At 51.2% G+C, this 69772-nt stretch overlaps 3 protein-coding genes across 5 annotated transcripts; 2 read left to right on the top strand and 1 right to left on the bottom strand.

Moving 5' to 3' along the window:
- The first annotated feature begins 5312 nt into the window (after positions 1 to 5312).
- FOXF1 (forkhead box F1) lies at positions 5313 to 9761 on the top strand. 2 transcript variants are annotated; one of them, XM_036440795.2, is made up of 3 exons: positions 5317 to 6580; positions 6611 to 7531; positions 8914 to 9761. In XM_036440795.2, the coding sequence occupies exons 1-3, from the start codon at positions 6370 to 6372 to the stop codon at positions 9072 to 9074; spliced, it is 1293 nt and encodes a 430-aa protein (XP_036296688.2). In that variant the 5' UTR covers positions 5317 to 6369; the 3' UTR covers positions 9075 to 9761. The 2 variants fall into 2 exon arrangements, with proteins under 2 accessions (XP_036296687.2, XP_036296688.2); XM_036440794.2 differs by having other exon boundaries at positions 5313 to 7531.
- Positions 9762 to 22459: 12698 nt separating this feature from the next.
- MTHFSD (methenyltetrahydrofolate synthetase domain containing) lies at positions 22460 to 46951 on the bottom strand. 2 transcript variants are annotated; one of them, XM_036440714.2, is made up of 8 exons: positions 46866 to 46951; positions 43269 to 43372; positions 42022 to 42135; positions 38063 to 38176; positions 32893 to 32983; positions 30157 to 30269; positions 29772 to 29897; positions 22460 to 25963 (listed from the first exon to the last, which is right to left on the bottom strand). In XM_036440714.2, the coding sequence occupies exons 1-8, from the start codon at positions 46933 to 46935 to the stop codon at positions 25478 to 25480; spliced, it is 1218 nt and encodes a 405-aa protein (XP_036296607.1). In that variant the 5' UTR covers positions 46936 to 46951; the 3' UTR covers positions 22460 to 25477. The 2 variants fall into 2 exon arrangements, with proteins under 2 accessions (XP_036296607.1, XP_036296606.1); XM_036440713.2 differs by lacking the exon at positions 42022 to 42135 and adding an exon at positions 41876 to 41989.
- A 15084-nt stretch (positions 46952 to 62035) lies between these two features.
- FOXC2 (forkhead box C2) lies at positions 62036 to 65022 on the top strand. The gene has a single exon (XM_036440986.2). It carries the CDS (start codon positions 62588 to 62590, stop codon positions 64151 to 64153), a length of 1566 nt encoding a protein of 521 aa, XP_036296879.1. The 5' UTR covers positions 62036 to 62587; the 3' UTR covers positions 64154 to 65022.
- The last annotated feature ends 4750 nt before the right edge of the window (positions 65023 to 69772 follow it).

Raw genomic sequence — 69772 nt, 5'->3', positions numbered from 1 at the left:
GAGTCTTAGAGGGACCCAGAGACCAGCTTCCTACTGACAACAGGACTGCCTTGGTTTGGAATTTAGTCGGCCAGCAATGGGGCACGTGGGATACTGCACCCCAAAATGTGGGTGTGGGCTCCGATCAGGAGCTTTTTCCATGGCCCCAGTGCACCCAGCGGGCTACCCCGTACCCACACCTCTTGTCCCTGTACCTGCTGCAGATAGAGGACTACAGGGTCCTGCGTTCCAACCTCCTGGAGACCAGCACAGGAGACACACGGTCCCCCAGACTCCACAGCACTTCCAGAGCCGCCCTGGCTCCCCAGCACAGTAACGTGCTCCAAAGCTACAAAAATCTGTAGGAGAGCCGCTTGGCTTCCTGGGACCTTGGCTTCCCTGGAGCCTGGTATGGCCAGAGCTGCATGAGCTAGTAATTACCTTGAGGGGCCTCAGAAGAGCACACAGTCAGGCTTCAATAACCGTTAGCTGAGTGGTCTCTGCATTTCTGTTACCGCGTATTAGATTCACTCAGACTTCCTGACAGCCTTCCTCTGCTGCAAACACGCTGCCTGGAGTCTGGGGGGACTGAGCTCCCCAGGGTAGACCCCTCTCCTCCGAACTGGCTGTACCCAGATGCACTGTGAACACATTTCCCATGATGCTCTGGGCCCAGAGGCATCAAATTGTACACATTTTACAATGTTCGTGTAAATCCAATATATATCATGTAAATACACCCCTTTATATCATACGCATAACCTACAACCGTCAATCGAATTCCATATTCTCTTCTCTTCAGAGCCCACAATATTCTGTGTCTGGAATACAGTGCATTGTACACACCTTCCAACCATCCCATGCACATAACTGGCTATTCTAACCTCACTCTGTAAAGATCTGTATACGGCCCCCTCATACTGCCTGTGAATATTCTGCACATATAATATGCTATATTGTTCACGTCTTAAAATACTAATTGCACACGAAGACACCACACAGTACTTACATCCTCTAGTGTTCAGTGCAGCAAATGAGTCATATTTGTGTATTTCAGCTGTTCTGTGCACAGCCCTCATCCTGGCACCCACCTGACACTGTCGTGCCTGCCAGACACTACTCAGTCCCACAGTCCTGCCCCTCTACAGACTGGCATGGTGATGTGTGTGCACATCCAGAGTTTGCAGAGAAAGATCCCCCTTCTGTGCGCAGATCATGTTATGATTGAGGGAGAAGAATGCCCTCTCTCCTCCTGACTTTGACGTTTCTCCCCAAAGTCCCTTGTCTGCAGGTTGCATTTTCACCCATAGATGTCCCACCCATCCCTCCAGCCTCCCTACCGATATCCCCTGGCCAGCCTGCTTCCCTCACTGCCCAGGACCTGCCAGGGCTTTGGGGGCCAGCCCGCACTACCTTGGGTCGCCTTTGGACGTCCTCTGGAAGGGATGGAGGGAGCAGGGCAGGGGGGTGCTGGCCAGGCGCTAATGCAGAGCAGGGGCGCAGCGGGCGAGGCGGCCGCCCTCGCGGTGGGTGGTCCGCGGCTGCCTCTGCCCCCGCCCCTGAGGCCAGCCCGGGCACAATCGGAGCAGGATCTGGTTCCCTGCTCGGGTTACTGCGCGCTCTCCGCCCGGGCGGCTTCACTTAAGCAATTAGCCAGTAAAAATACCTTGGGTTTGGGGAGTGGGAGTCATGGCAGGCGTGTCTGTTTTTACACCCCCGCCCCCATCTCGGGATTCCTGGGGCTGGCGCAGGGCTGGGGAGCACATTGGATTTGGTTGGTGCGGGAGGGGGGTCTTTATGGCGCTTTCGGCTAAGAGCAAAAAGCTGCCACGTCCCAGTCTGCATTTTCTCCGACTGCTCCTCAAGCCGATTTTGTTTGTTTGTCTGTCTGGATAGCCTAAGTCTGTCTCTGCACAGTCTTGTCCAACGCTCCCAGCAGCCCAAAAGAAAAGGTGCGATTATTCGTCCCCCTTTTTAGATGAAGAAACTAAGCTACAGCCTGGTGATTACATCTAATAATACTGTATCATATCCTTGAACGTTGCTAACGGAGTAGTTCTTAAATGCAATCACCACACACACACATTAACTGTATGGAAGGAGTAGAGGTGGCCGCTAACTTTATTGTGGTAATCATTTTGCAACATATAAATAGGCTAAATCAGCACATCATATACCTTAAACATAGCAAGGTTATGTTTGATTTCTATATCAATAAAAAAGCTGGGGCAGAAATAAACCAATAACAACTCCTCCGCAGCCGCCCCCTCCACCCCAAAGTGAAACTAAGGCACAAACAGCTCATGCAACATCCCTACACTGGGGAGGATGGGTTCAAATCCTGACCATGATTTCAAATCTGCAGGCAAAGGGTCTTTGCTCCGACCATACCGCTGACCCTCACCCTTTGGCACCAACGGAACCCAAGGTGAGCCAGGACCAGTGTATTCTCACTGAGCCCCATCTGTAAAAGGTGGGACTTCTGTGGCGATTAAACAAGTATCTTTGGGGCCTGGGTTCATGGTTGGCTCCCACCCATGGATTCAAAATGTTTGGCGAAACCTTGAAAACCATTCCACAAATGTATGTGCCTTCTGTGTGTGTGTGGGGGGGGGGGGGTGTGGATGTAATTTTCAACAGTTGGCCAAAGGGACCCTCAGCCCAGAGAACACCCAGGGGTGTTAAAAGGTGATGAGCAGTACTTGGGCATGATCAGAGTTGAGAAGACCTGCTGACACTGTTTGTGGTGCTTGTTATTTTTATCACCGTCAGCTCTCCACCAGGTCTCCGGGGGCCCTGGGGCCTAGGGAGCCAGGCATGCCAGAGGTGGAGCATTTCTGAATCCCACCCTGGGCAGTTGCGGCCTCAGAGAGGCATCTGGGAGGGTCAACCGAAATGACAGTCTGTTCTTGCGGGTGGAGAGGCAAGATGAAGAGATGTTTGCTGGTCAGCCCTGGCTGACCCAGGGCCTCCCTGTGCCTCAGTTTCCCCAACCTAAAATTGCAAACTGAGGTGGGGCATCTTAAGAGATAAGAGCTTAGTTCCTGGGCATGTGAAAAAGCCCTCCTTACATTGGCTGTGGTTTCCCCCAGATTTGAGGGGGGTTTCACCCCAAATTACAGATCTAGGAGCTCATTCCTCCTCCCTTCCTTCTCATGCCCCCACTTTTGTGTCCTGTCGGGGTGCAGATGTGAGGACGGGAGGAACCTCCATCTGCTACATTTCTGAGGCTCCGAACCCACTGGGACCCTGCTCCGTGGGCAAAGTACTGTAACCGCTGTCCTTCCTCTGCAGAGCCTGGTTTGTTGTCAGAACCTGCAGGCTAAGTGGAGGCCAGGTGGAGTCTCACCTCACACTTCTGGCTCACGAAGGCATAAGCTCACCCACCCCAAAACACTTAGGGGCCCCCAAGCAGAGCTGGCAAGAGGTTGGCTGTGTAGGAGAGAGGAAGCCTGCTCTGGGGGTTCGCCAAGATGCAACTTGCATCCCCTCCCACCGGGAGAGGACTTCAGAGGAAAGAGGGCCCCTGGAAACTTTGGAGGCTCCAGTCGGTGGAGGTGGAGCCCTGGGGAGTGCTGCACCCCTGGATGGCTTTCCAGCAGCAGCCTCCCCCGCTTGCTTCTGCAAAGGCCAGATGTACTCCCAGCAGCTGGTGGTGGCGACCCCTTCTCAGGAGCTTCCCTCCCAGCGCTGCCTGGGCCTCCTCGCCTGCAGCTGCCGTTTGGCAGAGGAAAAAAAAGTGATGGAGAGGATGTGCCGGGGTCCCTGCACACGCAGAGCGCAGTGCGTGCCATTGCGGTGCATATGCGGCTGGCTGTGCGTGGGAGGACAGGCAGTGCTGGGGAGCGTCTTAACCTAAATAAAGGGTGTCCTCAGCGGTGGACAGGCCTATGCGTCTGTGAGAGATGGGGCACCTGAGCTGTGTGTGTGTGTGAAGGGGGGGTGTCCTGGAGGCAGGCGAGGTGTGGAGGATGTCTGTGGTCTATGGGTGCTCTCTGGGCCCAGAGAAGAGGAGGTGGGTCTGCCTCTGTGCATCTGCGACTACCTGTGTGAAAATACTAGGACTGGACGCATGACGCGTAACGCAATCACTTCCTACCCTCATCCTTTCCCCAGGCTAGATAGGCTGGCTGCCTGCTCAGAGCCTAGGCGGAGAGAGCCAGGGGGAAGCTCAGGGCAGGGACAGTGGTTCTCCCGCCTCCAAGAGTGCGGCTCCGCTGGATCAGGCGGTGACTGTTAGCCAAACAACGCCAGCCAGCGAGCCCCCAGCTCCCCTCAAGGACGTGCCAGGCGCCCTGAAGGCGACGAGGAGTCTACCAGACAGCGAATGAGGGGCCTCCGCAGGAGACCAGGAGGCCAGAGAAACGGAGAGGTCGGTGGGCTTTGAACAGCGGCGCCGGCCCGCTGTCTGAGCCAGGCGCAAGCCCCTCACCCCAGCTCCAGCCAGGAAACTGCATCTTGGCTCTTCGTGATGACCCGCAAAAAAACGCCCCTGGTCTCCCTCCACCAGACCCAAGGCCCCAGCGGCAGAGGCCGAGCCTGGTGCCCCAGTCTGCGCGACAGCGGCACTCACCTGGGTCCCTGGGTGCCGGGTCCCTCGGGCTGGGGCTCCTGCGCGGAACTGCATTGGGCGCCGCCGCCCCTCCTCGCCAGTCCTGGCCCACACCCCGGTGCCGGTGCCGGGACGTTGGAGCGGGGAAGAGGGGGAGGAGGAGTGCGTGCGAGACCCCTGCTGCGGGCAGCCTGGCGCTCCGGGGCCGCCGGAGCCTGCGCTCCCCGCCCGCGCAGACGGCTCTCCTCCGGAACCTGGCCGGGCGCACAGAGGCAGAGGCCCCGTCGCGGCGGCGGCAGGCCGGCCCACAGGGGCAGTAGGCCAACTCCCCCCGCCCCGCCCGCGCACGCGGAATCCTCTATTATTATTATTAAAGAATCCCTCCGAACATGTTTACATTGAGCCACATAAACTTCCTGCCAGGGCCTTCACCATCCATGGGAAGTCGGAACCTGCGCTTGGAAAGTGGGGACACATCAGGGCTGCGGGGCCAGATAATAGGGTTTTCACCGTGTGGGAGGGGTGGGGCGGGCGGGGGGAGTCCACTGAACTACGAGTGGGTTCAGACCCCAGCGTGGCTAATGCACATGTGAGGGTGAGTTGTGAAATGTGAGTTCCTATGGGCCTATTGTGTGTTCGTGAGTGCGCGCATTAGTGGGCACGCACAGGCCGAGTGCATGAGTAACGCACAAATAGGAGAGAAGAGAGATTACACATGTGAGTCCAGTCATTTACCGGGTTTGCGTGTGCATCAAGGCTTGCACATGTGTGTGCATGAGGGAGGGAATGAGCGAGGTCGCTTGCTCTGGGAGCCTGTAGGATTTGATCCCCCAAGACCAGCCTTCTTCCCTCGCTCCTGTCTGGCCGCGCAGAGCCGGAGACAAAAGCTGCAGCGACCCGCGCTCACTTTCGTTTTCCGCCTTCGCTCGGCCGGGCCGTGGCCCGCCGGCCAGCCCGCTAGCTGCTGCCGGGAGAGTCCGAACAGTCCCGGGCGCTGCGCAGTCCTTCCCGGGGCGGGGAGAGCGGGGAGGCGGGCCCTCGCGGGAACCCACGCCCGCCGGCCTCGGGGACCGCCGAGCCCACTGCGCCGGGATGGCCACGATCCGGAGGCCGCCGCCGACGCCGCCGTGGGGACCTGCCCCGGGTCTGTACCTGGCGGGGAGGGCCCGGGCCCCGGGGCGCGTGTCCCTGGGAGGCGCCGCCCGGGCAGGGGAGGCGGGGGGCGGGCGCGCGGCGGGGCTGCCCCGCGGGCGGAGAGCGCAGTAACCCTCGCTCGCCAGGTCGGTGGAGGCGGGGCGGGTCCTGCCGGCGGCCGCTGGGCGGCGAGGGTGGGGGCCCTGTGAGCGCCCACCTACGTGGGGGCCGGAGCGAGCGGGGCGGGGAGGAGACGCCCGGCAAAGGGTCTTACACGGCCCCGGAGGCGCTGCCGGGAGGAGGTCCGGGGAGGACGGCCTCCCTCCGCTGGAGCCGCGGAGCCGCGCGCTGCGGGCGGCGGGGACCCAGCGCCGCTCCCCGCGGGGGCGCACGGAGTCGGTGCCTCCACTAAAACACCGGTGTGTGTGTGTGTGTGTGTGTGTGTGTGTGTGTGTGTGGTGAGGGGGGGGTCCCGCAGCCTCCGCCCCTGCTGCCAAGAGGCTGCCCTCAGCCTCCGTTGGGCTCCTTCCCTTGTGGGAGGGCAAGAGGGAAAGAGGGAGGAGATAGAGGTGGGGGAGGAGGGACTGGACAGAGAGGGGGTTCTGCGCCAACCACCGGCCGCTCCAGCAGCTCCTCGGGGAGGACGAGCCGGCGGGCGGGCGGGCGGGGGAGGGCGCGCCGGGCTCGCTCGGGAGCAGTGGCCGATGACGGCAGAGGTGCAGCCAGCCCCGCGCGCGCAGCCCCCTCCCCCTCGCCCTGCCCCCCCTCCTCCTCTTCCTCCTCCTCCTCCTCCTCCTCCCCGCTGGCCGGCGGCGCAGAGCAGCGGCGGCAGCGGCGGCGGCGGCAGCAGCCACCCGATGTCTTCGGCGCCCGAGAAGCAGCAGCCACCGCACGGCGGCGGCGGCGGCGGCGGCGGCGGCGGCGTTGGCGGCGGCGGCGGCGGAGGAGGCGGCGGCGCGGCCATGGACCCCGCGTCGTCCGGCCCGTCCAAGGCCAAGAAGACCAACGCCGGCATCCGGCGCCCGGAGAAGCCGCCCTACTCCTACATCGCGCTCATCGTCATGGCCATCCAGAGCTCGCCCACCAAGCGCCTGACGCTCAGCGAGATCTACCAGTTCCTGCAGAGCCGCTTCCCCTTCTTCCGCGGCTCCTACCAGGGCTGGAAGAACTCCGTGCGCCACAACCTCTCGCTCAACGAGTGCTTCATCAAGTTGCCCAAGGGCCTGGGCCGGCCGGGCAAGGGCCACTACTGGACCATCGACCCGGCCAGCGAGTTCATGTTCGAGGAGGGCTCCTTTCGGCGGCGGCCCCGCGGCTTCCGAAGGAAATGCCAGGCGCTCAAGCCCATGTACAGCATGATGAACGGGCTGGGCTTCAACCACCTCCCGGACACCTACGGCTTCCAGAGCTCGGCCGGCGGCCTCTCGTGCCCGCCCAACAGCCTGGCGCTCGAGGGCGGCCTGGGCATGATGAACGGGCACTTGCCGGGCAACGTGGACGGCATGGCTCTGCCCGGCCACTCGGTGCCCCACCTGCCCGCCAATGGCGGCCACTCATACATGGGCAGCTGCGGCGGTGGGGCGGCCGGCGAGTACCCTCACCACGACGGCTCGGTGCCCGCTTCCCCGCTGCTGCCCGCCGCCGCCGGCGGGGTCATGGAGCCGCACGCCGTCTACTCGGGCTCCGCGGCTGCCTGGCCGCCCTCGGCCTCCGCTGCGCTCAACAGCGGCGCCTCCTACATCAAGCAGCAGCCCCTGTCCCCCTGCAATCCCGCAGCGAACCCCCTGTCCGGCAGCCTCTCCACACACTCCCTGGACCAGCCCTATCTGCACCAGAACAGCCACAATGCCCCAGCGGAGCTGCAAGGTGAGTGGGGAGCCAGGGCGGTCCATGTCCCGGGGAAGCCGGGCATCTGTGAGTGCGCTGCGTGGGCCCAGCACCCCGGTTTGCTGACAGCCCTTAGAGCCTGCAGCCACTTCTGTTGGGTGCCCTCCCCACACTGGGGTGTCCCTCAGCCCCACCCCTCGCCGTTGAGGGGGTGAAGGCAACTTAGGTCCTGATTTGGGTCAACATGTCATTTCTCATTTTCTTTTCCTTCGGGAGCACGGCCAGGTCCCACCAAAAGGCTCGGATCCAAATTTCCTACGTTGCTCCTGGTCCCTTAGGCCCCCTCACACCTCAGCAAGTTCCCAGGATGGAGATGGGGTCCAGCCTGGCCAGCCGGCTCCCCCTAGGGGGGTGGTCGGTCAGAGAGCGGCCAGAGAGTCGCCGGCCTCCGCTCCTTGTCCTGGCCGAACAGAAGGGTTAGGCCCAGCACTGCCTGGGACTGGTGCGCAGAGGCCCGGCGCCCTGGCCTTTCCAAGGACCGGGCCTGGCGTTGTGACTGTTGAGCTGGGGGCATTCGCGGTGACACAGGCAGAAAGGAGGGTCTGTGCCAGGCCCAGAGCGGGGATTGGAGCTGCAGGCCCCGCAGACAGACCCTTTGTTTCTCAGGACCCAGGTTCTGGGGTCCTCGGGTGCCCTCTCCCCAGCTCTCAGGAAGAAGATGAGAAAAACCTCCCTCCCTGAACTCCCGCCTTGTTCTGGCAGGAGCTTGGAGGGAGCTTAGCAGGGGCCTCTCAGGGGTCAGCTGTCAGCAGCCTCCAGTGGGAGGCAGGAGCCGGGCCTGGTGGCTGAAAGGCCACTTCTCTGGAGGGCTCTGGGGTTGCCTTGCTTGGGCTGCTTCAAACTCCGGGGCTCTGGCTGGCCGGGTGGCCCTGTTCTCCAACAGGGGCTTCCTCCAGAGAAGCCCCCCTCACTCCGTGATGGCCCTGTGCTTCTTGCTCCCAGCGCCCGCCTCTGGCTGCACTGAGGCCTCCGCAGCCTGAGCTGGGGAAGTGGCTGCCCTGGCGCCAGGCCGCCCGCCTGGGAGGTGGAGGCCGCCAGAGCCCTCCGCGAAGTCTGCAGACCCGTTGGGGGCCTCCACCCCACCTCTTCCTTTTAGGTGTCGGAAGCCCCCCAGCCAGCCTCTGTGTCCATAGCGGGTGCAGGCCCAGGCAGAGAGTGCTCCCGGAGGCAGGGACGTGTCCTGGTGTCCCAGGATCATCCCCTGGGGCGCACAAGCCCAGGGCCCAGACAGGGCTGGGAACTCGGGGACTCTGTTCATGGGCGTGTGGAAAGTGGGGAGGACAGGGCCCCCATGTCCAGAGCTCAGTGGGGCAGAAGGCTTCTCCATCTTGAACTCTGGCCCCTTGTTACCTCCCTCACAGGCATCCCCCGGTATCACTCGCAGTCGCCCAGCATGTGTGACCGAAAGGAGTTTGTCTTCTCTTTCAACACCATGGCGTCCTCCTCCATGCACTCTGCGGGTGGCGGCTCCTACTACCACCAGCAGGTCACCTACCAAGACATCAAGCCCTGCGTGATGTGAGCCGGGAGCCTGCGGGTCCTTCTGCGCGGCCATCGCCGCCGGAGCCCCGGACCCATCCCTAGAAACTGCTTCATTTCTCGAGGTATAACCATCGGCAGAAGAAAAAAAGGGTTTGACCCCCTCCTCAACCGGATTATTGCAAAAGGCACCCCCAGGGCAAAGAAGCGGCATAGAGGTCGGCACCTCCTCTCCTGTTCCCTCAAAATATTTTAAAAACGAACGGTAGTGGCGTCCAGGCCTCATCTGACTGCAGCTGTTGGTAAATAAATGTCTTCTTTTCGATCCGATTAAAACCGGCTGAGAAGGTGCTGTGTTGGGGGAAAACCCTCAACATCTAAACAAAAATTCTGCTGAGGTCTCTCCCCCACCCTTAACCCTTTAATGGAAAAAGTCAAGGGGGGAGATTTTTTTTTAGAAGAAAGACAAACGTAGGAGACCGTCATTATCAAATGCTTTTATTTGGGGGGCGGGCTGAGTATTTATCGTTGTTATTTTTAACTTTCCTTGGGAAGAATGTCTTGGAATGCGCAAGTCGCGTGGTAGAGCCGAGCCGCGTTTTGCAGAGAAGGGGGGGGGGCGAGAGGCCGAGCTCTCCTCCCCACCTCGGAAGCTCTGCAGCCGCAGGTGGATCTCTGTGCATAGGACTTGTGTGTTTCTGAAGCCACTGTTCGTTTGTTGTTGTTTTTTTTCTTTAAAAAAAGAAACCAATGGAGCCCAGAATCAGGCGGCTCTCGGGGCCTCTGCCACCCCCCTCTGCCTTCCTCTTCTTCCTTCCCTGCAGTCTTTTTGGTTTTGTTTCCAATGTTACATGTAGTTTTTTGGAGGGTGTTTTTCTCCCGAGACCCGCTGTCTCCCGACCTCTACTGTAAACTGGTGCGAAAGCGGCGTATACACGGCCGGACACGGGACCGGAGGCCGGCCAGCGTGCGGATTCAGGATTGCGCGATGCAGAAAGGTTAAGGCACTTTTTAAAACTATAGCAAGGCTCATCCTGTTATTTATTCTTTCTTTCCCTAGTAATCGAAACACCGCATAGGCTCCTCCGTTTATCAGTATTAATGGTGTAACGTTGTTGGCAATATTTGCCGCGTAGAATTTTTTTTTAGATTATCCATTGTAAATTTGAAACAAAGTCCAATGTGTGTAAAAACAAATCCCCATATGTTTTATATAAATATATATATAAAATGAAGGACTACCCCTCCTTTTTCCCTAGTATTTTGGCTGCTGGGGTGCAGCGTTTGTGACACGTATTTTAAATTTCCTTCTGCACTGTATAAAATGACAATTTGAGGATGTGTTGCCTTTTGTGTATTTTTTTTCCTAAAAAAAGAACAAAAATAAAAATGTATAACATTTGTACATGGCCTTTAACATTGTATCAACTAGAAATAAAATCGCATGAGTATTTCATTGGGATTGCAGAATATCTTCCACCCCAAATATAGACAGAAACCAGCCTGGGATAGTTAGACTTTTTATTTTATTTTATTTTTGTATTTAAAATATGGGAGATTCTCAATACTTTTTTCTTTTTCTTTATTTTTATTTATTTATTTATTTATTTGCTAATCCTCTCCTTTTCACTCTTCATTCCACATGGAAGTGAAATCTGGACACGAAGAACTATTTTTCTTGGCTTCTGTTTTTTAAGAAGAGCCCTTTGCCCCTCTAAATGTCATTTCTCTTTTTAAAGAAATAAACGTTTGAAGAAAAACTAGAGTCCTTCTCCCAGGGAAGATCATATATATGTAAAATATACATAAATATATAAAAACTATATTTTTTCCCATTCCAAGACCAATGAAAGTTTTACTTTGAATTTCAGACTTTACCGTTCCAATATTCCAGCGGTTATACATCATGAAAGAACTCTGTGGTTTTGTAGTTGTTTTTTTTATTTCTTGGGTGCCCTACACTTGTTTTTCCCAAATCAGGAATCGAGTAAAATGGGCGCAAAAAAATGCTGCTGGTGGGAGAGCACGGGGATAGGCATGTTTCCAGTCCCTGAGCGTGTCCCTCTCTACCCTCAGGGACCAGAGGACATTTCTAAGAGCCCGTGTCTTCGGCCGATCACCCTCTCTCTATTCCCATCCCCGCTATTTGGGAAAACAAACACAATAAAGTCGCATTGTCGGTGCGGCGGCCGCTCAGGACCCACCGCAGTTCTTCTGAACCTGGCTCTTCTCAAAGTTGACATGTTGGACGTGAGGGTAATTTCTCCGGTGCTCTGTTACATCAGAATTATCAATAAACTCGGCCCGGGCAATTAATGTCCCAACCTAACAGCTGTCTATAAATGGGAGATAAAGGGGACAGGAAAAGGCTGGTGACTCAGTGTCCCCCGGGGTCCCGGGCAGGCGCAGCGGCGGCGGCTGCTGGGTCTAGGGCGAAGCGCGCTGTCGCCGGCGGCGCGAGTTGGCCTTGCGCTCCGAGAGGAAGGTCTCTGCGATGGAGAAGGCGCTGCTCTCCCGAAGGAACCATCTCTCCTCTCCCTCGCCTCCCACGGGCGCCCAGGGAAAAACAAAACAAAAACAAAACAAAACAAAAAAACAGAGAATAGCCCCCAGATCTCCAGCGCAGGAACTTTGCGCTTTCACCCAGACAACCTCCTCCGCAGGCGAGGCGGGCCTCCTCCCTCCCGGAGGCTGCGCCCCAATTAGGTCGGAGGCTCCGCTCCGGGGAAGCCGGGCTGATTAGGAGAAACCCAATGCCAGCTCCGCCGGCGCTCCCCGGGCTCCTGCGGCCTCTCCAGACCCCTTGCCCACGCCCTCGGACCTTGGCGCGCCAGCCAGCGGCCGAGGTGCGTCCCGCGGTGCGTGGCGTTGGCGCCCCAGCGGTGCCAGATTCCAGGGCGGCAGCGGCTCGCGGCTTCCCTTCATTGCCCGGTGGCGCCTGCAGTTCGGTGGGATCTCCCAGCGCGTCCCCATCCGGGGTGCAGGAAAACCTCCCGGAGCCCTGGGATGGGCCTACTTGCCGTTTTCCCGGCTTGACTTGGGGCCTGGGGGGTGACAGAAAAGTGCAGCCTTTCCCGCGAGGGGAGCTGGCTCCTGGCAAACCTGAGACGGCCAGATTCCGAAGGCAGAATTGCCTCCACACCCTCATCCGAGATTTCACACCGCCGCCGCCGCTGCCGCCGCCACTGCTGCCGCGCAGGACAGAACTCACTCGCCTGCGCTGGGTCTCCAAGGCCCACTTCGGCCTGGGCTCGCATCAGGGGCTGCAGGGCGAAGCTCCCGCTGTCGTGCGCTGCGATAGAAGGGTGACCGTCACGTGCAAACGACAAGCTTATAGTGCAAAGGCTCCTTTGAGTCCGGTGCAAAACCACTGGCCCTGTGGGCACACGTGGGAATCCTTCTAGCAGAGGGACATCCTCCACAGGATCCATTAAAAATTTTTGCGCTGCCGCTTTTAGGAAGTTTGTCTTGGAACAATGCAGCCCTTAACACGCCCTAAATGTATGCAATTCCACCCCTAAATGTATGCAGTTCCACCCCTCTTTGATAATAAAAGGCCCAGAGGCAGGGAAGTAGCTAGGATGTATGCGACTGGGTTTCCCTTCCTGGATCACAAATCCCGCAGATTCCGCGGTTTCCACGAGGGGCCGAAGCCCTGGGAGCACCTGAGCTTCAGCAGCCTGCCCGCCCGCCCGTTGCACTCTCTGGCAGCAGAAGCGCCCCAGCGAGGCCTCGGGGCTCCCCAGGCCTAGGTGGACAGAACTGCAGTCCCAGCGGCCAGGCCACCGCCGCCTGGAGCTCACTCCCAGGGCCCACGTTGGACGCAGGCGCGGGGACAGCGGGATCCGCTGGAAGACACTCTGGGTGCCCTTTTCTGATGGGAAAACGCCTGAGCTCCGCGGTGTCTCGTTTTCTTCTCCCTTTGGGCCTGGGGGCCTGGGGATGGTAAGGCATCGCTGTGGCCCCAAAGCCTGGCTCCCCGCCTGTCAGTGCCCCAATAGCAGGCTCTCTCAGGGGACTGGAAATGCGGAGCTAGAGTCTGGGCCACCTAAACAAGCCATCCAAGTCACCTCCGAGCCTCGGTTTTCTTATCTCTGATAATGCTGTCTTCAAGGACCTTTGGGGGAGGGGGTGGCACTAACAGGAGTGGCCGTGTGACCCACACATGTCTCTCCCTCCTCCCCCAAAAGATTGGCTGCTGTAGGTGTGAGCAGGTGGCTGGCTGCATACCAGGTGCCGTTTTCGACAAGGCGTCCTGCTCAGGCACTTCCTATCAGCACCCACTTTGGGAACCACTGAAACGCGCCCCCCCCCCCCCCCCAATCTTCTGGTGTGACACACTTGGGCGTTCTCTCCCTTCCCGGGGAGGAGGGTGGCATCTGTGGGGCTCAAGAGATGGAATTTGGAGTTGAGTCTGGGGCTCTGAGGAGGACTCATCCCCAGGATCTCCTAACCTCCAGGTCAGAAGGCCCCTGAGCCCGTGGCTTCGCTTCTGACAGCGGTTCCCAGAGTGCAGCCCCCAAACCGCCCTCATTGGAATACTTGGGTGGTCCGCTCCAACTGCAGAGCTCAGAGTGGGGCAGGGCCTGGAGATCCATGGGGTTAGAATCTCTGGAGGGGGTTCCCAGGAATCCGCAGTCTTTACAGATTCCCAAGTGGCCCTGGTGAGGGCTAAAGTTTAAAGTTTCTTTCTCCTCCATTCGTCTCTGGGCTCCCCAGAAAACCCCAGAGGAGGCAGCTCAGCGTGGCCTCTGCTGCCCCCTCCCGCCAGCAGCCGGGGCGGCCTGTGAGTGCACTAGAAAAAGCAGTTGATGGGGAGAAGGTGGAGCCCCGCAAGCCTGGACTCACAGGCCACTAACGTTTACCAAGCTGACCTCTGCAGGCCCTGGTGAGCCCTTGGGCACATCCGCTCAGTTCATCTCGGCAGCCCTCCGGTAGGTCCTATCCCGATCCTCGCTTTCTCAATGCAGACATAGAGCTTGGACAGGTTAGGGGACTGGCTCCAGACACTGGGTAAAAGGTGGAATTTAAACTCAGACTCAGGATTTTCTGACTTCGAAGACCATGTCCCTAACCATTGTGTGGCATGGCTCCCTGACTCCCATTTTCCTCCAGCTGTGGTGTCTAGTGAAAAAAGAGGGAAGCTGAAGTGTGATCCTGAACCAGCTTCTGTGGCTGTCAGCTTCCACTAGCGAGAGGAGGAAGGAACCACACAGGGGTCCAGGGTCTCTCAACATAGCGCCTCGCACACCCCTCCCTGCCTTCAAGCTGTGGGGAGGCCATGCGGTGGGGTGGGAGACAGCACAACAGCCCCAGCTCAGACCCTCTGACATTTTTCTCCCTCTAGGACTGTGGTTGGCAAACTGCAGCTCAAGAGCCACATGCGGCTCTTTGGCCCCTTGAGTGTGGCTCTTCCACAAAATACCACAGCCTGGGCGAGTCTATGTTGAAGAAGTGGCGTTAGAAGAAGTTTAAGTTGAAAAAATTTGGCTTTCAGAAGAAATTTCAATCATTGTATTATTGATATTTGGCTCTGTTGACTAATGAGTCTGCCAACCACTGCTCTAGACCACATGTGTCAAACACAAGGCCCGCGGGCCAAATCCGTCCCGCCAGGCCTTGCAATGTGGCCCGCACCGCGCTGTCATCACTGCACTCCGCTGCGTTTCCATCACAATGACAGTTTATGACTGTTCAGTAAACCATTCGGCCTGCGATTTAGGCTGGATTTTAGATTTTGGCCCCTTCTCTGATTGAGTTCGACACCCCTACTCTAGACAATGGACTTGGCTTTCATGCGTTCCTACCATGGCCCCTTGTGAGAGCTCCCTTGACTTCCTTGGGCCCCTTTGGTTCATCAGAGAAAATCTCATAAGTTAAAGCTCAGGGTGAGAAACGCCAGCTGGGGCCTCCCTGCTCTGCTTCTGGGATGTCCTGGGCATCAACATCTCTGAGTTCAGGGCTGTTTTAAGGAGAATGTCCCCGGTCCAGCATCGGCTACAGGCACACCCTGAGGCGGAGCTCCGCTGGCAAGCAGTGTGGCCAGCAGCCTGGACAGTCGGGAAAAAGCCGGGTCCGTACATCGTTGCACTGAATTACCATAGAACCAAGAAACGTCATGGGCCTTAGCAATTCCATTATGTGCTTTGTGGATGGGCAGGGAAAGAGGACAACTGATGTTTGCTAGAATAAAATGTTATTGGCGTGCAAGAACAGAAAGACAGGAAAAACCACCTCAGCCCCATTCATGCAGGAGACATTGAGCACCTACTGTGTGTCTGCCATTGCAGCTGCACTAGACTAGCCTTAGTGATTGACACACCCCATCATCATGACAGGCCAGTGCATTGTTCCCAGTGTTTTCCAGCACCAGGACATTGGGGTGAGGGTGAGGTTCATGTCCACATCCTTAAAGGGACAATGTCACCAAGGTCAAGGAAACTGGAGCCAAAGGAGAAGGACCCCACGGCGAGCATGATCGCCAGGGTGCCCTTCCAGCTCTTGCAGTGGGGGCTAGGGATGTGGAAGAGAGCGAGCCTGTCCAGAGTGGACTAAGTTGATGTGGCCAGATGCAGGCCACACCCACAGCTCATTTCTTGCAATGCTTTGTATCAGCATGATGGCAGAGCAGGGAGAAACAGTGCCCGTGGGCAGGGGTCTGGGGAGAAACAGCGGTGACAAGCCTCTTCGAGCACCGTATTAAACTAGTGAGATCACATCCGTGAGGAGGCCTGGACCACACATCCTACTGTGTGTAGGGTTTATGGCCACAGGGCAGTGGGCCAGGTTCTCAGGTGTGCCCCTGAAAGGTATAAAAACGTTTGTGTTTGGAAATCTCTAAAGCAGCCACAGATCAGCACATCACGTTTCTGTGTGGTCAGTACTGTGGAGCAGGGAGGGCTGGGCCATCTCTGTCCAAATGGTCAGAGGCTTGTGAAGCGGTGTCAGACATGGCCAGTGAGGGCAGTGGGACCCGGTTAACTTTCCAGGGGGCTTCACCGTTATGCTCCTTCCAAGAAGAGAGAGAGGCACACCAGCCACCCGAGGCATGTCACACCCTGGCTGTTTCTCTATGAGGCGGTAGCACCACCTGCTGTCTGCTTTGAGACAGCAGCAGAGTCTTACAAAAATAAACCCGGCCAAGGCAAATTGATTTCACAACAGTCTGGACAGCAAGCCATGTGCACAGATGAACCTGATTTTGGTGTTTCGGGCTCTTTGACCTTTGTGAAGGGGTAGTTGCCTTTTTTGGGGGGGAGAGGGTCAAACTAAATTAGTATTTTAGTAATTATACAAATGATAGGGTTTATTTAAAATAAAACAAATAAACCTTAGAAAAGTGAAAAGAAAGTAAACATTGCCCCCGCCCCCCCCCCCAGCCCTCCCAAGACAGCTGTGTGAGTTTCCGTAGAAGCAGAAAACAAATGCAGTGGTTGGAAATGTGGGAATCAGAGAGCCTGCATTCGAGTCCTGACTCTATCTCTTCCTAACATTGTGATCTTGGGCAGATGCCCTCCTCTCTGAGCCTCAGCTTCCACATCCATAAAATGGGAATAATGGTAGCAGCACTTCTCTCAAAGCATTATGGTGAGGCTTAAATGAATAAAACCTATAAAGGGCTTACAGGTGAAACTGAGGCACAGAGAGGGTAAGTAAGCACTTTGCCCAAGGATACACAGCTTGTACAAGTCCGAGGTGAATTTACTGAAAACCTGGTGTGCTTTGCCTCCCCACCACATTCCTCCATCATTACTCATCTCTCTGGTGCTCCCCACAAGCCACTGTGGCTTCCGATTACCCCCAAGGCCCTGTTGGTGGTCAAGAGATGAGCCATCAGAGTTTCTCCAGAGGACAGACTTCTCCCTTGCTGATTGAGGCTGGGGCTAAGGCCAGCTCAGCTGTGTCACCTTAGCAAGTTGTGTAACCTCTCTGAGCCACATCCTTCTCACTCTTCATGGGGTTAAATGAGCTAATCCACCCGCCCTTTGAGACAGGGAGGGCTGTTCAGTTTGCTCACAACTCAGCGCTTTGGGGCCTGAATTTATTGCTTCCAAACTATCCAAAGCGCAAAATGTCCACATTACATGGTCACATGTCAGTTCCCATTTTAACTTTTGTGATTTATGGACGTTGAAAGTGAAAGGGTCATTACAGGGAGAAACCCTCTCCTGTCAGAGGAGCAGGAGTGTGGGCCCCACTTTTTAGAAGTCTCTGCTGGTTTGAAAGCTCGCCCAGGCAGTCTCAGGTGAAAACCTAGGATGAGGACAAGGACTGGCAAATGGTCAGAACTCAAAGCGGGGGGGGGGGGGGGGGGGGGGTGTCAGAAGGGGAGCAGTGGAACTCTGCCGAGCACCAGGGAACCATGCTCGGTGCCTCAGTTTCCTTATCCACAGAGGAGTCAGAGCTGGTCCAGTGCCCGCCAGGCACTGGGCTCCCATCGGGGTAGCTATTATATTTAGAGATGTGCAGATCAGAACTGAAGGGGCAGGATAGATGGAACAGAGCGGACAAGCCCGCTGCCCATGGCCAGGAGACTCTCCTGCAGGCTTCTGAGCCGGGCCACCTGAGCTCCAGGCGTCTCTGCCACTGGCACGTGGGCACCCTGGGAAATCGTCCCACCCCTGTACTCTGGAAGGGCCCTGGCTCTTCTGCCCCTTTTTGCAGTTTGCGTCTCAGCTTCACTGCCAGTCGGTTCCCCTCTCTGCACCTCGGCTGTGTCTATGAAATAGTCCCTCAAAGTGATTGCAAGTACATGTTTGTGTTTCTGTGCATACAATTTCCATTTGTAGATGGTATCTTCAATAATGTACACTTACATATAAATGCATCATATAACCTACATGTGAATATCATTATCTCTAATATAAATGCAATTATGCAACTGATTATTGAGGAACAGGTCATTTTCCAATCTTGAAGCAGAAGTCATTCATTTCACTCCTGACTGCGGTGTGGGCCTGGCTCAGCGGGGCCAGCCTGCCTCTGCTCCAGGAGGCATCGCTGAGATGGCTCCACTGGGGCTGGAGGATCCCACTTCCAAGATGGTGTGCCCACATGGCTGGCGAGGTGGTGCTGGCTGGCGGTTCCCTCTCCAAAGGCAGCTTGGGCTTCCTCACAGCATAGTGGCTGGGTTCCAAGAGTGTCCATTAAAGACAAAATAGAAGCTGAGCATTTCCTAGGCTCCTCATGCAAGCTCACAGCGTCACTTCTGCTGCCGCCTATTAACCAGGCAGCCCCAGAGCCCGGGTTCAAGAGCATAGCCCCCTTATCTAGAGGAAAGGCATGTCAAAGCACTTGGAGGCCAACTTTCACCACTCCCACAGCATTCAGAACAGCTCAGTAAATCTGGGTCATTTTTTTTTTCTTAATTGATTAAGGTAATATATACCTCATCTCCTTATTACTCCCCAAACCCCCACTCATGCCCTCATCCCCCCTCTCTGTGTCCATTGGTTAGGCTTATATGCATGCATACAAGTCCTTTGGTTGATCTCTCCCTCTTACTCCCACCCTCCCATACCTTCCCTCTGAGGTTTGATGGTCTGATCAATGCTTCTCTGTCTCTGAATCTGTTTTTGTTCATCAGTTTATGTTGTTCATTCTATTCGGAGAAAAAGGAACCCTTTTGCACTGCTGGTGGGAATACGGAATGGTGCAGCCACTGTGGGAACTCCCATTTGATTCTGTGATCCCACTTCTAGGAATATATCCCAAGAAGCTACAAACACCAATCAGAAAGGATATATCCACCCCTGTGTTCACAGCAGCACAATTCACCACAGCTAAGATTTGGAAACAGCCTAAGTGTCCATCAGTAGATGAGTGAATTAAAAAACTGTGGTACATCTACACAATGGAATACTACGTTGCTGTAAAAAGGAAGGAGTTCTTACCATTTGCAACAGCGTGGATGGACCTGGAGAGAAATAAGCCAGTCAGAGAAAGATAAACATCACATGATCTCACTCATTTGTGGAATAGAATGAACAACATAAACGGAGTCATTATTATAAGGAGAAAGCGTCAATAGGTGAAAGAAGCTACCCCAGCTGATGATGTGGTCCCCTCCCTCCCTGCAGGAGGAAGGGACTGGGCAGTCAGGGAGGCAGCACCCGTCAAGGAATGCTTCCGGGAAGTGATTACCTGTTCACCTACACACTACCCTCTCACCTGCCGCCTGCGTGGGGCTCTATGTAAGACTTATTTTTTTTAAAAAAGGTGTCCCAGAAACCCCTGCCCCAAAGAGAAAACCATTTTGAACATGACTGGAGCCCCTTAAGTTTTAGGGGTATCTATTCCATTTGGAAGACAGATTAGATTAGATCTAGGCAAAGGGAAGTTCAGCAACACCCACTCAGTTATTTGTGCTGGGGGTAGGGAGGGTGAAATCAACATTTTGAGGAGCCATCTGTAAGCCAGGTGCCTCCGGGGCGGCAGGGGAGGGCAGGCGATGATGTGTGGGAATGCGCCCAGTGAGATCAGAAGGTGAAGGGAAGGAATCTTCACTTTTGCTCCTTTGGCAAAAAGCTTCATTCTCTCCTGGCAAACAAGATGGCCTGGCCTGGTACATTAAAATGCAGGCCTGCAGGGATGGTCACTGGTGTCTGAGGGTGTGGGTGGAGAGTGCTTTCACTACGTGACCATCCCGTCCTGGCTTTTCCTCTTTTTAATTGTTCCCATCTGACATGGGATTCCTCTCGCCAATCTCCTCGCCAAATGCAAGCTCTTTTGTGGTTTTAGCTGCACTGGCTCTTTTCTTGGATAGTTTTGTTCTCAGCCTCTCATCTGCCGTGTTGTGTCATCAGCTTCTTCTCCTTATGTGCTGTCTGGGGCGAGGTCTGTGTGGGTCGCTGGGTGAGATGGGGAGGCCAAATGATTCCCAAAGGATTGGGAGAGCAGAGACCCAGAGGGGCGGGCAGGACCCCTGCCCTGGAGCGGGGCTGGGAGGATGAGTGTGAACAGTGCTGTCCTTGCTCTTCCGCTCCCGGAGAAAGTAATGGACAGCAAGCACCGGGGTCCTTCCCCTCGGCCTGGCTTTGGAACCCTGAACAAGTCCTATAACCCTTGGAGGACAGCCTTGTGTGTAGGGGTTCAGGTGGGTAAGGAATTCTTACAAGGCTGAGCTCTTGCCCACTGGGCGCCTTCAGCCCAGGGGGCCCGGGTGTGAGAAGCGGGTGCAGAAGTGGAAAGAACACTGGCTTTGCAGCAAAGACCTCTATTTTATAAAGTGCAGTTCTGCCAGAACGGGCTGTAGGACTAGGTGGGGGGACCACTTCATCCTGATCCGCCTGTCTTCCCCATTTGTGACGGTGGGGAGAACATTGCTTCCTGTGCTGCACCAGCTCGGCCAGGTTCGGTGAGCCCGAGGAGGGGCGGTGACGGGTTAAAGACAGACAAGAGAATACAGCTGGGGCTAGGCCCATCACTGTGCCTGGATGAGGAAGCAGTGACCCAGCCTGCAGGCGGAAGCTTTATTTTACAGTCAGAGCACACAAAGCAAAACAAGGGGAGTGGTCAACATGTTTACAACGCTCTTATAATTTTCCCCTTATATTGCTGCACCTCCCACAGCCCATTAGCTACCCAGGAAGGAACAAGGGAGGACTAGAAGGTCAAGCTTAATTATGCCAGGAGAGCTCTGCCCTCCAAGCTGGGACCTGTCACCGGTCAGTCTGAGGTTTCACCCTATGGCCACTCCCTACAGACTCCCACTTCACAGGGCTGGGCAGGGTGTGCTGGGGCATCAGCAAAAAGATGCCTGGGCGCGGCCAGTTGGCCCTGCATCCCGCCCATTTCACTGGGCAATGCAATAAAATGCAGGGGAAATCTGTGGAAGAAAAAGGAGCTGGAAGAGACTGGGTACCAAAAGCTTGGGTTTCCTCCTGGAGATGAAATTCTTTTCCAGGTGTTAAAACTGGAATTACTATAAGCTCCCCTTCCTTCCCTTAGAACAGAAGTGGTGGTGGAAATGGGGCTCTTCACGGAGTCACAAGAAAAGCATTTTGGAGACCCCTGCCTGGGAGGATGAGGTGCAGTGGGAAGATTTATTAAAGTGAAAATGAAGGACTGTCTCCAGGCCCGTGTCTCATCCATGACCAGGCAGCTTAGCTCCGTCCTGCTGTGAAAGAAGTCCAGCCTTGTCTTCACCAAGCCTAGAAGAGCCAGGGTCCCGAGAGGTTGTGCCATGACTCAGCATCAGAAGGGCACCTGGCGCTGCTGTAGTTCAGTTTAGTCCAATGCTTAGTCCAGCTGTCTCTGTCCCCATCTGCGAGTGTAAGATCCGTTGCCGCTGCTCTGGCTGGGGCTGAGCTGCCATACAGAGGCCCAAGGTGGGCCTGTGCGGCTGCCCAGGTGCACAGCTGCAATGACCTGTGCGTGGCACTCCACAGCTGCTACGGCTACTATGGAGAGAGAACATGCGCAAATAGGCCAACAAATGAGCAGGTGCGCACTATGAGACAGGCCTTGGCTTGGAAGAGAGCCAGCTTCCTTTCAAACTAAGGCATTTCTTTCCTAATGCTTCATGGGCTTGTGCTGGGTCCTTCCCCATCCAATCTCTTTTCTAGATCTTCTGGGGTTTCGTGCTCTCATCCAATCCAATCCTTTTCACAGGCTAGATACCTTCCCTTTATGGGCGCCATCTGGACTCCTATTGCGCATGTGCCAGGCAAATGAATTTCCCCTCCCTTTTCCGTCCTGGTAATCTGGCTAATGGACTGTTCCCTGGGAGACTGGAAAGTGGATCTCCCAGGGATTAAGTCCCCTTTGGCAGAGGACGTGGCTTCCCTCTGAAGCTGTCTGAAGGTGTCTGAAGCTGTAACTTCCTGACTTAATCAGGCTCAGCCAGTCTAGCTCCCTTCTCCTTTTATTGATTTCAGAGGGGAGAGAGATACAGAAACCAATGATGAAAGAGAATTATTGATCAGCTACCTCCTGCACACCCCTCAGTGGGGATAGAGCCCAGAGCCCGGGCTTCTGTCCTGACCGGGAATCAAACCATGACCTCCTGGTTCATAGGTGAACGCTCAGCCACTGAGCTTTGCCAGCCGGGTCCCTTTTATTTTGTAAACTCCTAGTTGCCTATGCTAACAGTATGACATGAATTGGGTGCCAGCTCCCAAACTCCACAGAAAGATAAATAATCTTCCATGCTGATTTACAGATAGCCAAAGTTTGTTGCATTAGGCAGCTTTGAAGAGGTTAATACCCACTAAATGCATGAAATGCACTAGTCAATTTTCCTACTTGGAGAATGTTCTTCAGATGGCTCATCTTGGGGTCATTTGGATTCTGTACCAATCAAAATCTGACATTCTGAGAGGGAACTAAGGAATAAAATCCTTAAATTCAGGATCTTGCTTATGCAACCCTTCCCAATGTTATAAAACATTCCCTTGTATTAGCTCCAAATTCTTTTGTTTCTTTTTATGTCTATTAAATTAGCCTGGAATTTAATTTTATGTATGGTATGAAATCCAAGTTGCTCTATTCACCCTTCAAAACAACAGCTAGTAGCTCTCATCCCATTTCTTAAGAAGCAAGTCCTTCCCAGCTTTGAGATTACTTAGTAATATATTCTAGAATCCCACCTGCTCGGAGGTGTTATGTTCCATTGATGCGCTGATTTGCCAGAACCATACTGCTTTCAGCACTGACGCTTTAGAGTAGGTTTTGACATTGGCCTTATCAAGTTCGATGAAAACATCCTTTGGGATTTTGATTGTCAAATATAGAATATCTTAATACATGAAGAAATAAGAACTTTATAATATTGAAACTTGCACTACTGGGCTCCCAGAGGCCAGCACTCATGATGAGTTTCTGGAAACTGTGCCACTGCAGCTTTGGCCCGAGGCAAATCCACTGGCAAAGCACACCACCATTTAGAAAAATACAGGATGGGACCCACAAGCCAAGACAGCTCCACTTAAAAGATGTCTGTATTTCTCAGCACGTTGTCAAGTGGTCATTTTCCGTTCTTTAACCTCATTATCATCATGTAAATTATATAATTCTGATTTGGACAAGTACTCGAATCTTGGGAAGAAAAAGCTGGGTCCCTCAGCATTTGCCCTGCAATCTGAGTGCTCTTCCTCGTGGCTCTGATGAAGCCTGCCCAGGTCTGCCCGAGGCAGGATGGAGGGATGAAAGGTGGGCCTAGGCTGGTACATTTGGGGGACTTATATTTCAGACACGTGGTCTTTAGTTTTCCTTATATTACTTTCCCACAAATATAAACATGATAATACTCATTCAGATGATCAGTATATCAATACATCTGGATTATTCTGACTGCAAGTGACTGAATACCCAAGTGACCTGGTTTAACCAAGAGGGATCACTATTGATGGGTGTCACAGTCCACAGCGGGCTGGTGTAGGCACAACTGGACACAGGGCCTCAGGTGGCATCATCACGCTCTCCTTTCCCTCTCTGGGCTTGGATGAATCCATTCACATATTCGTTTCCGGAGCTGCTATGTATTTGCCAGGGCTTGCTCACAGCTGGGGTACACAGGAGTGAAAAAGATAGGCAGTGACACATTTCCTGTTCTGAAGTGCTAGTCAACAGTGAAAACGTCAACAAAAAACAAACAAGAGCATGCCGAATACAAGAGGTGTTCAGGAAAAAGAGAAAAGCTACACAAAAGGCAACAGAGTGAGCAGGTAAGATGATCAGCTCGCTGCTCTGGTTTGGGTGGCCAGAGTTGGCCTCTGACATCCCCGCTGAACGCCCAGTGACAAAACAAAGCCAGTCCTGCAGATGAGGTGGACATTCAGGCCAAGACAGAAGAAGCCCCGAGGTCCCAAGGCAGGGAAGGTCCTGGTCAATTTTAAGATATTTGTCTACTCTTTTATTCATGACAACTTGGAAAAGGAGTCTGCATTTAATGAACAAATCTAAGGATGGTGAAAATGAATAAACAGAAACCTCGTTGAAAGTGGAGTCCAGAAGCTGCAAGGAAGGTCTTTCACACGTGTCACTCTATGCACACTACTGACTTCAACAGGAAGGACGAACCCCGTTTCTCTGACAGGACATGAGTCTACTTGCTGCCTCAGCAGGAGGAAGAAAGGATTCCTTTTGGCCTAGTAACAGCTCAGCCAATGGGAAGCTTCCATAACTCAGCCAACGAAAAGTCACTACACTTCCATCGTTATGTTTCCTCCAATGGGCTCTTCGTTTACAACAGCTCCTCCCAAGTCCATAAAAGAGCATTCCTCTCCTTTGTTTCTCAAGACTTTCACATGGTTTGCCCGAATTACAATTCTTTGTTGTTTCTTATTGTCCCATTTTGCTAAAGAAATGTCTATTTGGATATCTATTTGGGTAGATTTTCTTTCTGAAGTCTCCACAGTATTTTCATTGTAAAACCAAAAAGAAAATGCTTTTTCCAAGGGTGATTGAGTACCTTAAGAATATTTTCTTGAAAGTTCATGCAAGGCCTGGCCTCTTGAGGCATAATAATGTACTTAAAATACACAGTAAGACCCTCTGGTGAAAAAATAAAATTTCCAATGCGTGTACATTGGAAAAAATAAAACCTCCACTTAAATGCTTATTTTGACGTTGTGCCCAGGATCAATTGCAAAAGTGCTTCTGTTTGGAAAGCATAGTTCAGCCAAAATCCAGCTTCCTTTTTAGGAACAAGGTACTAGAGGAAAAAACTCGAAAACACAGGCCTTGGGCTAATGGGAGTGTGAGCGCACCTGGGGGACTGCCTGTGACCCAGGCCTGGATGGCTCACTTTCCAAAGCCACTGTCTCCTGTGAGCCGCTTCCTGCTGTGTGCAGGGGGGAGGGAAGGGGTGTGGCCGGCACTGACAGAGGGCAGAGCGAAGCCAAGGGGGAGGAGAAGGGCTAGAAAGGTAAGGAGAGAACAGAGGAGAGCAGGAGAGCCCACACAACCAAGGGTCCAGGTCGCACCAGCTCTCCATTTCCGACACCAGGACTGAGTTGAGACAAGTGGTTTGTACCCAGGAGGCGGAGGTACTTGGCTTCTGCGATATGAATGCAGCTTTCCCCTCCAGCAGTGCCAGGCAGGGTCCCAGGGCACGAGCACATGTCCTGGTTGCCCACAGTGCTCCTGTGTCTGGTCCCTGCCGGGGCCTCAGACTCTCCTAAACACTGTCACCACTTACTCCCACTCGCTTATTGCTCATTGGTCCCCTAAACCCTCCAACTGCTGTCTCTCCAGAGGACCAGCCTGGCTATACCACCCAGTGGGCTAAGGGCAATGACAAAGAGAACTGAATCCTTGGGGAAGTCAGCCTCCGGAGTGTAGGAAGTGCACTGGTTAACTTTCCTACTCGTCAGGAGGTCACCAGGCAGGGCCTGAAGGCTGTGACTTCCTAGAAAGAATGAACCTTGTCAAAGCAGCTCGTGTAGCATCAGTTGGGCTGCATCCTAGGATGCGGGCCTCTGGAGGTCCAGTTGTCACAGTCAGTCAATGGTCTGGGTGCGGGTCTCTAGCATGGCCACCCGCTGGGTCACTGGCCCTCTGCTGCCCGGCCAGCTCCACCTTCAGGGTGTTGGCACCCAGGTGTAAGCCCTGTAAGCGGGAGAGGGCCTCCTGGGCCGAGGCTGGGTCCAGGAAATGGAGGAAGGCCCTGTGCTGGGGGCCCTGCCAGGTGAGCCGCAGTGGGGCTGCGCCCCGTTCTCTGAGGGCTTTCTTCAACTCACTCACTCGGGTGTCCTGGGGGAGGTTCCCCACATAAACAGTGTCAGAAGGCACATCCTCCCCGTTCGGGGAACCTGCCTCCGGCTGGGCTGGGCCCCCGGGTCTTCTTACAGTGCCTGGCGGAGCTGAGTGTTGGCTGCGGGCTTCCAGGTGCGGCTGCTCATCCTTAAGCGTGACGTCTCTCCCGGCCTGCTTCTCTCGGGAGCGAAGGCTTCTGAGTATTGGGATTCTTCCCATCATCGAACAGCTGATCTGAAAAGGTAAAGCAGTTCCAGCTGGTCAGGGTGTCAAAGGGACCGTGACTTGGTCAGGAGGGAGGAGATGGAAACCCCACAGGGGCCTCTGCCACACGTGCTCTCTATGTGCACGTAAGCCACGAGCCCTGTGATGTGCGTTCCCCCTCTCCTACTCTGTAGCTTTGAGCCCCTGGCTGAGGACATGCCGCAGCAGCTGGCAAGAACGGGCAGCTTTCTCTATTCTCCCAGAGGCCAGAAGCAGAGAATTGAGGACCTCCCGCACAGGGGGCAGCTGCGGTCAGCAGTATGAGGGCTAAGGGTCACAAATGGCATGTCCCCTGCTGGCTCCCCAGGATAATGGTTTTTTTGCCTCTGTATCTGTCCCCTCCCCCTGACCTATGCCACTGGGCAGGATGAGGTCTGTAATAGGCAACAGGGATCCCCTCCTGCTCTCCACCCTCCACTGAAGAAGCATTTCTCTGAAATAGAACTGATTCAGCAATGAGTGTAAAATAACAAAAACTACACACACACACAACGTTAAGTCTCAATGGACAGGACTTCTATACAAAGGACATCTTTGGCTTTTTGGCCTAATCAATCAACAGATAATTCCTGAAACCTACAACAAAGGAAAGGTAGGTGTCCCAGTATATGAGGCTCAACTGTGGAGCCTCCCGAACAGGCTGCAACTGCTTCCATGGGCCTGCAGTGTGGAGACGGCTGGCTCTGTCCTGCTGGGGCAGGGACCCTAGGGCTGCCAGTGGGTCAGCCTGAGCCTGGACCACTGAGCTGGGGCAGAATTTATACTAATAAAAGAGTAATATGCTAATTAGACTGGACGTCTCCCGGACAAAACCGCAGTGGCTGCAAGGCCAAAGGCAGGCAAATGGCCGCAGCTATGAGGGCCAAAGGCAGGCCATCGTGGAGGTGGGCAGTGGCAGCAGCAGCGGGTGACAGGGGTGGCGCCTTTCCCTGATCACTCAGTCGCCTCTCACAGAGGGAGGCCAGAGGCAGCAGCAGTGGCAGGTTGAGGGGGGCAGCACCTTCCCGATTGGCCCAGTCACCTCCTGCAGAGGGTGGGGTTCCCTCCCTGGGACTCTCCCACAATTCTGTATATAATACAATTCCACAGTGTCTGCTCATGGACTTCCAAACCACAACAAGTGTTCAGGCCTCTGGTTAAAAAGCAATGAATCAGAGTAAGATTTACAGAAAACAAACACCTAAGAATAGCCTAGCGCCTCCTTACAGACTTAATTTAACCTGGTCCAAGTAACACTCCCCACCTCGGCAAAGCCCCTCTGAGGGTCAGAGCTCTCTCCGAGTGGACCCCAGCCTTGCTCCCTGGCAGAGCAAATTTGGTTTTCTTTCACATGCTACAATCACGCTCACTGAAGCACGCACTCTCAGTCTCTTAGAGAAGCCTCTGCGAGCGGCACTTGTCCTTCTGGGCCTCGGAATGGCACAGACTCGGCTGCCATGGAAAGATGGTGCACAGACAGGCTTGCTCTTTCTCATGTTGCTCACTGTTCAGACACATAGAAAAAAATCATGTCTGTGCCATGGGATTTCCACAAGATGTGACTACTCTTTTCTAATCGACAGAAACTTTTTGCCCATTGTCCCTCCAAAATTCTTTTGAACAGATTCATCAAGAGGCGATTAAACTCACAGGCCTAGAGGCTCTAGGTCCCCCAAGATCCCAAAGATTATCTAAGTCCAGCCCACCCGACTCCTTCCCATGTCCCCACTATACCTTCCTAAGAAGTTCAGATTTTTATAATCTTTCAGAATATTTAAAAACTGACTTAAGCCGAAACCGGTTTGGCTCAGTGGCTAGAGCGTCAGCCTACAGACTGAAGGGTCCCAGTTCAATTCCGGTCAGCGGCATGTGCCTTGGTTGCAGGCATGTCCCCGGGGGGTCTGCAAGGGGCAGCTGATCTATGATTCTCTCATTGATGTTTCTAACTCTCTATCCCTCTCTCTTCCTCCGTAAAATATCAATAAAATATAAAAAAAAAATTTAAAAAAAACTGACTTAAACTAATCATAATTAGATTCTTCAGGTTACTAGATGTGGTATATAGAAAGCATGATCAAAACCTGCAATTACAACTAGAGAAAAAGTCTGACTATACCTACGTGGAGGAGCTAAACGTCATTCCATGGCAAGTAGCAGCAGCGGGAACCGCAGGCCTCTCAGTCCCTGCTGTCTGGGCCGGGGGAGGGTGACCACCCTCATGTGCTGTACCCACCGTGGGTTTTGCCCTGTGGAACCACAGAGCTCCCTCAGGCAGAAGTAAGTGTTCTCGGGAAACCTGGCCCACGGGGCAAGGCTCTACACTCGGGCGACAGAAGTTCATTTTAAAACATGTCACATGAAGCAAAAATACGTCCTGCTGCACACACTCTAGGCTGGCCCCCGAACCACCCGCAACCAGCTGGAGAATGTGAAACGCTTTCACCCACAGCGCACACTAGCGGGGAGTCTGCAGCACCCTCGCACGGGCACGTGCAAAGGGCCCTTAGAAACTGGGATGACGGATGCGTCCTTTCACGTAAAACTGTTTGCTTCAAGAGCAGGATGTTCATTGGGTACAAGGAGTGACAAGCTAACGTCAGCGTATCTTCCACATCCCCCCTAATTCTAAACGGAAAAGCCCCCGGGCAGCGAGGCGGCTCCTGCCAGCTGCCTGCCGTTTCTGTGCTCTATGCTGACGGCTCGGCGACGGCTCCCCACGCGGACAGAAAGGCCTCTGTGAGCCAACCTACGGCTGCACATCACATTCAGGACAGCTCCACGGCAGTGCTACTGTTTTTCCTGGCTGGCAATTAGGAACATTTGTGCCATGTGCAATGAAAGATGTTGCTTGTTAATCAAACATAAAAACATATTTCCACCCTTGTGTAACTAAAAAAATAGCAAAGAGCGAATTTGATTTTCTTTTATATGCTGCAATCACGCTTCACTGGAGCAAACAGATATCAGTCACTCATGTGCCCTTTAATGATTCCTGTCCCTACAAACACATGTAAGTCCAATATAAATCAGGGATCTGACACGGCAGGCATCTGCTGCCAACCCAAAAGAAGAGCCTTGGGCTCCAATTGTACCTCAGCCACACAAGGCTTTACGGTTTGGATACGTGGCTTTCCTTCTGGCTCTCGCTTTCCTGAACCAGAGATGAGGAGAGAAGGATGGGGTCTTTAAAATCCCCTCCATTCTAAAATGCTAGGGCAGGTCTGAGCCGCTGCCGGCAAAGAGGAACAGAAAGCCACAAGTATTTGCAATGGAAATACAACCCTTCTGCATGAGACTAGAGCTTATCACTGATGACAGTGCTCTGAGGTCCCTCCAAATGCCAGGTGAAAAGGTTCCAGAGGAAGCGCACTCAGAGGAGGACAAGCCAGGGCATGGGCTGTCTTCCCCAGATGCCACCCATGCCTTCAAGTGCCCACTAGCTTTCTAATTACAGTATCTCTAAGTATAATGCTATAAACCAGCTGGCAAATAAATCCTAGTCGCTAGCCCTCCTAGTGATCGGCTCATTTCTGCTGTCTATAGCTAGATGACTTGTGGAAGGAGACCTTGAACCTGGCTGGTAATCAGAATCCCATGGGTGTGCAAAGTAATTCTTACGTCTGTGCCTGGAGACAGCGATTCAGGAGCTGAATTATTGAAAAGCTCACGATAACTCGAACGTCCAGCCATGTCGAACGTCCTGTGTCGGAGAACACAGGAAAGAGAGATGCCTCCAAGCTGTGGCCAGCACTGGCCACGGGGAGGCTGTGGCTGCCCTCGATGCCACACGCTGACCCACCTTAGACCATATGATTCCTGTGGGCTTTGGGCGCTCGCACCCCGTGGCGATGACTCTGGTTGGAGTAAGAATATAGTCCACGGTGAGGTCGTGATCCTCAAGAAGCGCCTCCGGTATGTCGATGACCTAAGCAAACAGAAGTGGTAAGGAGCGGACGGGAACACGCTGCAGTGTGCACGGCACCATGCAGTGGAGGTTCCATCTCCCCGGATCCTCTGGGAGCGGCCTAGCTGCCCCCTCACTAAACAGGCCCAGCCCCAGCTGATCAATGCCACTCATGACACAGGGAGGGACTGGTCTGCCTCTCCCCACCGTCCCCTCCGTCCCCACGACCCCTCACTCTCTCAGAGGAGCACGGCAGTGGCTCATTGGCCACAGGAAGCACCTGGCAGTCGTGGACGATGGTTACCACTGGCGTCCCCTGGCTGACTGCTCCCATCGACGCCATCATGGCATATTCAAGGTCAGCAAAACCTTCTCCCTTCCCAATTCTCCAGCCTAGGAGACAATGCAGAGAATCAACATCTGAGTAGGGTCCGGGTAATCATTCAGGAGTAAACTTTTCATTACGTCACAGTGAAGAGAGAAACATGGACCCCATATTCCTGGCCTTCCATAGTAACTCCACAGGTGGCCACTGAGAACTAACTTAAAGAGGAATCAGAGAGGAGTAACAACACTGAGTACAGTGGCTAACACAACAATGAAGTGAACGTCAAACCGATTAAACATGCTACAAAAGGTAACTGAACATGCGTTTATGTGAGCTTTGTGTTATCAGGGCTCCATTTAAAAACAATGAAAGAGTTGGTTTTTTGTTTGTTTGTTTGTTTGTTTTTAATGTATTTTATTGATTTTTTACAGAGAGGAAGGGAGAGAGAGAGAGAGCTAGAAATGTCGATGAGAGAGAAACATCGACCAGCTGCCTCTTGCACACCCCCCACCGGGGATGCGCCCGCAACCAAGGTACATGCCCTTGACTGGAATAGAACCAGTGACCTTTCAGTTCGCAGGCCGATGCTCTACCACTGAGCCAAACCGGTTTCGGCGAAAGAGTTTTTAAAAGGACTAAGAGTAACTTCCTACTAAAGGCAAAATCTTTCTCATCTCCTTCCTTGAAGGGAAAATAAAAGCTCTAAAATCAGGGCTATGTGATTTAAGATGGCACAGCTACCCAATCAACCCTACAGCTCCTGAGGGAGGGTGGTATTTCTGCTAATTCGTAAATGGTAGCATAGCAAAGGGATTATTATCCAAGGATACAGGAGGAAAGAACACAGCAGGACAGTAAGCAGTAACATGCCTCTGGCTCCCAAATTGAGCCTATACAGTCCTCTGGGTAGCAGCCATGACAGTGCAGAAATTCTGACTTCTACTTCACATCAGCCTCACCACCGAGAGTGTAAGTAAGCATCATTGCTTGTGCATCTGAGATCCAGATCTGATCATGATACTTTTACAATTAAAAGCCTTCAACAGTGCAGGCAAAGAAATAAGAGAAAGACTAATTCAACAGAAAAATAGCAAGGGATATGAACCATCCACAGAAAGAGATGGGCAGATGAACAGCAGCACACAGATGAGAATGTTGAATTTCACTCCTAACTGATGCAAATCCAAGGGCACATGAAATGCCATCAGATGGGCAAATCATTAAAGTTGGATGGTTTCTGTGATTAACAAGGCGGTGGGAAGAGAGGCGTGCAAGGGCCAGCCCTGGTGTCACTTCTGAGATGATGCCCTGCTTGAGGCTCACAGGTGCCTCCTCTGACCCAGCTGCTGCCCGTCCTAACTTCCACCCGATGCTGTACACATGATCCTGAAATTGGGCTGCTGTCTGCTCCTCCCGCTCACTGTGGGCCCTGGGCAGAGAACACCCCACTGGCCTGGCTCCTGGCCCCTGGGAGGCACGTAGGACGGGTGTGCTCATGTGCAACCCCCTTGTGACAGGTAAAGTATCTGTAACTGTGCACAGGTAACACAAAACATCTCCCATATTAGCTCAGAGCTGGGAAAAGACAGAAAGTAAATTGAAGGTGAAGATGCTACGGACCAGCATTTAAAAACACCAAGCTCAATGATTGCCTTGGAGCATCTCTCACCAACTACTTACTGAAAACCTCTCCTGAAGACAGAGCTGGACCTTGACCAATTAATTTCAAAGAGAAAGCTTTGGGTGCCCAGCCTGCATGGCTCAGAGTTTGAGCGTCGACCTATGAACCAGGAGGTCACAGTTAGATTCCCGGTCACATGCCCAGGTTATGGGCTTGATCCCTGGTTTGGGGTTTACAGGAGGCAACCAATCAATGATTCTCTCGCATCATTGGTATTTTTATCTCTCTCTCCCTCTCCCTTCCTCTCTGAAATCAATGAGGACATATTTAAATAAAAACAAAGAGTTTGGAGATGAGAGGAGAGAGAACACTTTCCTAGTGGGATCCAAATCACACTGTATAAGCAGGTCTGAGATTCCAGCAAAGAATCAGCAGATTGTTTTTCAAAGAGCATCAGGCTGGGCTGGGGCAGAGCAGTGCAGGGGGAAGAGGTCCCTTGGGAAGCACAGGGGCCCACCCAAGGGTGCCAAGCAGAGGGCCAGCGCCACACTGCTCACCAGCCTGCACCGCGAAGCACCAGGCCTCACAGCTCACCTACACCCCCAAGCATCAAGCCTCGCAGCTCACCTGCCTGCACCACGAAGCACCAGGCCTAGGACACGTCTTGTCCAGAATGCTGCTGCTCCATAACAAGAGGGGTAGCAGTTAAGGTTTCCCACTTACTGGAGGCTCCCCAAAACCAGCAATTTACTGACATACTGCAAATAAATTCAGCTCAGTGCCAGTTAAGAACAGAGGGAAAACCTTTCACCACCTGAAGGGGACATCTTACTGTATTTTTCCTGTTGAGAAGAGTGAAAACACTGTAAAAGTGTTAAGTGGGGCCAGGAGTGAGAGGGATGGAGTTAACTTTTCAAAAATGAATGATAGATGTACTGGTTTTGGAAGCCAGGCATGTGACCGGAAGCTGAAATTCCTTGCTGTTGGTGCTCAGAAGCAGAGCAGAGCCAGTGGAAAGCAAACTGCAGGCTAAGTGGTCGCACTGGGGTTTCTGCTTTTAATCTTACCTTTTTCAGAAACAGCCACGGAGCCTACCACCACCAAGTCCACAAGGACCCTGGCGTCCAAGTCCACGGGAACACTGTAGTCCCTCACGCCCTGCGGACAGAAACACAGACCTGAGCTTCCCCGCAGCGAGCAGCTGCCCCACCTCACAGCTCACAGGAGACTGCGAGTCGGGATCAACCTCCTGCGAGAAACATGCACACGCAGCCCTACAACGATGGCAGAGAAGGGAATCTCAGGAAAGCCATTTTAGGATGGTTTACCACAGTGTCTTCTCAGGAAAGACGCCAAGAGGAACTGACAGCACAAACAGATAGGATATTAACCTCATGATTTTTAGCAAACCCTTTCCCGGGCCACAGAAGAGCACCGTGATGAGAACACAGGCAGGCTCTGGAGGCCCTCTGAACATGGTCCAGCCCCCTCTGCCCTGTGACTCAGCAGGACGCGCTCTGGGCTTCAGTTTCCTCATCTTTCAGACAGGGACACCACCCCAGGCTTGCTGGGCTGGTGTTACGACAAAACAGTAACACGGAGGTACAGCATTTGGCACCTAAGACGTGGCCACATTCATGCAGTATGAAAGGCTGGAGGCCATTACCTTGGTGTATAGCACTCTCACTTCTGAAATATTACTTATTCAACCAAAGTGCACCAAAAGTACCCGCATGTGTGCTAACTAGTGGAGGCCTGTATTTAACGAATAGGGAAGCTGATAGGCAGTGATTCCATAACAAGGGCTACAGTTAACCTAGGAAACCAGATTGGGACGCTGCTCAGAGCAGTACCTGGCAGAAGTGAGTCACTAGGTGTGGTATTGGCCCCTGTCTCCCGTCTACAACTATCGATATATGACAAGCCACGAACAGAATCAGTACATGGGATTAGTCTGGGGGACTCCCAACAGTCAAACTAGTCAACAGCCTCGGTGTTCCCACTGCGGGAAAACCTGTTTTCCTCACTCTCAGGCCACAGCCCTTGTCCCCAACTCAGTTTTATTTTATTTTATTTATTTATTTTTAAAATATATTTTATTGATTTTGTACAGAGAGGAAGGGAGAGAGATAGAGAGTTAGAAACATCGATGGGAGAGAGTCATCGATCAGCTGCCTCTTGCACACCCCTTACTGGGGATATGCCCGCAACCAAGGTACATGCCCTTGACTGGAATCGAAGCCGGGACCCTTCAGTCCCCAAGCTGACGATCTATCCATTGAGCCAAACCGGTTTCGGCCCCAACTCAGTTTTAATGGGCTCAGTGCTGGGCAGCCGCAGTGAGCAGACAGCTGTGTGGGGTTTCTGAGCTGTACTCTGTCATAATTCCTCTTCCCTCACTCAGCCAGCCTCACTTGCTAAGCCTCGCCAGACAGAGCATGAGCAAGCAGGAGTCTCCCGATTCTCCAAAGTCATGTTCCAACCAACAAAAAGAGTCACTGATGGGTAGACGGACTTATCATGTGATTGACACACTTTTCTGCCTGCCCACAGGGTGGTTACCAGAACACTCCTGTGTCCGAGCAAATACAACGACAAGGATGACAGGCATAGATGGCTGGGTGTGATGGTGTCAGGGGGCTGAGGTGGTGAGGACAAACTCAGAGACTCATCTTCCAAGAAATAAGAAGCCCCCGGAGCCTCCTAGAGGAGACAGACACTGAGGCAGTATTTCTGCCACTGAGCTTTGGCAAACAAGATAATGATCGCACTAAAATCTGTACCTGTGTGTCTCTCCCCACTTCACCATTTTCCCGAGCCATAAATCAAATGGAAATGAAAATCTTTTTGAAGTTCATGATTCGGGATCTCTGATTTGGATCCAGTATCTCATGCTATAAAACGCCCAAACCCTGCTGTTCAGTCCTTATTAAAGTTCAGCCATGGGAATGGGTCTGGCCTTCTCGTGGGCCATTTAGCTTTCAGGAGTGCATGTGTGGGACAGCCAGTGTTGGTGCTCCATGGGCAACTCCTGGCAGAGTGGTGGTCCCCTTTCGGAGGGGAGAGGGATGCTGTTTCGAGTGACAGACCACTATAGCAGCACGAACCTGGACCTCAATCCCAGGAAAAGACTAAGTTACTGTCATGAGCCTATGATTTACACGGAACACATCCCGTCGCTCCAAGAAACGTGCGTTCAAATCTGCAACCCAGGTTGTGAAGGGAAGAGGGTCACAGGTTTGCAGTTGTGAGCAGCAACCTGAACCACTGCTGCTTCTTATTCTTCTTCCTTATTTTCCCTTTGCGCCTTTTCCCACACATATTTTATTATTTTACTTTATTTTATGTACTATTGTAAGCCTCATCAAACTCCATTTTTGGAATACAACAGGTTATCAATAAATAACAATAAAGCATTCAATTTTTACACATTAGATTCAAGTGAAAAATCTCTGTAAAAAAAATATCTTGATGCCCTATTTTTTATTTCAGCAAATTGAGAATCAAATGACTGGAGAAACCAAAATGGTGGCATAAGGTAAACACCTAAATGTAGCCTACCACAACAATTTTAAAATTCTAACTGGAAAACAAGATTGGACATCGTCCAGAACCACCAGAAAGCTGGCTGAGTGGAAGCTCTATCAACTAGAAAAAGAGAGAAAAGAACGCTGAGTCTCAGGAGCTGTGGAGGTGTGGAGATCTGTGAGCGCGAAAAGGACGGGCGGCTGAATATGCTGCTGGCTTACTCGCGGCACACAGAGAGGGTGGGCAGCTAATTAATGCGTGGCTAGCTTTCTTGTTGGGGAGGAAAACAAAACCTCCTGATTGTACTGATATCCAGCTCTGGACAGGGAGAAATTGGACTGTCTGGCAGCGGGCGAAACTCGAGAGCAACCTTCTCTCAGAGGTGCGCGCAGTCAGCAGCAATTGCCGTGAGACTCGGAGAACAGGGCCCTCTTAGGGTGGGGCTGACAGGAAACCAAAGCTTGTCTGCACCCTGAGACTCCGCCCCATCCAAGCTGAGCACAGAAGCCCTCCTAGCGAGACAATGCTGATCATCACAGCCATTTGGTTTGGAGATCAACTCTCCCCAGTGATACCAACAACAAGCAAGGCTTAACTACAAGACTGCTCATACAGCCCACAAAGGGCTGCACCAAGAGGGTCCACCACAGATAACTGGGGAGGCTGAGTTATGGGGTCCTGCTAGGACACGTAGCACGCAAAGCCACTCCATCAACTCAGGGAAGCAGCTAAAATGTGGAGACAAAGAGGCAGGTCTCAATTGAAGGAAATGGAGGAAAGCAAAAGACTGGATAGAGTTCAAAACCACAGTTACAAGGTTTTTCAAGAATTTCCTAGAAAAGGCCGATAAATTAAACGAGTTCCTTGAGGATATGAAAAAGGGATCAACTAGACATTAAGAATACACTAATTGAAATAAAAAATATTATACAGAGACCTAAAGCAGACTAGAGGATCGAAAGAATCAAGTCAAAGATTTGAAATAGCAAGAAGTAAAAAACACTCCTCCTGAAAAGCAAAAAGCAAATAGAATACAAAAAGTTGAAAATAGTGTAAGAAGCCTCTGGGACAACTTCAAACGTACCATCATCAGAATTATGGGGGTCCCAGAAGGAGAGAGAGAGCAAGATACTGAAAACCTATTTGAGGAAATAGTGACCGAAAACTTCCCCCACCAGGTGAAAGAAATAGACTTACAAGTCCAGGAAGCACAGAGAACCCCAAACAAAAGAAATCCAAAGAGAACCACACCAAGACACATCATAATTAAAATTCCAAGAGCAAAGACAAAGAGAGAATATTAAAAGTAGCAAGAGAAAAGCAGTTAGTTACCTATAAGGGAGCACCCATACGATTGTAAGCTGATTTCTCAACAGAACTATGCAGACCAGAGGGAATGGCAAGAAATATTCAAAGTGATAAATAGCAAGAACCTACAACCAAGATTAGTCTACTGAATGAAAGCTATCATTCAGACTTGAAGGCCAGATAAAGAGCTTCACAAATAAATTTAAAAAAAAGGCTAAAGGAGTTCATCACTGCCAAACCAGAATTATATGAAATGCTGAAAGGTATTCTTTAAGAAGAGAAAGAAGATGATAAAGATAAAAATTATGAACAACAAATACATAACTATCAACAAGTGAATCTAAAAACCAAGGGAATAAAAAATCTGATGAACAGTATTAACTGGTGAATATAATAGAAACAGGGGTATAGAAAGGAAGCAGACTGACGATTATTGGGGAAAAGGGAAGTGGGGGGGGGGGTGCAGGAAGAGACTGAACAAAAATTGTGCACCTATGGATGAGGACAGTGGGGGTGGTAAGGGCAGAGGGTGGGGTAGGAACCTGGTTTAGGGGAGCTATGGAGGGAAAAAAGAGGAACAATTGTAATAATCTGAATAATAAAGATTTATCAAATTAAAAAAAAAAAAGAATCGAATGACCTGGGTCTACTCTAGGAGTCTGAAAAACCACCAAATTATATTTCTTTATCTGTAAACTACAAGATAAATTCCATTATAATGCACACTAATGTAATAGTTACACACTTTGGTTTTATTACATGGTGAGGCATTCAATAATATCTTATATACAATGTATATATATATCCTCATATATACATACCCATTTATACACATATACATATATAGGGTGACCCTCCCAAATGTATATACACTATGTCTGTAGATTTTATTATATTTAAAAACTGAAATGAATTTTAATAAATACTGTCTTTATAACTATTCAAAGTGCGTGTGCATTTTTATATACATACATACATATGTATATATAAGCAATAATTAATTTACAACTGGTGAGTCATTACAATTAAACATATTTTGGAAATTCTATCCTGTATTCCCAATTGCTCTCATGGCCTTTGATAAAAATCTACAGACCACTAAATATCACAGATTAACACTAGAGGGGGCTAGAGTACCAGGTAATTTGTTTTTCCTTTTCTCTTTTAACAGAATTTATAATCTGCCAGTTTAGTACAAAATTAGAAACCAAGGTATAAAAATGAAACCCGTGTATTCATCATGTTTCTACCTGGCTCCCGTAATGACAGGACTGCTGAATACTTTGCAACATCTCTGTTCATTTGACTGTGATAAAAATAAATGTCCAGCGCTGTGGTAAATTATAGGCTATTCTGAGCAGAAGCTGCAGCTGAAACATTCCTCTCCTCTTGCACACTTACCTGAGAGGTGGCACATTTTCTCAGGATGTCTTTAGTTGCCCCAGGGGGTGGTGTGATCCGATTAAATAACCCTGTTCTCAGTCTTGGTGTTGGAACCAACAATGTTTTTTTGCTCTTTTAAAAGAAAAAATTGATAAATTACAAAATGAAATAGGAACTTTCTTATATATGTTTTTAACATTTCAGGAGTGAAACAAGTTACTATTATCTGCAATTTCTTGGTGTCTGCCAAGGAAATGACTTGTTTGCAACCAAATAAATAAATGTATGGGGGTTCATTTTACTTAGAGACACTACTTTCCCCAGCCTTTCGCAGGGCATTTGTTAACAGCTAATTCTACTTCACTTGCCAATGAAAATGTGACATGCAAAAAAATGACAACACGAATCCAAACCAAGGTCTGTTCTTATAAAATTTCCAACCATAACTTTCCCATGTTCCCTGTTCTCAGCATTAATTATATAGTTACTGTTTTAATTTGAAACTAGTCGCTAGAGCTACATTAAGAATGTTTTGCCATCAAGCATTTATCTCTAGTTTGCTATTCAATAAATCACAATCTAAAAGGTCAGCACTTGGATAGAATCAATATTATATATTCATCCGTGTCAACAGCCCTTATCTTCTACAGTGGTACCTCGGTTCTCTAACTAGGCTGTTCAAGAAGCGATTTGTTGGAAAACTAAAACATTTTCCTCATTAGAAATAATGTAAATTATTTATGAATTAATGAATTAATCCATTCCAAACTCCCAAATGATTCCGTTTTTTGTTTTTGTTTTAAATATATATTTTTAATTTTTTACAGAGAGAAAGAGAGAGGGATAGAGAGTTAGAAACATCGATGAGAGAGAATCATCAATCAGCTGCCTCCTGCACACCCCCTACTGGGGATGTGCCTGCAACCTAGGTACATTCCCTTGACCGGAATTGAACCCGGGACCTTTCAGTCCACAGGCCAATGCTCTATCCACTGAGCCAAACCGGTTTCAGCTGATTCCCTGTTTTAACCTTTCTTCTATACAGTACATGTCTAATGTACTGTTTAATCTATAAATAAACACATTTTTCTTAAGTTTATCGAACCACTCCCTACTAACCTTAAACGAAATTTCTATGTACCACTGCCTCAAACATGCTCTCCTGGGCTAACTGCCTTTCACTGATCCAATCAACAGTTTTTCTGCCTATTCACTTGCCTGTGACTGTGGTTTTATGAGCATTTTCACACCCTTAGTAACATTAGCACTCCCTATGGCCTCTTTATGTTTTAAAATTGTGCTGATCGCCAGCAACAAAAGCATTCTCTCCTTTGTTTGTTGCCTAAGAGACACTTTTTGTCTTGCTGATCATAAAAGGGTGGTCAGGTTGAAAAATAAAGTTTTGTTTGACAAATAAGATTTTTTTTTTTTCTGTAAACCAAACTGGTCAACATGGAAGCCGTTGGAGAAGCAGGTTTGACTGTAGTTTCAGGCTGTGAGTGCCAGAGGACACAGGGCTTCTCAGAGGGGGTGCCCCTGGGCAGCAGCCATAGAAACCCCTGGCACTTGCTAGAAATGACCTGAAGCCGGCCCAGCAACCTGCTTTAACAGCCCACCTGGTCAGTCAGGAGAACCACTGCCCCGGGCATCCCTGTTGATCATCCAGGGAGGGCCACAGGCAATCATAACATTCATAAAATCTTTTGTGTAAAAAATAGTATGCCTCGGTTTTTGTGCAGGAGAAGCCAGCCTGAGGCCAATAAAAGACCCATGAAATCAGTTTGGCTTACTAAAATAAACATTTTCAACCACGGAGAAGAGTATTTCATACAAGCAATGACCGCATGCTGTTTTCCTTTTGAGCGCTAACCGGTGTTGGGTTCCTGGCATGTGCCGTCTCCGATGGCTCTGGCACACTGACGGCTGATTCCAGTTACTCCCTCTTCTCTGGAAGCTGCTCACCCTGTAGCTCAGCAGATCTCAACCCTAGCTGTACATTAGCAACTCCAGACCTGCTCAGAGCCTGACTCAGGACCTGACTTCAGTGACAAACATCTTCAAAGCTCCCGGAAGGGTACTGACGTGCAGTGAGTATTGGCAAGTGCAGCCAAGGCCAACGGTTCTCAAGCACAAACCAATTCAAGGCCTGGGGTTGAGCTGGGAAGCCAGGTCCCTGCTTGCACTCAGATGGGACTAGGGAACCTGCAGTTTTACCGGCTTCCTCCATGATTGTTTACCCACTACACGAAACCACCGATGAACTTGTAGCCCTAGAGCATAGGGGCTACAGGTGACGTTGTGTGCTTTTCACCACCACATCCCTATGCCTGGCAGAGCCTGAAATACAGCGTGGCTATTATTTCCCCTAAATAAGTAAAGTGACAATGAGGACTCAGTGTCCCATCCAGTCTCTATCATTCCTGACGTGTGACTTATTCAAGACACTTGACCTCTCTGTGTCTGGTTTCTCCAATGTCACATGGGAAGAGAGATCTCTCCTACAGGGCTGTCAGCAGGATTAAATGAACATAGGAAAATGTTTAGATAGAAATGGGTTTCCTAGCCCTAGCAGGTTTGGCTCAGTGGATAGAGCGCCAGCCTGCGGACTCAAGGGTCCCAGGTTCGATTCTGGTCAAGGGATGTACCTTGGTTGCGGGTACATCACCAGTGAAGGGTGTGCAGGAGGCAACTGATAAATGTTTCTCTCTCATCGATATTTCTAACTCTATCTCTCTCCCTGCCTCTCTGTAAAAAGTCAATAAAATATATTTAAAAAGAAAAAAAGAAATGGGTTTCATATATACCTGCTCACTGTAGGTCCTTCCCTGCTGTTGCTATCACCACCTCTAGTTCATCAAAGTGCTTTACTGACCGAGAAAATAAGGTGGCAAGGAAGAATGCTTCCAGAAGAGCCTACACCAGAGGCCTCTTGGGGCTGAACCGCAAACAGAAGGCAGAATCACTTCCTACACTTCCTACACCGGATAGTGCAGGATCCCTACTCTCTCCCCATTCCTGGTAAAATTACTCTATGGTATTCCTTTCACCACGGGGGTTGAAAGGTGCCCTACAGAACGAAGGCTTCTCTGGACGGCTAAGAGGAGTAGGGAGGGTAAGTCAGAATTCCGAAGACCCTGCCCCGCTGCTCTCAGTTCTGCATTCCCATTATCAGCAGCGATGCATTCAGCAAAACATCACCCATTCCTAAAATTAGTGGTTATATAAATGTTACTGCTTTTAAAGTTTTGTTTGTGTTTAATTTAGTAGTATATGTTTATTTTCATGTTATCATTGCGTAAGAACTATGAGCATTAAAATTTATATCAAGTTTTATGTTTACACTTATTGAATTATAATAATGTAAAGCAACCCTGGAGAACGTTTTTTGAAAGGGGGCCTATACAATTAAGAAACACTGTTCTAATTTATATATTTTGGGAACTCAAGAAATTCCTGACTCGTGGGTTATCATATTTCCAGGAACTGAAATATTACAAAGGTAGTAGAAAGAAAGAAACACTGTACTCTTCCCCTTCTGATGGAGCACATCAGAACTGAGAATGCCTCAATGCCATCATCTTGCATGTCTTTTATCTTTGAATTCCGGAAACATCCAGGACTTCTGACTGACAGACTGCTGAGCAAGTGAAAGACTTCTGGACTGTTCCTGGAAAAACAACTCCAGGGCACGTTCTGCATGGGAGGGACTAGAAGAACCAGCCTTCTGAGCACAGGACAGCACGCATTTACCAGCCACGTGGGGAGCGCCTTCCAGTCAGGGCCAGGTGTCTGTGCTCTGGGGATGTTTCAGTACCAGGGACATGGGATTACCTGCAGCGCCAGCAGCCGAACGCCTTCCAGCGGTTTATCGGGGTCCACTTTAACTTCCTGCGTTTTGGCAAAAAATTCGAGGTCTTTGATGTTTTGGCAAGCCAGATAAGCATCCTGGGTAGGCAAGCAGACAAAGTTGCACTTACGTCCAGGACGAAGAAGCGAGCGTTTTTCTGGGGAGCATCAGGGTTGACTTTAATGGTCCTGGCCATTTTGAATGCCTGCAAGCGTGGGAAGTGCTCAGCAGCCCGAGACGCACCCTGTGTTAAAGGCAACTGCACGTTACTGAGGACGACTGCAGCCTGAGCACCTGCTCCGGCATCCCTCCCAGACAGCGGAAGCACCCATCGTGCGTGAAACAGGATTTAAGAGTCACACAAAGAAACGTCTAAGAAAGCAGTCAGGGTAGAAAGGGGCTGAGAAAGCTGGCCTAGCCCGTTTGCTACAGATATAAAACACACTCCCCCAAAGGGTACCAATCATGTGTCAGCTTAATGAATTTTCACAAAGGAACACACCTGTGAACACCACTGAACAAGACAGAGCATATGGACCCGGGTTAGAGCCCAAGCCCAGAACCCCCGTCCCGGTCCTAGCTGGTTGTTTTGAAAGATTATCACTGACTCTGTGCACCTGCCATCCTTCCCCTGTACTCACGTACAGTTCTTCCTGGAGTAACAAGCATGAAAACAAAGCAAAGTAGCAACAAAACCATCCAAAAGAGCAGTTTTTCAGAACAGGATGGCCTCGCAACCAGCTCAGGTAAGGACCAGGCAAGGGCTGGGGCCTGCTTCTCGGGAGCCGGGCTGGGAGAGAATGTCCAGCCCAAATGGGGGTGATGGCAAGCACACGGGCTGCACCCTTCCGGCCGAGAGAGCAGTATATTTTCAACAGGCACTTGCTTTTTCTCTCAGGAAACATGAATGCCAAACATTAGAGCTGTGCATGTTGCCTTTTTCAAGCAAACTTGCTCCTACTGATCCTCTCACAGACAACTTTGACTGTCTTCTGTTCTGAGCGGCTGGGAACCTGAGGCCCAGAGTCGTCCGGACCTGGCGAAGCCTCCCTCTTTCCAGAGGTGCTAGCAGTGGGCTGACATCTCAGAGCACATCGCCCTTTCCATTCTTGGGGACCCAATAACATGTGTTCAGCCAGATAAACATTTCATTCTGCATCTAGTAAACAAAGACTGAGAACCATGTCGGTAAGACAACCCACCAACCCACCCTGCACAGAAAGGGGCCCCGAGAGTGAAGGGACACCCGAAACACAGAAACACTCCCACCTGGTGGTTTGGATTTCACACCACGGAACAGGATGGTAACGGTGTCACTAATGTTATTCATTTAGGAATACCGTTTCCCTCCTGAATGCTCTGGGGACGTTTCAGTACCTTGAAGTTGGGAATCCTACGATGGACAGGCCAGGGAAACTCAGCTATATTTTGTGCTTCCATGTAGTCCCAGATCTGCTCCCGAATGCCCTGTTTGGAAACACCTGTCATAACAAGGGTGTCTGATTAAACAGCGGCAAGGAATTCCATGGAGCATGCACCCCAGGGCTGCTCCCATGCCTGCTTCATGCACCCTCCACTCTCTACAGGCCAGACCAGGACCAAGAGCTTCTGAACTCCCCATCATAAAATCAGGGTTAGTGAGAAGTTCTACATCCATGACAAATTATTAAAGTCCAAAGACTGAGCAAACTAACATAATCCCAATGTTTAACCCAGTCCTACTAACCTGTAGCAGAACAAAATGCAACCCACACCATGTAACCAGCATCACCAGGGATGCGTGTTGTGCTCAGTCACAGTGCTGTCACTCAGCACTGTCTATTCAGTCTTGAAACAGCTATGATTGGTCTGCTCCTGCTGTAAGTCCAGTAAGCTTGCCTTAGCCCTCAGCTACGTGTACACCGGCTGTTATTTAGGATTGCCAACTCCAACCCCCTTTGTTAGTGTGGGGATCTTTTCTTCTACGTCCAACTTTGGAAATGCAATTTTGGGCAACAAATATACTGTACTTAGACTGTGGCAGTCCTAATAAAATTTGCATTGGCTATATGCTCCTATTGGAGTAAAGAAATAAAAAGGCAGTTTCCAGATAAGCAGAAAAACAAAACCAGCACTTTCGAATAGAGACATTTAAAAATATTCACTGAATTTTTGTTTTTGTGGGCCCAAACGGATAACCTTGTACAGAAATTTGTATCTACCCGTGTTTCTCCGAAAATAAGACATCCTCCGAAAATAAGACCTACTTACAGGTTTCCTTCTGAGTGAAATATAAAGCATCCCCCCCAAAATAAGGTCTCCCCCTAGGCTAAACTTGAGAGATTTGGTCCGCTGATTCTGAAAGAAATGGAGTCACAAGAAATTCACCAGGAAATTCAGGAATTAGATTGTTATGATGATGTTCCAGAAGATGATGACATGATTGTCATTGAATAAATGAGTAAATTCTTGATACTGTAGGATTCAGTTTGTCTGGTTTGTGTTGACAACTACCGTACTACCGTACCGTATACAGGTAATAACTTTCCTTTATTTTCATTTAACAATAAATGTGTACCGTATTCTTCTTCATGGAAAAATAAGACATCCCCTGAAAATAAGACCTAGCGCATCTTTGGGAGCAAAAATTAATATAAGACACCGGGGAAACGGTACTACTTGTTTTCATAACAATTTATTATACGGCATCACTGAATTATGAAGCAAAGCATTTATGTGTTAATTGCCTTCAGTGATATACTCTCACTACCAACCTGGAAGTATTATAGACTCAGTGCCCACATGTAAGCTCCTGTGAAGAGGAGTGCTATCTATCTATGTACCCTACGTACCCGACACTGCTCTGCACTTTGTTCCTTTACTTAATATCTTGCCGATTAGCCATATGGCATCTAAAAGCACCCTCATATTTTTTTGCAAGTTGCACAGTATCCCACTATTTGAACAGGTCAAAATTTACACAAGCAGTCCCCTACTGATGGGCAGTAAGCAGGTCCAGCCTTTTTTTTTTTACTCATGTATGCTTTTATATTCCTCCCCCCATTTTATAGCAATTGTTAACAGTCTATGTGTAGTTCTAAGATGTAAGGGCCACAGCTAGAGGCTTCTACTGCCTGCCCTCAGACTAGACCTAAATCCCCATGGCACAGCATGCATACTGGGCTCTTCCCAGCCAGAGCCCAGAGCCTCCTGCAGCCCAGCCTGAACATTGCTGGTGCCTCGGCCTGGCTGTGCTTCTGAACCCCTCCAGAAATAAAAGGGAAGACTCGGTGTGCTTAGGGAGCACACCTTCCTAAAGATGCAGGCTGAGACTGTGCTGGTGTCCGCTGGGTGGGCCACATGGGCAGCTTCCAGCGCTCAGCTGTTACTTCCTGCCAGAGACTCTGCACCTGCTGGCCTCTGCTGGGAAGTCTGTTCAGCTCCCTGTCCCTCTGGCAACCCTTTCTTCGAGGCCCAGCTTTAGCACCACCTCTAGGAAGTCTCCCCTCCTCCATTTTGCTCCACTGTTTTGCAGATTCCTCTGTTGGAAGGTGTGGAATGAACTGCAAAACTCTGCTGGCCACTTCAGCCTCATCTCCCATCATCCCTCACTTCAAATCCATAAAGTGGCTCAACCATTGATGGTCCCTGGCCCCCACACCTGCCCACCTCTCTCATTTCCAGGCCTTAATATTTCTTCTCCTCTCCCCTTCTCCCAGGTCCAGCCCCCCTTCTCCCTTCAGGACTGAGACACCATCTCCCCCAGAAGGCGTGCTCTGAGTGCTCAAAGACAGTCATCCTTCCTTTAAGCACCCAGAGGCCCTGGCTGAACCAAAGCCCGGAAAGCTCTCGGGACAGTTGCAGAGCATCATCCTGATATGTCAGGTTGTAGGTTCAACCTCCAGTAAGGGCATATACAAGAATGAACACATGAATGCATAAATAAGTGGAACAAAAAAATTGATGTTTCCCTCTAAAATCAATTAAAAAAAAAAAAGAACCCAGAGCATCCTCACAGTTTTGTGTTTTTTTGTTTGTTTGTTTGTTTGTTTGTTTTTTCCAAAACAGAAACAATCACATTGACACAACTATCCTAAGGCTATTACATCATCACTTTCACTAACAACCCAGAAGTCCTACAATATCCCTAACGAGACCCTTCTGTGTGCAACACAAGACATGCAGAAACCGGGGCCCTGCCCTGGAGCGTCCATTCATCACAAACATTTGAGTGACTCCCATTCAGAACGCACTGGGCTAATTGGGAGGGCAGGGAGAGACTACAAGGGCACGGTCCTTGCCCTTGGAAAGTTCTGAAAACATAGGAAATGGTCAGAAAAATAAAAGGCGACATATATCAATGTGTGAAGTGCCGGGCCCTGTGCTGTGGCTGCGGGTCAGGTCAGCTCCGGTTTCACTCTTCTCCCTCTAGCTGAGCTCCGTCCTGGCACGCGGCAGCACCTCCAAGGGTCTTTTTTTTCTCACCCCCCTGCGTTGTCAGCAACTGCTTACTGTGCGGTGTTCACGCCGCACGTGCAGTCAGGGCAGGACCCTGGCGCGCCATGAGCTCTAGGTGATCTTTGCCGGGCACTCCTGCAACTAGTCACCAAGGCCCGGGGAGCTCTGGGCCCAGCCTCCCCAGTGCCTGGGACGCCCGAAGCATCAGTTAGGAAGACAATGATGGACGAAGTGCCCCGGCGTTTCGGTGACATTGCAAGCGGCCGAGAGCCTGTTTCCCTCTGTAAAGCAGGAATGGTAGGGAAGGGAAGATCTCTCGGGAGCAGTTGTGATGATTGGTACAGGGCTAAGGGACGTCACCTCCAGGCCGGCCAGCAGCCCTCCTCCCTCTGACCCCATTATCTCGGTATCCCGCCCGCGTTCGACCCCAGCCCTCTTCCCACATGACCCATCCGCCTTCCCCATGGGCCCTCCCTGCCCCCATCCTTCCCTCCGTAGCCCCTAGACCCCCCGCCAGATCCGGGACAGGACCCTCACCCGCCCTGAGCTCCATGGCGACGCGGTCAGTGCGCGACACCCGGGCCGGGTTGACGCAGAGTGACGTCATCCGCGTGCGCCCACCCCCGCGCGTGCGCGCTGGCCGTGGAGCGGGGCCGGAGGGGAGGGGTCGCCGTGCAGAGACGGGGGAGGGGGAGCGGCCGGGAGCTTTCGTGGAGCACGACAGCCTGGAGCTTCGGCTCCCACGTGCGTTTGCCGGGCGCTGAGGCTGCGTACGTGAACAACCCCGGGCTCTGGCCGCTGTCGCCAATCCCAACCACCCGCCTCTTTATCCCCAGGGGGCGCCTCCTCCGGGAAGCTGCCCTGATTGCTCCTCCAGAACTACAGACCCATAGGCCTCTCCTCTGAAACCTAGAGAGCCGACTCCTGCGGGGGCACCTGTTTAAAATGTCAGATTTTAGCCGAAACTGATTTGGCTCAGTGGATAGAGCGTTGGTCTGCGGATTGAAAGGTCCCAGATTCCGGTCAAGGGCATGTACCTTGGTTTCGGGCACATCCCCAGTAGGGGGTGTGCAGGAGACAACTCGTCGATGCTTCTCTCTCATTCTTATTTCTAGCTCTATCCCTCTCTCCCTTCCTCTGTAAAAAAATCATATGTATATATTTTAATGTTAGGTTTTAAATGGAATGGAATTCACTGGGTCTGGGGCCGGGCCCACTCCAGGCCCTGGTGAGTGGTAAGCAGGCTCGGAGGCCGCACTTTGAGCCCACACCCCTCAGATTTCACCGTGGCCTCTGCATCTCCTGGCAGCCTGCGTCTGTATCATTCACTCATTTGTTCTCTCATTCATTCAACACACAGGATGGGTCCATCTAAGGCACATGTGTCAAACACAAGGCCCGCGGGCCAAATCCGTCCTGCCAGGCCTTGCAATGTGGCCCGCACCGCGCTGTCATCACTGCACTCCGCTGCGTTTCCATCACAATGACAGTTTATGACTGTTCAGTAAACCATTCGGCCCACGATTTAGGCTGGATTTTAGATTTTGGCCCCTTCTCTGATTGAGTTCGACACCCCTAATCTAAGGGATGTTGGAAGATATGGGGCTGAAAGGACAACCAAGTCCGTGGCCTCCCTGCCTCTAACTGGACAGATGACAGAGGAGGGTCAGTTTGGCCGCAGCATTAGGAAAATCCCTTTCCCCCAAACAAAGTGGGAGGATTAAGCCACTAGTAACCACTCCCTGTGAGTGATTCCATACCCTTAGCAACATGAGTAGTGCATTATAAGCACTCAAAAAGGGTACCCAGTTTTCAAGGTTCTTTACACAATCCTTTCAACCAATGTGAAATAGACAAAGCAAAAGCAATTTAAAAAATATATATTTTATTGATTTTTTTAAAGAGAGGAAGGGAGAGAGAGATAGATAGTTATAAACATTGATATGAAACATCAATCAGCTGCCTCCTACACGCCGCCTACTGGGGATGTTCCTGCAACCAAGATACTTGCCCTTGACCGAAATCGAACCTGGGACCCATCGGTCCGCAGGCTGATGCTTTGTCCGCTGAGCCAAAACCGGTTTCAGCACAATTTTAAAATTTTTATTTTTATTGATTTTAGAGAGAGGAAGGGAGAGTGAGATAAAAACACCAATGTGAGAGTAAAACATTGAAGCCACCTTTTCCCACACCCTGACTGGGGATTGAACCCACAACCTGGGTATATACTCTGACCAGGAATCGAACCTGCCACCTTTTGGTGTTCGGAAAGACACTCCAATGAACTGAAACACACTGGCCAGAGGTGGACAAAGCATTTTAATATTCACTTTATAGATATGGAAAATGAGTTTCTGGGTGTTCCAGTGACTTATTCAAGGTCTCACAAAACTAATCCTAATCCATTTGCATCCACCATATAGAACATGATTAAAACCAGTAATAAACAATGCTACTAAAGTGCCAGGCTCTGGGCTCAGTGCCATAGAGGGCAGACCTAAATATAATCCCCACAACTGTAGGCAGCAAATGTGACTGGCATTCTAGAGAGCAGGAAACAGAGACTCAAGATGTTGAAGAACCTTGCCCAAAGCCACCCAAATGGGAAGGGACAGAGCATGATACAATCCTGACGAGGTTAATGCAAACCTACAGCTCCTGGTCACAACCCTGCATGGCCAGGTGGTATCCCTGGCATTGATGTATAAAGACATCCACAGGCCTTAATGCTCCATGCAAAGGGCCAGGTCTTCGACCAGGCTTGTGAAGAGAGTCCAGAGCTCTGGACAGTGGAGGTTATAAAATGAAATCTCTTAGCAAGGTGGGTGTCCTTTCCCAGTTCAGGAGACACAGTTAATGGGTGCAAAGCATTCTATGCAAATTGATCTGACTCACTGTCAGCCAGGGGTGCTCAGAGCAGAGGCCAGGCTGATAACCTAGCCCATGCCCCAGATGGAAGGAAACACTGAGGACAATTTCCCCCAGGGGCGATTTTAGAAAGCAGGTGGTGCCAGAGGAAAGGGCATTCCATTTACCGTATTTTTCGGACCATAAGACGCACTCCCCCCCCCCCCAGAAGTGGGGGGAAAAAGTTCCTGTGTCTTATGGTCCAAATATAGCCTACACATATACTTTAAAAAAAAAAGTTTTTTTACTTGCCCGGCTCTGTGTGGTCTCTGTGTGCTTGCCCGGCTCTAAAATGGTTCTAAATGCTGCTGTTTACTTTACAGGGTTGATTACATGTGTTTATGACTGTGATGTTGGGTTTTAATGCACATAAAATATTTTAGGACACTATTTGTTTCAGAATCTTTTTTTCTTCATTTCCCTTCTCTAAAAACTGGTGCGTCTTATGGTCCGGAGCGTCTTATGGTCCGAAAAATACGGTAGTTCTTTTACACCCACGTTTCAAGTTTGAAGTACCCCCAAACTCCAGGCACTTAAAAGAATAATTATAAGAGGACAAGGCTGGCATGGCTCAGCAGTTGAGTGTCTACCTCAATGATCCAGGATTCCCAGCCAGGGCACATGCCCGGGTTTCTCCATCCCCAGTTGGGGCATGCAGGAGGCAGCCGATCAATGATTCTCTCTCATCATTCATGTTCTATCTTTTTCACTCTCTTCCTTTCTTTCTGAAGTAAATAAAAAATATATTTAAAAAAATAACTTAAAAAGAGACATCTTAGAAGAAATTAGCTGGCTCTCTTGTAAAAAGATATTCTAGAACTTTAACTCAAATGCTTCAAGTTTGGTTATATATATAAATTTGCATTTGGTCACTTGAGGATTTTTTAAAATAGACTTTACTGTTTAGAGCAGTTTTCAGTTCATAGCAAATTTAGATGGTTCAGAGAGTTCCCACATAGCCCCATTCCTCCTCACACAACCTCCCCCTCTATTAACGCCCCCCGTCACAGAGGTACATGACTGAAATGGATGAATCTACACTAACACATATGATCACCATTAACTGAAAGTTTGTGTCCCCCCAATTCATATGCTGAAATCTAATCCCCAGTGTGATGGCGGTAGGAGGTGGGGCCTGCGGGAGGTGACTAGGTCATGAAGGCAGAGCCTTTATAAAAGGGACTCCACAGAGCTTCCCAGTCCCTATCACCTTTGAGGACATGGCGAGAAGAAGGCTGTCTGTGCACTAGGAAGAGGGCCCTTGCATTGCCTCCCAAAATGTGGGAAATAAATGTTAAGTGTTTAAGCCGCCCAATCTGCGGTATTTTTGTTATGGCAGCCCCAGCTTAGACACAACCAAGTCCACCGTTCGCATTAGGGTTCGCTCTTGGTGGTTGCACCCTCTGTGGGTGTGGACAAAGGTATAATGACATGTAGCCACTATTACAGTTTATACAGTGTAGTTTCCCTGCCCTAAAAATCCTCCCTTCCTTCCCGCTTCTGACCCTGGCAATCACCGATCTTTCCCCTGTCTCCACGGTGCTGCCCTTTCCAGAATGTCATAGGGCTGGCATCGTACAGCACGCCGCCTTTTCAGATCGGCTTCTTTCACCTTGGATGGTAATGTAGGAGCCCTTACGTTTCCTGCATGTGCTTGCAGCACTGGATACAATGGCCCAGTTTAATCTCTGCACCCGCTACAGGACATCGTGTAGCTTCCAAGTCTGGGCCATTGGGAATGAAGCTGCTATAAACATTTGTGTTCGAGTGTACTTGAGGATTTTAAAGCTTGTCCTAGGCATGCCCTTAGGAACTCTCACCAGCCTGTTAGAAGCTGGCTGGAAGAAGAAGGTAAGTGGGCGAAAAGCTCGGCCATGGAGTGCTGTGTGACTGAGGTAATTAACACCACCTCTCTGAGGTCCAGCTCCCTCTTCTGCAAAATGTAGGGGGAGTGCTGCCTCCACTGGAGTCAGTGAGAGGACAGAGTCAGCGAGAGGATGGGGCCAGCCAGAGGTTGGAGTGGTTGGTACCTGCCCAGCCCTCGGGCGAGCACGCTAGAGATGTTGAGAGATGAAATCCAGCACCTAAGGTGCTGGGCGATGAGAGCTCAACCTCTCCCTACGTGGGCTTCTGAAATGCCCATGTTTCCAGCCCCCCACGCGTCACAGGATGGGTGTAAAACATGAAACGTCAGATTCAGCTTTCAGCTCTCTGCATCATATTCGCAAACGCAACTCCTCACGCTATCACGAAAACAACAAGTGAATGATTCTGTAACAAAGGCTGCTCCTGAGAAGCTCGAAGATGCCCTTCCACTTTCAGGCATTCCTCTGCCAGCTGCTCTGCTTGTGCTGCGCGCCCTCTCTCCTCCCGGGATCAGCTGAGGCCTGTTCGTCAGTGGATAGCAGCTGGTGGGAGGCTGTACTTTGGCAAGACGAGGATGTCACAGTGATGCCTTGTCATTCCTACTGCACCACCCAGGCCAAAGATGTCCCTCCCTCTGGGCCTGCCTCCTCCTCCTCCTTCCCCTTCTCCTCCTCTTCCTCTTCCACCTCCTCCTCCTTTTCCTCCTTCTCTTCCTCCTCTCTCTCTTCCTACTCCCCTGCTTCCCCTTTCTCACCCTCCATGTACCTGAATTCTTCCAGTTGTGACCCTGGCTCCATACTGCCTCCACCTGGCAAAGCACACACTCCTCACCAGGACAAGCGAGGCCCTCCTTGACTGCCACCTGGGGTGCACACCTCCTCTCAGCCAAACAACACCCTCTCAACCCCACCCTGCCCTTCCCCTCCTGCTGGGGTTTGTTCAAGTTTTTTCCACCCCAGAGATGCCGCCCTGCCCCATCCCAGTTTTCACAGGTCAGAAAGCCCGCCCCAAGTTGGCCTGAGGACTATTAGGAGGGAAGGGTGGGGCACCAGCAAACTCCTCTAAGGAAGCAGGGAATCCACAAACACGTGACAGCTGCGGGAGGGAGCAGTGAAGGCGAAGAGGCTTTAATTACAGGAATCCGAGGAGCGAACAGACAGCCCTCAGGGAAGCTGTGCGGGCGGAGCCAGGGCGCGGGCATCCTCAGGTGAACCCAAGCTTTCTTGTAAATTCACACTTCCCAGCCAGCATCACTGGAATCACGTGGGTCATGTTTTCAAGGCCACTTCCCACCCCCGCCCTGCCCCGCCCCACCCTTCCCCCCCAACAGGAACCAGCCAATTTCTTCTAAGTAAACTTATTACCATCTTTAAACACAGGGCAGGAAGGCAGAGGATCACAGAGACTGTCACCAAGAAAAGAAATGGCAGCGAAGTCTATTTTTTTCCAGAAGCACGGGCACCTGCCAGAAGAAACAGTGATAGGCGCTAACGGTCCTGTGAGAGGGAGAGGGTGGCGAGCAGATGCTCCTGTCATTTTATTGACTTTCTACTCAGGGTTTTAACCAGGGGATGTGCTAACAGTGGTCGGCAAACTCATTAGTCAGCAGAGCCAAATATCAACAGTACAACGATTGAAATTTCTTTGGAGAGCCAAATTTTTTAAACTTAAACTTCTTCTAACGCCACTCATTCAAAATAGACTCGCCCAGGCCATGATATTTTGCGGAAGAGCCACACTCAAAGGGCCAAAGAGTCGCATGTGGCTCACGAGCTGCAGTTTGCAGACTACTGGGCTAGTACGATGCTCATTTGAAGTCAGTGTGATTCTCCCCCAGCTCCCGCTGCAGGCAGTCACTGCTGTCTCCTGCGCAGTGACGGAGCCGAGTGGTGACTCCTGAATTGCAACAGTTTTCGATAGAGTTGTTCAGAGCGGCATCTAATACTTCATAAATGTGAGATTGCTTAATAAGCTCCAACACAACCCAAGGCTGCTGGAAGAAAGTCTTTTCCCCCAAGGCAGGTTTACCAGATGAAATACAGGGTTCCCGTTCATTTGGCTTCAGAGAAACAATGGGTGGGTCTGGGGCACCTAGGCCCCATACACAATGCGGGCATCTGCATTTTTCTCACCAAATCTGACAATTTCCAATGTCAAGGAAAAGGAAGGCCATTTCCTCACCCAGGCCTCAAGGCCCAACGTGTTGTCACTGCCCACTTCTCTAAGCTCTCCTCGATCTCCCTTTTCCTTTTTTCTTTTTTAAAATATATTTTATTGATTTTTTTACAGAGAGGAAGGGAGAGAGATAGAGAGCCAGAAATGTCGATGAGAGAGAAACATCGACCAGTTGCCTCTTGCATCCCCCCCTACCGGGGATGTGCTCACAACCAAGGTACATGCCCTTGACCAGAATCGAACCCGGGACCCTTCAGTCCGCAGACCGATGCTCTACCACTGAGCCAAACCGGTTTGGGCTCTTTCTCCCTTTTCTGACTCTTGGTTTGCTCAGCCCTGCCCCCTGCCCCAGCCTCCCCCTTCTCGGTGCATGGTGGCCACAGATGGGACAGCACCAGGAGTCTTCCTGCACCCACAGGAGGGGCAGAGGGCCGGCTGGAGTCAGTGAGAGGACAGAGTCAGCGAGAACAGTGCCTTCCTGGTGAGGGCGCCCTTTGCTAAAGTTAAAGTTGCAGCAGGTGTGCCTGCCACGGTGGGAACCAGGGAGCACTGGGCCATGTGCAGAAAATAAATGCCAGCTCGTGTCTGACTTGGAGTCTGGGTCTGAACTACTAAACGGCAGACTGTGCCTGTGGTTATGGCAGGAGGAGGGGTGTCTCTGAAGCCCCCCAGGGGACACCCTTAGTTCAGTTTATAATTTCAGAGCATGGAGTCATGCCGAGCAGAGCTGGGTGCTGGGGGCAGTGGGGTGCGCAAGGCCTGCCTTCCTGCCCTTTACAACCTGAGGCGGGCGAGGGTGGGGCGCAGATGACCAACAGAGGAGCAGCCAGATCCCATGAGACAGGGTGGAATTAATCAGGGTGAGGGGTGGGTAAGGGGGGGAGGAGGAAGTAGGTGGGTGTTAAGGGGAGGCCTCAGAGGAAGTGGCAAGGCAGGAAGGAACCGAGGGACCCAGGCAAAGGGCAGGGCGTGCGCAGAGGCCTTGTAGAGAGGGTGCACATGGCACAGGCTGGGGCCAGTGGGAGAACGGCCTTGGCTTTCTGGGGATTCCTGAAGGTGAAGAGCAGCCAGTGCCAGCAGGGCAGAGCCGCTGCTGCTGACTTCATTCTGTCCTGGATGGGTCCCTCTGGAGCCTCTCGCAGCTCCTGCCACCCTGAGACCTGGCAGCCACGCTGAGGCACCAGCCCAAGCTGCTCCTGACCGTGACTGCCAGCTCAGCTTATTCCCTAGGGCTCAGAGCACCCGGCCCACCGGCTGTAAATTGGGTGAAAAACAGGCCACCTCACCTCTTTCTCCCCGTGGCCTTGCCCGACTATCCCAGCCCTGCCTGCACCCCCCAAGGAGCAGCCTGCCTCACAGGCTCCGATAATGAGTCACGGACCCTACAGGGTTAATTACAGGGCTTCGTGTTGGTGACGTAAAAAGCCGAAGCTTCATAGACCTTGAGTCATGTGTGTTCAGCAGTCATGCCTCCATGAATACACTATTGACTGCGCATATATCGTTAGAAAATTATATGGAGGTATGTTTCCATACAGACGTTTTAGTTATACAGAAGTTTCTCGTTTGACTTTTTAAGTCTCCTCTAATTTCCAAGGCCCTAACCCTAATTTCAAAGGGACAGCAAAGTAATGAGCTCGGTATTTCAGATCGTCAAACCTCAGTTTCCTCACCCTTTCAACAGTGACATGAATAGTACACACACCCCCAAACAAGTACAGACAGAACATTTAGCAGAGGGCATGGCACACAGTATGCACACATCACGTTTTCTCATATATGAGGGAAATCTTGGAAAAGTCACGCGTTCATTCAACTATTATTGCCAAGGTATCAGGCAAGGCAGAGGGACTGCAGAGGGGAACAAGGCCGAGTCACCTCCTGCCCAGGGCATGGGTGGCAGACGTACGCAGCTAGACAAATGTCAGGTAGCCTCGTGTCTGGGCACAGGAAGACTGAACTCCCTGTCCCCTGGGTGTGTTGGGCTCATGTGACCAGCTCTGGCCAATGAGCTGGGAATGGAACTGACACATGTCACTTCCAGGCAGGAGCACAATTCCCAGGGCAGAATGTCCCTTGCTTGTCCCTGCCAAGATGACAGTAGAGGAAAACTTGGAACACGCAGGCTCCAGAGTGATTCTGATGGGCAGAGCCCCCTCTGATCTGGGGTTAGCAGTATTTTCACCAAAACAAAAGAAAAAAACAAATGGGACTACATCAAACTAAATAATTTCTGCATAGCAGAAGAAACCATCAACAAAATGAAAAGGGAACCCATTATATGGATAAACATATCCACCGATGATATATCTGATCAGGAGTTCATTTCCAAAATATATAAAGAACTTATATAGCCCAGTCAGGTGGCTCAGGGGTTGAGTGTCCACCTATGAGCCAGGAGGCCCCAGGTTCGATTCCTGGTCACGATACATGCCCAGGTTATGGGCTCGATTTCCAGTGCAGAGTGTGTAGAAGGCAGCTGATAAATGATTCTCTTATCATTGATGTGTCTATCTCTCTCTCCCTTCTCTGAAATCAATAAAAATGTATTAAAAAAAAAACTTATACAACTCAACACTAGGAAGACAAACAACTCAGTTAAAAAGTGAGCAAAGCCCTAACCAGTTTGGTTCAAAGCCCTAACTGGTTTCGTCAGCCTATGGATTGAGAGGTCCCAGGTTCAATTCTGGTCAAGGTCATGTACCTGGGTTGTGGGCACATCCCCAGTAGGAGATGTGCAGGAAGCAGCTGATCAATGTTTCTCTCTCATCGATGTTTCTAACTCTCTAATCCTCTCTGTAAAAAATCAATAAAATATATTTAAAAAATAAAAAATGAGCAAAGCCCTAGCTTGTTTGGCTCAGTGGATAGAGCATTGGCCTGCGAACTGACGGGTCCTGGGTTCAATTCTGGTCAAGAGCACATGCCTTAGCTGCAGGCTCAATCCCCAGTAGGGGGCGTGCAGGAGGCAGTCAATCGATGATTCTCTCTCATCATTGATGTTTCTATCTCTCTCTCCTTCTCTCTTCCTCTCTGAAATAAATAAAAATATATTCAAAACAAAACAAAACAAAAAAATGAGCAAAGACCTGAATAAATACTTCTCCAAAGAAGACAGACAGATGGCCAATAGACATGAAAAGAATGCTCAATGTCACGAATTAACAGAGAAATGCAAATTAAAACCTCAATGAGATATCACCTCATACCTGCCAGAATGGCTACCAACAAACAACAAGTGCTGGCGAGGATGTGGAGAAAAGGGAACCCTCGTGCACTGTTGGTGCGAATGCAGACTGGTGCAGCCACTGTGGAGAGCAGTATGAAGTTTCCTCAAAAAATTAAAAATGAAGCTGTCTTTTGACCCAGCAATCTCACTTCTGGAAACATATCCTAAGAATCCCGAAACATCAACCAGAAACAATATATGCACCCCTATGTTCATGCAGCATTGTTTATAATAGCCAAGATCTGGAAACAGCTGAATGCCCATCAGTAGATGAGTGGATAAAAAATCTATGGTACATTCACACAATGGAATACTCCGAGGCTGTAAAAAAGAATGAATTCTTACCTTTTACAATAGCATGGACCTGAAATTATTATGCTAAATGAAATAAGCCAGTCAGAGAAAGACCAATACCATATGATCTCACTTATATGTGGAATCTGATGAACAAAGTAAACTGATGGACAAAATAGGACCAGAGACATGGATACATGGTACAGCCTGACATATGTTAGAGGGGAGTTAGGTGGTACTGGATGAAAGAAGGTGAAGAGATTAACCAAAGAACATGTGTACATAGCCCATGGATAAGACAATAGCATGGTGAGGGCCAGAGGGAGGGGAAGATGAGATCTAGGTGGCGGTGGACAAGGAGGGGGATTATGGGGGACATCTGTAATAATATCAACAATAAATGATGTTATTTAATGATCTTATAATAAAAAAGATCAAATCATGAGACTGGGGGTGTTTGTTACTATGCATACACCAGCCTTAACTGACTGTTATACCATGTTAGCAAATCAATTATAGCAATATGCATAAAGTCTATAAGATTTGTATGAAATGGGCAGCACAGAGAAGCATGTCATGAACTATCTTTAAGAAGAAACATGCATATCTTTAATATTCCCCTTTGAAAACATCTACAGCAGTCTTGGATTTCTTGCATCTTTGACTGTATTAATTGTGACGATGCTTGAATTATAAGATAGATATGCTTTTAAGAAAAACAGCTTCTTTTTCTTTGACAACCACAACCTAATGTGATAAATTCCATAGCTTTTTTTTTTTTTTTTTTTTTTTTTTTTTTTTTTTTTTTTTTTTTTTAGAAACTTCCAGAGCACAAGAAGAAGGGACACAGAGGTCAAGTTGGGTCCCCATATTAGGGTTTGCAATTCTGTAGAAAGATGTCTGCTTTGTGTCACGTCCCTTTTTAAATGTTCAGAGTAGCAAAGGTATTTTCCTCCAATTTTTTTTAATTTTGAAAAATTTTAAACTTACAGAAAAATTGCAAGAAGAGTACCCAGTGAATACCCACAAGTCAGCAATTGTTCTCATTTTACTATTTTTCAGATACCCTGCTCTCTCCTCCTCCATCAGTTCCCCTACTATCCACCTTTGGCTGAATCTTTTAAAAGTGGCAGAGATGATGATTGTCAGTGCTAAATATTTTGACATGCACTTTTTAAAAACAAGAACATGTTCTTACTTGGCCACATAATTATCACACGCAAGAATTTTAACCTTGATACAAAATAATTATCTAATATGCACTCCCTTTTCAAATTTCCCCAGGTACTCTTGAACCTATCCTTTATTAAATTTTTTAAAGAAATAAAAAGCCAGCAGAAACCGGTTTGGCTCAGTGGTAGAGCGTTGGTCTGCGGACTGAAAGGTCCCAGGTTCGATTCCGGTCAAGGGCATGTACGTTGGTTGCGGGCGCATCCCCGGTGGGGGGTGTGCAAGAGGCAGCTGGTTGATGTTTCTCTCTCATCGATGTTTCTAGCTCTCTATCTCTCTCCCTTCCTCTCTGTAAAAAAAGAAATAAAATATATTTTAAAAAAAGAAATAAAAAGCCAAACAAAATACAGATGCTGCTGCAGACACGTTTAAAAAATCTCCTTCAAGTTAAATCCAATGCCACATACACATCAAGTACACACATTTTTTTTTTTCTGATGAATTAATTCCCTGAAACTCGCGCAGGGTAGAAAAACAGCTGGCTGGGAAGACCTGGTGGACCAATTTGTTCAACAGCCCTGGAACAAGAAAGAAAGAAAGAAGAAAGAAAGAAAGAAAGAAAGAAAGAAAGAAAGAAAGAAAGAAAGAAAGAAAGAAAGAAAGAAGAAGGAAGAAGAAGGAAGGAAGGAAGGAAGGAAGGAAGAGGAAGGAAGGAAGGAAGAGAAGGAAGGAAGGAGGAAGGAAGGAAGGAAGAAGGAGAAGGAGGAGGAAGGAGAGGAAGGGACGGGAGGGAGGAGGGAGGGATTGGGGAGGCGAGGGAGGGAGGGAGGGAAGGAAGGAAGGAAGGAAGGAAGGAAGGAAGGAAGGAAGGAAGGAAGGAAGGAAGGAAAGTGAAGAAGGGTGGAAGGGAGGGAGGGAGGGAGGAAAGAAAGAAAGAAAAGACTTAGCCACCTAAGAGGCACAGATTTTATTTTCTTAAAACACAAGAGAATCTCCCTAGAGAGGATTTCATGCTCTCCTAGCAGTTTCAAAGACATTTCTGTTTTCCAACAGATGGTGTTCTTGACACATTGCAAAGCTATGGCAAATGTTATGTGTTACTTGTGTGTTTTTTAAACCACGCACCGCACACAGTTTATTTACTTCTGATTTTGAAGGCTTTATTCCTGCCATGCAATGTTAAGTTGCATCCATAAGATGTCAGCACCTTCATTGTAACCAGAGGATCTGATTTTTTTTCTTCTTCTTCTTTTAAGAGTAGTTTTTCCGTTGGCCTCAAGGGGGTGCCAACACTCCAGGTCACCCGAGCCTACTCCAGGTGCCAGAGCTGGTGGCTCTGAGGAGAGAATGCAATGGGGTGGTAGCGATGGTGGTGGTGGTGTGTGTCTGGGTGACTTGAATATCTTTTGTCTTTACCGTCGCTTATTATTCTAGAAGGACACAGGACCTCCTGGGACCGGATTCTGCTTTCAGCTCAAGGATAACGAGGTCAGGAAAGGAAGAAATCAGCAAGAAACGAGAGCAGCCCCCCAGTCCAAAATACCCGAGCAGGTTACAGAAAAGATCGGAAATATGGTTTTTGCAAAGCCCAGGTGTGTGGAAGGTGTTGTTTTAATAACCTGAACAAACATTTCTCCCAGAGTCCTACTGAGCGGAGAAGAAACCTAATTCCAGGGGCAAAGGAAAATGTCTCTCTCACCTTTTCTGTCTTGATTATAAGGATTTCTTTCCTCCAACTCGCACCTTTTTTTTAGGGGAGGGGGAAAAGGGGAGTACTAATTTTGGCAACTCAACTTAGTTCTTTTCAGATGACATTGGTTTAAACCTGGACAGCCTGGTAAGTGCAAACTTCTGCAGAAACTGATATTTTTGAATGTGTTTTCCATGGTCCTTGGCTATTTTGGGTTTTCGCCTATCCCTGTGATAAAGCTTTTAAGAAAGCACCTCGTAAAAGCAGGGTAAATACTATTTCTCCAGGAAGCCTGCAGACCGAGGAGTGTTTCTTGACCAATAGTCAGCATTTCCAGTAAAACTGTGAGCAGCTCTGAGTGCCTGTCACGCGCTCCCCGAGAAAGGCACTTTTCGCCAGAGTACTTTAAAAAAAGAAAAAAAGATGGATGTGAACGTACTAGAGAGGTATTAAAAAATAATAAAGTCGTAGTGGGAATTGAGGGAGTGGGGTGAGAGAACTCTCAAACCACTCACCTGTGAGCTAAGGTCTGGGAAGCTTTATGTTACTTCGTTGGGGAAAAAAAAAATGAAATTAGAACAAGAACTCAGAGCAGCCATAAAAAAAAAAAAATAGAGTGTTTCAGAAGCAGGCTAGTCAAGGTAATAGGAACCTGTTCTGCACTTTCTCTTTGATTCTGGGGTTTTCACGAGATAATATCATTTGTCGATCATGCACATACATGTATTTTCTTTCGCCCTTTTATTGAAAATGAATGAGAAGCCCCTCATGCCTTCTATTCACCTCCCAAAAGCTAAGTGTGATGGTAGATTCTCGCCTTTTCCCTGGGAATCTATCTGATGAGGGTGAGGAGGGGAAAAGGAAACCTGAAACAAATGTTGTATCTGGTCTTCTTCCCCACCCAACCGGATGGACAACTTCTAGGAGAATTCTGACCAGCATTTAGCCCTTCTTGGGGGGAAGGAGGATCCCGCCCCTTCAGGGGAAGCGGGCAAAGGGGGGCCTGCGGATCCGAGGTGTTGACGGGATAAATATTCCATCCACAAATAAACAAACTTTCCAGGATTCCTAGAGAGAAGAAAACTTGGAAGGGCGAGGACCCCTACGTTCCAAGTCCTGGTCCCCAAGAACAGCTTCTCTGGGGTGGGGTGGGGGGGTGTCTGAAACCGTTTGCAATCGCTTAACTACCGCGTCCTCCCACCACGGAGCCCCGGTGCCCGAACCACCTATCCAACACCACCCCGCCAAACCCCACCAGAAAAAAAAAAAAAAAAAATCCGTTTGGAGAGCGCCAGAGGGGCTTTGCCGGTGGCGGTGGCGCGGAGAGGAGCCGCGGCCAGGGTCGGCGGTCGGGGCGCAGGCCAGGTAGGGAGCCCGCGCGGGGGGCGCGCGTCGCGGGGAGAGGGCCCCGCGAAAAGCCGCCGGCCCTCCACTCGGGCCGCGGGGCCGGGCTCTGCCCGCCGGGGACCCGCTGCTTTGTTCCCGGCGCTCGGAGCGCGTTCCAAGGGCATTTTTCTCTGGGAAAAGGGAGCCGGAATTGTGGGCTGCAGGCGTCTACGCGGGAGGGGAAGGGGGAGCTGAACAGAGTTGTTTCACCGTAATTCCCCAAATTCCACAAAACTGCTCACACGGACGCGGCGAATTACCGAATCCTCCGGCGAGTGTACAGGATTAAAGGACCAAGATATTGCTCTCCCTCCCCTCGCCCTACTCCTCATGTCCCCATATAGATACCGCGGCCCACCTCCTCAGGTGGGGGCAAGGGGCACTCCATTTCTGTAATGTACCCGAAAAACCTTCCTAGGTTATTCTTGAGGGCCCCGAACCTGGAAACTCCCTGTTGATTATTAAATATTGGCTTCAATAATAACATCCAGGAGAGGCCCCTTCCAGGCCAAGCCAGCACGTTTGCTTCGAATCCATTACACCTGGGCCCCGGCAATTAGGAAATCTAATTATTCTCCTCATCACTCATTAATAAGAAAAATAGTCCCTGGGTCTTTGGTACCTATAAGGTTTTTGGGAGAGAGAGAGATTTGACTACATGAATCAATTCGCTTTTATTTTTCAAACTAACTTTTTTTTGCAAAGGAACATCTTTTTCCCCCCTCTGCGCACGTGGGCCCACGAACCAAAATTTGATAATAAAATAAAACTTAATAAGATATAACTCTTTTTCTTGAAAAAAAAAAATCTTTTCACGTTGAGACTGAGCAGCGTTCAAGCCTGGCTCCGCGCGGCTGGGTCTTAGCGCCGACGGATTCCCCGCGCCCTGATTGGGTGCCAACTCCCCGCAGCCGCGGAGCCATTGGTGCAAAGTTCCCGGAGGGGGCGTGGCCGGAGGAAAGTAAAAACTCGCTTTCAGCAAGAAGACTTTTGAAACTTTTCCCAATCCCTAAAAGGGACTTTACTTCTTTTTTCCGGGCTCGGCGGCAGGGCAGCCCGTCTGGACCCCGGCTCGCTGACCCCCAGGGCTACCGGTTTGCCGGGAGGCTCCGAGAGCCGCCGTACTCCTCCTGGCACCGACCAAGGGGCCAGCCTCGGTCCGCTGCGCGCGCGGCGTCCCCGCTGGGTCCCCAGCCGCCCGCCGGAGCTGCCACCCGCCGGGTCCCGAGAGCCAGCGAGCGAGCGAGGGAGCCAGCGAGCAGGGGCCGGCGCTGAGCTCGCCCGGGTCGCGCCCTCCAGGATGCTGATCCCTCCGGTCCGCTGAAGCGAGCGCGCCCCTTCTCCGTCCGAAGGCGGGAGCCAAGCGCCGGCGCCTCCTCCAACCTCGTCCCCGAGGCTTCCAAGCACCCGGGGCTCCCCCCGCCCGGCCGGCTCCCTCCCTCTCTCGCTCTCTCACTCCCGCTCGCTCTCTCGCTCTCGCAGGTCCTTCCTCGCGGTCCGTGCGCTCAGCACAGGCGGCGGCGAGCCTGTCTCGGACGCAGCATGCAGGCGCGCTACTCCGTGTCCGACCCCAACGCGCTGGGAGTGGTGCCCTACTTGAGCGAGCAGAATTACTACCGGGCGGCGGCGGCGGCGGGCGGCTACGGCGGCATGGCCAGCCCCATGGGCGTCTACTCGGGCCACCCGGAGCAGTACGGCGGCGCGGGCATGGGCCGCTCCTATGCGCCCTACCACCCCCACCACCACCACCAGCCCGCGGCGCCCAAGGACCTGGTGAAGCCGCCCTACAGCTACATCGCGCTCATCACCATGGCGATCCAGAACGCGCCCGAGAAGAAGATCACCCTGAACGGCATCTACCAGTTCATCATGGACCGCTTCCCCTTCTACCGGGAGAACAAGCAGGGCTGGCAGAACAGCATCCGCCACAACCTGTCGCTCAACGAGTGCTTCGTCAAGGTGCCCCGCGACGACAAGAAGCCCGGCAAGGGCAGCTACTGGACCCTGGACCCAGACTCCTACAACATGTTCGAGAATGGCAGCTTCCTGCGGCGCCGGCGGCGCTTCAAGAAGAAGGACGTGCCCAAGGAGAAGGAGGAGCGGGCCCACCTCAAGGAGCCGCCCCCGACGGCGGCGGCGGCCAAGGGCGCCCCGGCCGGCCCCCCGGGGCTGGCGGACGCCCCCAAGGAGGCCGAGAAGAAGGTGGTGGTGGTGATCAAGAGCGAGGCGGCGTCGCCCGCCCTGCCGGTCATCACCAAGGTGGAGACCCTGAGCCCCGAGAGCGCGCTGCAGGGCAGCCCGCGCAGCGCGGCCTCCACGCCCGCCGGCTCCCCCGACGACGGCTCGCTGCCCGAGCACCACGCGGGCGCGCAGCCGCCCAACGGGCTGCCGGGCTTCAGCGTGGAGAACATCATGACGCTGCGAACGTCGCCGCCGGGCGGCGAGCTGAGCCCGGCTGCGGCGGGGCGCGCGGGCCTGGTGGTGCCGCCGCTGGCGCTGCCCTACGCGGCCGCCGCGCCGCCCGCTGCCTACGGGCAGCCGTGCGCGCAGGGCCTGGAAGCGGGCGCGGCCGGCGGCTACCAGTGCAGCATGCGCGCCATGAGCCTGTACACGGGCGCCGAGCGGCCCGCGCACATGTGCGTGCCGCCCGCGTTGGACGAGGCCCTCTCGGACCACCCGGGCGGCCCCACGTCGCCCCTGAGTGCCCTCAACCTCGCCGCTGCGGGCCAGGAGGGCGCGCTGGCCGCCGCGGGCCACCACCACCCGCACCACGGCCACCACCACCCGCAGGCGCCGCCGCCCCCGCCGGCCCCCCAGCCGCCCCAGTCGGCGCCGCCGCAACCCGCAGCCGCCGCGGTGCAGGCGGCCTCCTGGTATCTCAACCACAGCGGGGACCTGAACCACCTTCCCGGCCACACGTTCGCGGCCCAGCAGCAGACTTTCCCCAACGTCCGGGAGATGTTCAACTCCCACCGGCTGGGGATCGAGAACTCCAGTCTCGGGGAACCCCAGGTGAGCGGGAACGCCAGCTGTCAGCTGCCCTACAGATCCACGCCATCCCTGTACCGCCACGCCGCCCCCTACTCCTACGACTGCACCAAATACTGACCCTCTCGGACAGTCCTGGCTTCGCCTCGCAGACCTGACCCTCTCGAACAGTCCAGCCTTGCAGAGACGCAGAAAAGAACCCAAACGCGACCGCCAGCTTTTTTTCTCAGACCCGGGAGCAGAGCGGGAAGCTGCAGGTAACTTACATTCGCCGCCCCGTTTCTGAGGTTCTTGCGAAGCGCCCTCCCCGGTGAAGGGACATAGCCCAACGAAATGAATATTAAAATCCCCCTCCCCTACCAGGATGGCTGTGCTCTTGGCTCCACTGGGGGAGGTTTCCAAAATTAAATTATGGACCAAATCCCATAGCGACCCAGTAAATGACTCTCTGTAGAGACTTCCATAGGCTTATGGGGATCTCTATAGATTTGTGTATGTGCTGTGTGTAATTTTAAATTTCTCTAACTGTGCTGTACAAACGTGTGGATTTGTAATCAGGCTATTTTTGTTGTTGTTGTTGTTGTTGTTGTTGTTCAGAGCCATTAATATAATATTTAAAGTTGAGTTCACTGGATAATTTTCATCTTGCCCAGCCATTCTAACTGCCAAGTCGAAAATTCATAAAACCTTATGTGGGGTTTCCCCCTTGGACAATTACCAGATATAATTCTTTCCCCAGTTGTAGATCTTTTGCAAAACAAGAACATAATTTATTTTTTTGTTGCTGTTGGCCTAAAAAAGAAGTCAAGTATCTGATACTTTTTATTTACAAAGTGTGATGGTTTTGTATAGTAGATTTCTCCTTGAGCATTCCTAAAAGAAAAGAAAAAAAAAACCTTAAAAAATTTAACGTCACCTGTGTCTGTCTTACATGGTCTTCATTGTTGTACGTACCTTAAAATAAACCCATGTTGTTTTTCTGCCCCCAACACAGTGTGTTTGTGTTCTCGCATTTAAAACAAAGTCTCGGTGGGTTTGCAAATCCACCTGCATAGGTTATTTCTGTTACACAGGCGGGTAAGTGTGTAGACAGACATATCTAGGTGATCACAGAACAAGGGGGATCCTTCCCTCTTGTCGTCTTCATAATTGAAAAGGCTTTCTATTAATTTGGAATTTCAACATGGTTGAGGCCGACCAGACCAGGGACGGTCCCTCTTAGACGCCACCGCCAGAAGGACTGCTTGCTGGAATGTCATTTGCTGTCATGCATTTTGCTAAAGGCAGAAAAACAGACCAATTGTCCAGACATGCAGTGCCATTCCACGTGAATGCCCACCCTTCCCCGATTTAGGTGGGGAAGGAGAAGCGTCTTCTGTTAGCAAACTGCAAGCCAGGAGGAGTCCAGCTTCGCCTGGATTTCCTAAAATGCGGGCTTAGGCACCCACTTCAGTGGTTTTTTGGAGAAGAGTTTGCACTGGGCCAGTGAACGACCAGAGGGAACTGAGTCCGTAGCGTTTAGTGACCATCCCAAAAATGGCCTGTTCAGAGGTGCATTTCAGACCTCTTCTTGATTTCCAAATCCTTACCCTATTGCAGTGAAAAATCATAAAGCTTCCTTGCTCTTCAAAAAACAATTTCCAGGGCTTGGGTTCTACATTTATCCACCTTTTCAGACTTTAAGTAACGAGGTTATTTCTCTTTTCGATGTTGATATCTCATATTTTTATTTTTAATAGCAATACAACTTTTGTGAGATGTGGCCAAAGGGGACACGGTTTTGTTATCGATTTCACTGGCCCAAACCCGCCAAATCCCCTGCTGGTCCGCCCCTGTGCCTGAATGTTGAGGCTGGAGCTCCAAATTGGGGGATGTTTTCCCATGCCAGCAGGTGAGCTGTGCCTCCCCCAGGGCCAAACTCCACGTGAAAGGGACATTATGAGCCAGGATAATTTCCCAAAAGGTGATTTTCCTGGATGCAGCGATGACGTGAGATATAACCTGGGTGCTGTATTGTTGTTTTAAACATGGCATTCTGTCTCTAGGTCGTGCTGAGATAGAATTAGGAAAAGTTTGGTCATAATAATTTCCCCCGTATATGTGACCCAGATTCTTTCAGTCTATGGCCCCAGAGATGGCATGTGGTTAAAACGCTGCCTTCTATTCCTTTTCATAATGTGCAGGGAGGGAGCCCCAGTGCTCCAGGCTTGCCTTGGGCAGGCCCCCAGGCCACAGTGCTTTGGACTAGCTAGCTACGGGGTGGGAAGAGGTGTGTGTGTGTGTGTGTGTGTGTGTGTGTGTGTGTGTGTGAGGGAGGGAGGGAGAGAGAGAGAGAGAGAGAGAGAGAGAGAGAGAGAGAGAGAGAGACCCCTCTCTGAGCTGCAGAGAAAGAGGCAGCCCGGCTCCTTGCCCAGCTCTGGCAGGCTGGTTTCGCTGGTTTCGTTTTGCTCCTGTTTCTTTTATGCTGTTGCCGCGGGAGAAGCCAGAGTATTCTAGCTGGCTTTCTCCCTTCCCAGGTGTTTCAAAGAGTCCTCCCAAAAGATTACCCTCATCTTAAGTTTTGGCAATCAGAGCAGCTCTGAGAGACACGCAGAGAATACAAGGCAGAGAAAGGGGATGGGGTTAGGCGAGAGACCCAGCTCAGCCTCTATATGCCCTGGATCTTCTACCTTCAGGAAAGCATCTGAAGTCCCCATTGTGGGGATAGCTCTCCAGAAGGTTTCCCCCAATTGGGTGCACGACATAGTGAGGGGCTCCTCATTCCCCTGGGACCATGGGCAACTTGGGGGATCGCATTTCGTGTGGAGGGCTGGGGATCCGAGGGTCACCTGGGGATCCCTCAGTCGGAAGTCCTAGGAGCCAAGCTAGGTGTAGGTGCCAGAAGGCTGGCCCATGTGCTGGGCGCTGAGCTCAGAGCTGGCTCAGCTCAGCCCTTAAGCCCCGATGTGGACCCGGGGCCTCGGGGAGCCTGTTTCTCCTGGGCTGGCGGAATAGGAAGATCCCAGAGCAGGAGCAGGACACCTTGAGCAGCAGGTATCCAGGCACCAGCAGGACTGCCTTTTGGTGACTTTCCAGCTCCCTGCACGTCTACTGCCCATGCACACAGACTGAGTGCTGGGCCCGCAGGTTGTCTGCTTCTCAGATCCACTTGCTGCCCCTTCCTTCAGCCAGTCAGTCCTCGGTCCTCCCAAGGCCCCGGGCCTGTCCGGGAAGGGGGAAGGAAATACAGGGTGGAAGGGCCTGAAAGTCTGTGCAGGCTGGTAGGCCTCAGGGCCTGGTGGCTCTGTGGTTCACCAGAACGCAGTCTGCATAAAGCCATGCTGGCAATTGTGTTCCTTCGTCACCTAATAAGATACAGTCCTGCAGGTCTCAAAGATACTGCGGATAACAAGGAAGCAACCCCAAGACCATGGCAGAAACCATTTCCCTGGAAGTTGACCCTGTGTCTCTCACTGGACCAAGTCTCTGAGCAGTTTAGACAGACATGGGCAGCCTGGAGAGACCCCGAGGCCTCTGAGCACCCCGATCGCTCCCAGGTCCAGAGAAGCGGCAGCTGGAGAAGCCTCTGCTTCGCAAGTAAGACGTGGAGAGATGCCTAACCTCACCTCTCAGGGAGGAAGGGCTGCTGGTGTGCCACCACCGCCCTCCTGACCTCTCTCCAAGGCCAGACTGGGGTGTATGGCTGGCTGGACCTCCTTGCCCTGGTTCAAACATAACCAAAATCAGTGTTGACATCCATCCTGGAAGCAGGAGCGCTGGGCTAGGAACCAGAAGGCCACATCTCGCCGCTGTGTGAAGAGGCGGCTCCACCTTGGCCTGGGTCTGCTCCTCTGTAGCCTGACCAGGTGAGTGCCAGGGCATCGGGGCAGCCCGCACTTTCCCTCCCCGCCGCTGAGGCTCCTGCCCTGGGTCCTTCGTTATCCCCTCTTCCCTTCCCTATCAGCAAGAAGTGAAGATCCCATGTGGAAGGGAAGAAAACACAGGGTCCTGGGAACTTAAGCATTTGGCTCGTAAATCTTTCGGGGTCCATCTCCTCCTCTCCACCCCAAGACTGCCTGGGGGTCACCTCCGGGCCTGGGAGAGGCTTGTGAGCAGCACTCAAAGCACAGAGAGCAGAGTTCCCAGGTCCCCCTTGGAGAAAACAAGCTGTGGTGGCTGAGCACTTGCCTCCTCCAGCTCCCATCCCAAATCCGAAAATAAAACTGGGCCCTCCTGGGCAAGGTTGGCCCGATGAGAACTTACCCAGAAAAGACACCTTGATTAATGCACAGAACTGTGTATCTTGAGAATGTGCTGGGTCTCAGAGCCTGTGCCTGGCACCCTGTGGGATGTGTGTCGGGCTCTCCCCTGGGCAACACAATGGTGGCTATTGGTGAGGTGGAAACGGACAAGTAGAGAGCTGAGGGTTTACGGCTTTTTTTTTTTTTTTTAATATATTTTATTGATTTTTCACAGAGAGGAGAGAGAGAGAGTAGAACATCGATAGAGAAATCATCGATCAGCTGCCTCTTGCACACCCCCTACTGGGGATGTGCCCGCGACCAAGGTGCATGCCCTTGACCGGAATCGAACCCGGGACCTTTTAGTCCGCAGGCGGACGCTCTATCCACTGAGCCAAACTGGTCCCAGCAAGGGTTTACGGCTTTGTGTCAGCCAGGCCAGGGGCGCCTGGGGGCTGGACTCCAGGTGAGCAGGACACGCTGGGTCGGAGCCACCAGTGACTTCCTGCACCACATACTTGGAATGCTTTCCCAAACTTTGAGAAGCATTCCCTGCCTGCCTGTTTCTTGCGTGGCCTCAGCTCACCAAGGCGTTTGCAATGTTTGCTTTCTGACATAGGCATGTGAGGAAGGGGGTGGAATGCTTTAGGGCGCTTGGAAGGCTGGGCAGCCACAGTCAGGGACGGCCACTGAGCCTGGGAAGACTCCACCGCCTGGACTTGTAGGAGCCTTTCTCTCACTTTTGCAAGATGCCTGCTGTGCAGCAAAGGCAGAGGGGCACAGCTGGCGGAGAGTTAGGTTTCCGAATGTGTCTCCCCGGTGTGATGGTTTTCCTAGCATCAGGCTTATGGGGACTTCATCCTGGGGCTGTGAGGCTGTGAAAAGCTGAAGTGGAGGGCAGGCGGTGGGTTGACAGATTGATGGGCCTGCTGGCATTGCAAGTCCCTGAAGGGAACGGAGTTGGGGAGCATGGGAGGGCAGTTCCTGGCCTCTTGAGCCTGGACTATAGCTTTGTGCTCAATCTATGGCCACCCAGGTTGGGAGGTCATGAAGGCCAGAGACTCCTCTGACCACAGACTCAGTAGCCCTTGGGCCTGGGCCTTCCCTTTCCCAGAAGCCCCTCTGGTTCTCCCTGCCTTCATGTTATTCTTGCAGGCAGGCTCCCCAGCGGAGCCTTGCTCTCTGAGCTGAGTCCACAGGCACCAGCTCAGGCCCTCTGCACAGGCCAGTGGGGGGTTCATGTGACCTCGGGTGGGCATACCACCTCTAGCTCTCTGGGCTCGTTTCTCAACTGGAAAACCATGGGGTCCTCAAATAAGGCTGTTGTGAAGATTAATGGATCCAACACAGAACATGAAAGTGCTTCAATAGGGCCCAGCCCGTAGTAAGGACATACTGTTAGATGTTAGGATTTGCCTGGAAACAGAAGAGAACAGCTTCTGTGGTCTCAATTAGCTGTACGTCTCAGGGTAAACTGCTTGGTTAGGGCAGTGTGTGCCCTAACTGCCCCTTTTTAGAC

This window comes from Pipistrellus kuhlii, unplaced genomic scaffold, assembly GCF_014108245.1.
Source record: "Pipistrellus kuhlii isolate mPipKuh1 unplaced genomic scaffold, mPipKuh1.p scaffold_m20_p_17, whole genome shotgun sequence".
Lineage (NCBI taxonomy): Eukaryota > Metazoa > Chordata > Mammalia > Chiroptera > Vespertilionidae > Pipistrellus > Pipistrellus kuhlii.
This window is presented reverse-complemented; position numbering and strand designations above follow the sequence as displayed.

Coding starts and splice junctions, on each gene's coding strand:
- FOXC2 (XM_036440986.2), top strand. CDS start 62,588: ATGCAGGCGCGCTACTCCGTGTCCGACCCCAACGCGCTGGGAGTGGTG.
- FOXF1 (XM_036440794.2), top strand. CDS start 6,370: ATGACGGCAGAGGTGCAGCCAGCCCCGCGCGCGCAGCCCCCTCCCCCT. Junction 7,532..8,913: donor TGCCCCAGCGGAGCTGCAAG/GTGAGTGGGGAG, acceptor CCTCCCTCACAG/GCATCCCCCGGTATCACTCG.
- MTHFSD (XM_036440714.2), bottom strand. CDS start 46,935: ATGACGTCACTCTGCGTCAACCCGGCCCGGGTGTCGCGCACTGACCGC. Junction 38,177..42,021: donor CTCGCTTCTTCGTCCTGGAC/GTAAGTGCAACT, acceptor TTCTTTTAAAAG/AGCAAAAAAACATTGTTGGT. Junction 25,964..29,771: donor CAGGAATCATATGGTCTAAG/GTGGGTCAGCGT, acceptor TTACCTTTTCAG/ATCAGCTGTTCGATGATGGG.